This window comes from Musa acuminata, chromosome BXJ2-4 (genome assembly GCF_036884655.1).
Source record: "Musa acuminata AAA Group cultivar baxijiao chromosome BXJ2-4, Cavendish_Baxijiao_AAA, whole genome shotgun sequence".
Classification (NCBI taxonomy): Eukaryota; Viridiplantae; Streptophyta; class Magnoliopsida; order Zingiberales; family Musaceae; genus Musa; species Musa acuminata.
Window position 1 is genome coordinate 32,597,498 of NC_088341.1, and position 68,743 is coordinate 32,666,240.

The following is a 68,743-nucleotide window of genomic DNA, read 5'->3' on the forward strand; positions in this document are numbered from 1 at the left end:
TATTATTAATAGAAATATTATATTTGATGAAAGTACAAGTTAGAATTAGGAGAATAGTAAAAAATAAAGCCATATTCCAACAAAATTAGACACTTATAAAATTAAGTAATAGGTATAGCTCCAACAAGTTCATTATTAGCCTCAACTAGTAGCAGTTCAGATTTATTAGATGATTCTTCAAATGAACCCCTTTAAGAAAATTCAGATTACTAACATAAATTTTACTTTATTTATTTCAAATCCTATTAGCCTTTAGGAAGAAGTTAAAAAAGAGGGATGACAAAAGATAATGAAGGAGGAATTAGGTTAATCGAGAAGAATAAAACTTGGGAGCTAATAGATCTATCAAAAGAAAAAAAAAAGCTATTGGATTAAAATGGGTATTCAAAATAAACTATAATATATATAGAAGTATCCAAAAGCATAAGACTCAACTTGTAGCAAAATGATATTCATAGCAACATGATATTGATTTTGATGATAATTTTTCTTCGGTTGCTAGATTTGAAATAGTAAGAACTTTCTTAGCTTTAATTGCTTATTTAAATTAGCATATTTATCAATTTAATGTGAAATCTATGATTTTAAATGAAGATTTACAAGAAGTTTTTATTACTCAACTTGAAGGTTTTTTAGTTAAAAGATATAAAAAAATAAGTATAAATTAAAGAAAGTCCTTTATGGACTTAAACAAGCTCTAAGGATATGATACAATAAAATTGACTATTATTTTTATTAAAATTAATTTAAGAGGAGCAATAATGAATATACTTTTTATCTAAAGAAATAAGATAAATATACTTTTTATGGTTTGTCTTCGTGATAATGATATTATATATATAAGTTCATCTAACTCTCTTATGATAGAATTTAAAAAAAAATATGATGAATAAGTATAAAATATTAGATTTGAGTCTAAAAAACTATTTTCTTGGGTCGGAGGTGAAACAATGATTAGATAGAATTTTTATTTCACAAAAAAATTATACAATAAATCTATTAAAAAAATATAACATAATTAATTGTAAAACTATAATAAACTGTTCAATGTAAATGAGAAATTGAAGTTAGAAAATGATACATATTTAACAAATGTAAGATACTATATAAGTTTGGTTGGATGTTTAATCTATCGAACTTATGCTTGATGAGATATTACATTTTCTGTTGATTGATGTAGTATTCAAGTTTATGCATAGTCTAAGCAATCATCATATCGGAGTTATTAAACAAATTATATATATATATAATTAAAATTATAGATTATGATATTTAATATTCTTATAATTTTAAATATAAATCATTTGGTTTTACTAATAGTGATTGGGCAAAAGCTTCCGATGATAGAAAAGATATTTTATATAATATTTTTAACCTCGGATTAGAAGTGATATCTTAGAGTTCAAAGAAGCAAACAACAAAGCGTATAGAGATATATTATCATTTCATTCAGGATCTTATAGCAAGCGGAGCTATAACAACAAAGTTTATAACATATATGAATAAGTTACAAATTTTCTCATTAAGTGGTTTCCATTTGAAAAGCATATTTATTTCATATCTTATATTGGTGTATATAATTATGAATCAATAGAAAGTATTGAGAATTGATTCATATGTAGTTATCTCAAGTAGCTACTATGTTCTAGGTAGTTCAAATCATGTTCTAGGTAGATCTACTTAAGTGGCTCATGATTTAAGAAGTTATCATGTTAGTTCTATGCCTAACTTAATCATAGGTGACATGAGATAATGAGATAATTACTATTAGATTATATAAATAGGATCATGATTCATGAAACAAAGATGTATGTACTTAGCAATATTTTATAGGTGTTCTTAGATTTATTTCTTATTTAATATTACTTTAGTATTTTCGTTCAAAAATATTCTTTTTTAATTATATTATAGTAGTATGTTTTTAATATTTTTTTGCTCTTCTATCCCCAATAGCGTAAGTCAGCAGACTCTATAGTAACTTCAACAAGCTGTCGTCGTCCTTCGCTATGGCCATGGAGATATCCAATCAATTGAAGCAAATATTTTGACTCATCAACTCCAATGGTGACAGAAAGATATCTCCTCTAAAATTAGGGAATGTGCTGCTGCTCTTGAGACATGAGTAGGCCACGACCGTGCGGGAGGCTAAGGGGATGGTGTGGGAGGCGAACTGCGACGGCGATGACTTCATCAACTTGAATGAGTTCATGGATGCCATGGGTGTGGGCATCGCCAGTAATAGAGTGGAAGAGGCACCCAAGTGCCGAGCAGTTGGGAGGTGGTGATGAAAGCCTCTAGTATTCAACATAGTTCAAGGTGTTAGAAATCAAAATCTCTAATACTTTGTTAAAAATAAAAAATATCAATATTATATTGAAAAATCTCTTAAGAAAATAGTGGATATAAAAAATCATAGAAAAGAATATCAAGAAATAAAAAAAATTTAAAAATAAAAAACTTTTAATAAATATAAATTTTTATCATCTCTTATATCATAGATCTCTGACCCTCTCGTCTGCTTCATCTCTCCTCTCAAACTATATACTTCAAATATTATAATATGAACTCTTTATATAGGAACTCTTGACTTTTAAATCAAAATTCTATCTAATTATAAAGTTTAATTTATACATGGATGAGGAGTCGAGGAGGTGCTCATCCGGTTGGAGCATGGCAAGTGCAGCCTCCGGGAGTGCCGGCTCATGATCAGCGGCGTCGACAGGAATGGTGACGGCCACTTCGACGAGTTCTGGTGCCTGATGACCACCGGCGCATGTTCGAAAGATCAACCGCTGAGCTGTAATTATTGAAGGAACTATGCAGCAAGCTTAGTTTGATCATTCCACTTGTTCTTTGATCCCCTCCTCTTCTTCTTTGTATGTCTATTGCGGGGCTGCGCCGCCATCGATCTGTCGATATCATCCTCACATTCCACGGAGGTCCCGATGACTCGTACGTGAACCGATCCAATCATAGTGCGTAGACTTAGTTCGGGTTTTGATTTGGTTATTGCAATTGAGATAATCCGATTAATGCCAAATCCTGAATGGTGTCGAAATGGTCGGATGAGATCAGTTTATATTCACCTGTATAACAATAATACAGTGCGCTTATCCCAACCGTAGGATATAATCCAACATTTGCTTCTCTGATATAAAAATTCGTTCTTACTAATCCTCGGCCTACTCGTCGCGCTACCCTGTCTTGTCACGTATAATGGTCCCACCACTCCAAGGTAAACCTAGGGGGACGTTTCCGATTCCATGCCATCTAGCCTTCGCGATTGGCACATTAGTCGACACCTACCCGCTTTTATCACTCGATGGAGAGACCGCTACAGATGAATCTCTAGTGGGCCATGGTCGCTCTCCAGTGGCGAGGCAGGTGTCTGAAGGTAGTTTGTAAAAGTATTGCTCAAACCCGCTTTGCTCGTCATTACTGCACTATTTTAAGGAAAGTTTCAAATGGTGCTGACAAGGCGAGCATAATTACGACGCCACCCTTTCCGTCTCCACTGACCCCGTCCCGTAACGGTAATGGATCCTTGCACGTTCAATTCAAATTCAACGTTCCAGATTAATGACTGTACCCAATAAAGTGTTCACAAAACAGCCACCACCGTTTCAAACTCTTTAGCCCCTTCTCTCTCTCTCTCTCTCTCTCTCTCTCTCTCTCTTTGTTGCCTCTGACGGGGAAGACCCTCCAACGATCTCAGCTTCGCTTCCTTTTGCGTCTACCGTCGATCGCAGCCGAGTTTTTCTCGAGTACGCATCTCTCAGATATCTCTTCTTTTCCCCTTTCTTTTAGCCTAAACTCCTGATGAATTCCTTGATGTTTCGTCAATGTCAAGATGATCCGATTGCTCTCGTTATGGCGTTTCTATCGTATGTCAACCAGTAATTCTATGGAATGATTTCTTGTTTTGATGTTAACTTTATGCAGTGCTTTGATTTTGGTTAGTTGGATGGTCGAACGCCTAGTTTTTGGCCTCGCGGACGGATTTGGGATCCAATTAAAGCTAGTTTTGTCTTTGTGAATTGCTTCAGCTGACAACTATTACTATCCAAGCGCGTTGATGTTGATGTGGTGACTCTGAGTTTGCCTGCTTTGTATTTGTTCTTTAACTTACACTATATATGCGACTAGATGAATTTGGAAACCTTTTGCATCTTTCGGAAATTAGGAGTTGCGAATACGTTCAACGTTCATCCTTGATTTGAGAATTAGTATCCCCTTTATATCTTATTAACGATGGAAAATACAATTGTTGCAAATTGAGAGAACATGATGTAATGGATGACGGCTGAGGAGAAGAGCTGAAATTTCATTTGATGCATGACCCTTTTGCGAGTGTGTGTGTGTTAACATTGGGTGTGCGAAACGAAAATGTTGGAATTAAAAAAGGTAATTTATTTTTTTCTTTTTTTAAAGAAAGATTTAACTGAAACGAGAAAGGGAGTCAGCTTTTTGCCTCTATATTGATTTCATACATAATACAAGCTATAAATAAGGCCAAAATTGCAGGATTTACTTTGCCATGTAGACATTTTGGAACACTGTTCCTGACTCGGTTTCTTTATGATGGATAACTTTTTCTCTTGCAGGTCAAAGTGGTTGACTTGATATGGCTTGTCCTTCTAATGATCAGCTGTTGCAATTGGAAACAACATGTGGATCTCTTCTATATGAGCTTCAGGTTTTCCCCAATTCTCCACTAACTGTAATATAAAATGTAACTGGACAGACTTTAAGAGGGACGACAGTTAGGATATCATGATAAATTTCTAAAAGTTCAGGGCAGTAGTATCTTTATCATTGCGACACTTCCCTCTTACTGTCATTATTATTTAGTATTGCTTTCAAGGACAATAGTGGCATGCATATTGATTCTAAATTCGTCTGGTTTATATAATCTAAAATTTCAGATTATATGGGATGAGGTTGGTGAGTCTGACGCTGAAAGGGATAAAATGCTCCTTGAGCTAGAACAGGAGTGCCTGGAGGTATACAGAAGAAAGGTTGACCAGGCTAATCGCTGTAGAGCTCAGTTGCGACAAGCAATTGCTGACTCTGAAGCGGAGCTTGCAGCCATCTGCTCTGCAATGGGTGAGCCACCAGTACACACAAGACAGGTGTGTCTCACTTCATGCACTGAGTATAATTATCCATCACTTCCCTGATTTCAACAATTTCTTGGAATGCCAAAATTGAATGATCCTGCTTACTTCTTATTGTTTGTTTGTTGCCATTTCCTATCAGTTCATTAAGAGAGTAGTTCTTATCCTGCTTAAGTATCCTGTTCTTTTGAAGATTATAATATGGTGAAGTTTGTTATATATGTCAATTCTCCTTACAGTCGAATCAGAGAGCTGGAAGCTTAAAAGAGGAGCTCGAGTCCATTACCCCACAGCTAGAGGAGATGCGAATGAAGAAAGTTGAGAGATTGAACCACTTTATAGAAGTAATAGAACAGATAAGAAAGATATCACTTGAGATCATGCCTTCTGGGTGCAACCCATTGATGTTGGCTGTGGATGAATCTGATTTGTCTACAAGAAGGCTTGAAGATTTATACAGACAACTTGAGTTACTTCAGAAGGAGAAGGTTGGAACTTTATGTCTCCTCATTTAAAATTATATTTTTTATTTCTATAATTGTGCAGCAACTTTGCCTATTTATTCTTTTAACAAATTTAGATGTTTTCTACTTCAGAGTGACCGGTTGAAGCAAGTGATGGATCACTTGTCCTCTCTGAATGCGTTATGCTCCGTGCTTGGAGTTGATTTTAAAGAAACAATTAGAGAAATACACCCTAATCTAGATGAAACTGAAGTATCAAAGTGTGTAAGCAATACCACAATAGAAAGGCTTGCCACGGCTATAGGGAGATTGCGAGATATTAAGATAGAGAGGATGAAGAAGGTAATTGATGCTACTGAATAGCAATACATACTTTGATTTTGCTATAATTTAAATTCAGACATTGTTATATGTCAGCTTCAAGATCTTGCATCTACAATGTTGGAATTGTGGAATCTAATGGATACGCCAATCGAAGAGCAACAGCTCTTTCAGAATGTGACATGTAATATTGCTGCTTCAGAACAAGAAATTACAGAGGCCAACACTCTTTCGGTGGACTTACTCAATTATGTAAGTCAGTAACTAGAACAGAATTTATATTTGCACTGTTATCATATATATATATATATATGTGTGTGTGTGTGTGTGTGTATTAAGTGACAAGGGCACAATTTTGATGTAGGTGGAGGCAGAAGTTTTGAGACTCGAACAGCTAAAAGTTAGCAAGATGAAAGAGCTAGTCTTGAAGAAGAAAACAGAACTTAAAGAACTTCGGTGGTGGGTGCATCTGGTGGCAGAGGCAGAAAATCAAGAAGAATTTGAAATTAGTGCTATTGAATCTGGTATGTGTTTCTATTTCGACATTTTGTGCTACTGAGAGATGGTCGTAACCTTTGTTTCCAATTATTGTTGTGTTGGCAGGAGCTATTGATGCCACTTTAATTCTGGAACAGATAGAGTTCCAAATTGCGACAGTTAAAGAGGAAGCCTTTAGCAGGAAAGATATACTTGAAAGGGTAGAAAAATGGTTTGCTGCATGTCAGGAGGAAGCATGGCTGGAGGAGTACAATAGGGTAGGAAATAAAATGGTAGATGTAATCATTTGGCTCTACCCTGTGACTTACATATCTTCTTTATGATCTATTGCAGGATGAAAACCGCTACAATGCTGGAAGAGGTGCACACCTATCACTTAAGCGTGCTGAGAAAGCTCGTGCATTAGTCAACAAGATTCCAGGTTATCTAAGCTCAAAGACAACAAATAAGAACTTCAAATGTGCACGATTGAGTTATTTTGTGTCATAAGCTTTTTACTTATTGTATCTTGAGCAGCTATAGTAGAAACTCTGGCAGCCAAAATCACACAATGGGAGAAAGAAAGAGGCATTGAGTTCACATACGATGGCGTGAGCATTACTTCTCATGCTTGTTGTTTGGTAATGGCCTGAGAAAGGATCTCATCTCCAGTTGCTTCAATCTTGTAGGTGCGTCTTCTGTCAATGCTGGAAGAATACACCATAGTCAGGCAAGAGAAAGAGCAAGAACGCAAGAGACAGAGGGTAAGCCTGTCAAGACAATAGTGACTTCAGATGAGATCAAATATTTGTGTTTCTGGATTATAACGTATTGATAATTCAGGATCAGAAGAGGCTCCAAGGCCAGATCATAGCCGAGCAAGAAGCACTTTATGGTTCAAAACCCAGCCCTTCAAAATCTCAAAGTGCAAAAAAGATACCCAGAACATCAGCTGGGTGCCCAAGCCGAAGGCTCAGTGGAGCAACACAGCCTCCCAAGCTTGATCATCTGCATTCTGCAAAGCCTGTGCGCTCAGCAAAGAAGATAGATGATTTGGGCATCCTTTCTCCTGGTTAGTTTCCTGAACACTAGATTCAGAAATACTACAAATTAATCTTCTTCCAAGTTCTACCATTGACCATGCAAAGTTTGAGCTCTTGTAGGTGCAAGAGGTGCAGATATTGCTGGCCTTCCTGTGAAGAAGCTAACTTACAATGCCATGACCACACATCAAGAAGTAGGCGTGCCACGCAAACCCTTTGCTCCTATACTACCAGTTAACAACATGCCAACAACACCCTCTAAGCACATTGTCAATACGTTTGAAGAGAACAAGTCCCCAAATGTGATGCTAACTCCCAAAACTCCAATGGCAGTGCAAGCGCCGATGCAGGTGGCCGATACACCTGTTCCTCCGACTTGCCTCATTGACAAAGCAGTGGCCAAGGTAGTAGCACCGGTGGAGCAGACAGAGTATTCATTTGAAGAAAGGAGGCTTGTTTTCTATCTTAGTAGATAAATGAGCTACATAAACCAATATTGGAGACGTCTTCTGTAGTCTGTAGTTGATTCAAAGTCGATTATTCTCGACTTCGGTTAATGATCACCAAGAACTGTCTTTAGTGTTAATAGATAAATCAATCAAAATTGCCTCTGGATTATTGAGTGTTGCACTCTGTGAGCTGCAGTTGGTTGTGAATACTTTTATGGTGGAAGAGCAGTAAGTACTCCTGAAGATGTGATATAATGGCTGAAACAGGTCTAATTGATCCGACAATGAAACGGAAATCTAAGTGAACATGTTAAATATAACCTTTTACAAAGCATCTACAACAGACTCTCTTTGTGAATAATTTTATGTTGGAAGAGCAGCAAGTACTCCTGAAGATGTGATATAATAATACATCTAATGACTGAAACAGATCTAATTGATCCTACAATGAAACGGAGATCTGAGTGAACATGCTAAATATAACCTTTTACAAAGCATCTACAACAGATCTTTTGAGAGTTTGAGCCCATATTGATTTCATAGCATTTTCTACTTAGTAGAGCAATCCAATTTTAGCTCGTGATGTCCGTGACCTATGTCGAGGTGGAAGGTTAGTTCATGATCCAATCTAAGCATAGCGCAAGAACCTCTCCTAAGTTGATTAACGATGTTTGATGATGAGGATTTCCAAGGTGAAATCATGCTATGCTCTGATGCCCCTACAACTCATTTTAGAGTGCCTCCCAACGAAGTCTCTCGGATGCTTCCAAAATGAACCCATGTATAGTAGTGTAAAAGAGTTGAACAAGATGCATTGCATTGATAGTGATTCATATAGGGTTCAAGTTTGACGATATGTTACTTGATATTACCTTTCTAATGAAAGTTTTGACGGAGGTGTAAACTATCATAAAAAAATCAAGTATAAAATTGAAATGATCTTAATAATATTTTACTTGAAGAATTTATCGGATCCTTGATGACCTATGAAATGACATGATAGCACATGATAAACTTAAGAACAATCTTCCAAAGAACAGGAAGGACATGACACTTAAAACTCAAGTGATGACGATGATAATGATGATGACTTGACACTTTTTACAAGAAGGTTTTAAAAAATGAATAAAACAAAATAAGATACTAAGAATAAAAGTAAACTAAAAAATGACCAAATAATTTGCTATGAATGCAAGAAGTCGAGGCACTTCAAAAATAAATGTCCCAAGTGAAGAAGAAGTAACCAATGAAAAAGAAGGTGCTCAAAGCAACTTGGGATGATTTGAGTGCATCCGAAGACGATGAGTCAACCAACAAAGAAGAAGTTGCTAACTACGCTTTAATGATGCTCAATGATGAGGTGACTCAATCAAATCTCATTTAGTTTATGATGATTTACGTATCACTTTCAATGATCTATATGATGAATGTAAGCTAGTTGATAAAAAATATAAGTTATTAAAAAAAGAGTATGCTTATCTTATTAGTAAATTTGATAAATTAAAAAATAAGCATGATGATAGTATACTATTAAGTATGATGAGATAGATTCACTTCAGAAAAAAAATACTTTACTACTAGAAATGTTAAAAAAATTTAAAATATGAGATAAATCTCTAAACATAATCCTTGCTAATAAAGATTATGTTTATAGAAATGAAGGAATTGAATTTGTGAGTAACAATCAATAAAGCCAACTATCTTCGTTAAATGACCTATATTACATGTCTCATTCAGAGAAAAATAAATTTTTTATAGAAAATATGATCATTTTGCCTATAAATATCCATTTAAAATATATAGTTCATACAAATTAGTTTGTATTACTAAAGAAACCATAAATCACTCAATGATTGGTAGATCTATTTACGAGGAACCCAATGTTAAATGGGTACCTAAAACAAAACTTTCTTTCTTATAGATATGTCTACAATCACAAGCTAGAAGCAAGAGATGATATCTTGATAGTTGATACTCAAGATACATGATCGGAGATCCAACACACTTCTCTAAGCTCACTAGCCAAGACGAAGGATTTGTCACTTTCAGAGACAACAATAAAAGAAAAATTATTGAAAAAAAATATAAGTAACAAATCAACACTTCTTGTAGCCTTGGTTCAGGAGTGATAAAAAAGTGTATGTTGTGGCTATATAGATATCAAACCATTTAGTTTCTAAGAATTATAGTAGATCTTCAAGAAAAATAAGATGAATCAATTAAAATATATTACGATAATAAGTTACTATTACAATGACGAAGAATCCAATATTCCATGGGCACACCAAACATATTGAATTTTGACATTATTTCATTTATGAATTAGTTGATAAGAAAAAAATTCAAATGGATTACTACATTAAAGACCAATTTATCGCTATCTTTACAAAAGCCTTAGTAAAAAAAAAAAAATTCAAAGATAATTTTAAGTTATAATTATTTTAAATTTAAGGGTTGCGATAAGATTCATTCAAATAGTTAAGATTAGATGAAAAAAATATAAAAAAAAAATTAGATTAAGATAAATATATAAGGATGAGAAGATTTATTGGGGTATAGTTGATTCCTTTATTATTTTAAAAAATTTATATTTTTGAATCAATCTAAAACTAATGTCTTTGGAATGATGCAAAAGCCAAAGGACTTTTCATGCCAATGTTCTAATCATCATGTTCCATCTTTGTGGAACGCAAAACAGGAGCAAGTTAATTTGGATCCTTGTTTGCTGGTCAAGAAGTACATACCATTCCAGGTAACTCGCTGAGTGTGGTTACCGTGAATCGGGAGGTGGTTCACTTGTGGCCGTCCGGTGCCGATCGAGGAGCTCCCTGGCTAATGCCTGGAGATCGCCACCCCCAAACCCAGAGCTCTCACAAGGGCTCCTTGTGCTGGTGCTGAGCTGTTGCTGCTGTTGCTGAAGAGTCCATGCTGGCTGCACCAGGGGGTTGAACAGCGTCGAGAGATCAACTGCAGTAGGGAGGTTCGCGGCTGATGGCAGGTCTGATATCGCAAAGGGTATCGGCGCTACGACTAATGGCGGTGGCAGCGGTGGCGGAGGGGATGGCAGCTCCAACGTGGCCAGGTGGGCTTGTAAGTAGGACAGCTCCGCCTGCAGGTTGACTACCTATTCCAACTTCCTATCGAATCAATATTCGAGTGCAAACCGTAAAAGCACAGGTCGATTCTACTGTTTAGGACCCATCGAAGGTTAGTATGCACCTGCTGTTGGAGGGCGAAGATGTGAGCGACGCAGCCGTAGACGGGGTCTCGGAGGCGCGCCTGGGCCTCGTAGCAGATGGTGACAGCGGCGTCGAGCCTCTTGTCGGCGGGGATGTGGAGGAGGAGCTTCGACACGTTGCTGGCGCCGAACACCTTGTGCACTGCCGCGAAGTGCGCCGCACCTTGCTCGGAGTCGAAGTACGGCGCAAATATGCACCCCGCCATGCACTTCCTCCTCAGAAACTTGCAGGCTCCGCACGGTCCGCTGCCGCCACCTGCACTCCCACCTCCTCCTGATGTACCGCCGCCACCACCGGCACCCCCACTTCCTCCCCCGGTTGCTCCTTCAATACTAGGACTAGGATTGCCACTCATATCACTGATCTCCCTTTTTGTGCTTATTTGAAGGTTGGTATCCTGACACAAGATGAATCGATGGATTTGTTTGTGAAAGGATCGAGGACGGACAAAAGGAAAGGGAGGTCTAAAGATTGATATAGAGAGAGTGCGCGTTTGTGTGTGTAAAAATGGAGTGAGGCAGAAGGGGAAGTTTGTCTTATTGGTAGGGGGCATGTTGGAGTTACTGTTTCATGCTTGTTTGTTTATGGTTTCCACATGACTCTCTAATGCCATGCCAAGCAACCATACCGACCATGCCCAACTCTCTTTCTCTCTCTCTCTCTCTCCCTCTCTCTACAGTTGCAGCTTGCCTGAAGCAAACATGCAATGAAGAAAAACCCAACCCAAACTTTACTTCTATTCCTTCTCTCTTTTCTTGCTTGTCACTGTACAGCATCAATGAAGCTTATACCAATGTCCTCTCTCTCTCTCTCTCTCTCTCTCTCTCTCCAGATATGAGTTACACGTAAATGGAGGGCTATATAGATCAGTGTGGGGCAATTGTGGAAGGTGGATTTGGCGTGTCCGCGTCCATGATGTCTCTGTATGTGCAGATGAATCCCTTCGTGCTAAGACTAAGGACACGTGAGATGAGTTCTTTTGGGGAGGGAAGAGAGTTTAATGGAGGTATAGAGTAGAATAACAGAGAGAGCTACAGAAGGCAGTGACAGTATCTTCCATTACTGCTCACTCTGTTGTTCATATCTTCCATAATGATTTGGGCTTTGTCGCAGGAATGATGTCCTGATCATATAACAAAGCAAATACCGTAACTTCTGAGAGACATATCCGTATCATGTGACCACTCTGCTTCACTAAACAAAGAGCAGCGTGTCAACAATCTTTTATGTGCCATGCGATCCACGATTCGTTGATTTCTTTGGGTCTCCAAAAACCCTAACGGGACCAGAGCAGGTCCTACGAGTGACTCGTGCGGGACCCCAAGATTGCGTGCGGCTCTGCCACTGTTCCTCCACTCGTGCGGTCGTCGGCTCATTGGAATCAGAACAAAGCTGGGGAGGGATGACTTATGTATTTGACTTCGACTCCAGATTTCCCGTAGAAGGGAGTGCCAGCTTTAAATGGGGGACGTTGTCCCCTTAACGTGGAACAATGGAAGAGTGTTATGCGTAATATTAGTGTCCCCGAACAAACGGAGTCCGCTAACTGGGAGAGGGAGAGGCGGGGGGGTCAAAGGATGGACCCAATTTGGTGGACCAACACAAGCTTTCCTTCCCCATGGTCTGCATATTGGAATGTGATGAGAGGGCCTACCTACCACCTAAAGGCTCGACAACACCTCTCCCTTCAACTACTCCATCCCCAGATCTCTGGCCATGTCCTCGTTGAATCGACCGACAAGATCGCTTTTAGGGACACCAAATGCAGGAGAAAGGGCCTAAACGTCAGGTCTTAATGCATAGCAGCAGCGTCGTGTAAGGGCTGTGCATTTTGAGAGAATAGCGAAGAGATCATCGACCGCTTGTGGTCTGTAATGGACACTGGTTTGTAGCGGACTAGATGATCATCACTGGAAAGCTTATGCTGCTTTAGGAGTTGGAAATGCTTAAAGATTTGGTGCTAGTCCAAGAGGAAGTTCTAGAGAATTAGGTGAAAGGCAGATGGGTAGTAGTAGTAGAAGAAGAAGAAGAAGAAGTCTTGATTGCTAGGAAATAAATTGTTTTCTGTGCATGTCAGTCGACAAATAGGTCTACAACACAACCGAGTCCAAGTGTATCCCGATCCGGGTTTCATGTAAAGATGTCAAATTGTGCTTTACTTCCAGGATGTGGACTTTATGACACTTATCAGCAAGTGTGTTCTTCTTCTTGCCTCTGCTGCGGCCAGCGTTTCATATCATAAGGTGGCAAGTCAAGGTAGGGGTAGAACACTAAGCTACCTCGGCATGTAGAGTTACACCATGCAAATTATCTCGTACCTCTTATTAATGCATATATAGGTCAGTAAACATGCCAAAACAACTTCACTGGTTTATTCGAAGTTCATCATCACAGCTCAGAAAATTTTGGTTGGCTCCAAGGAAGGAGATGGTTCAGATCGTTGGAAAATAAGAAAAAGAAATTAAAAATCAAAAGAAAAATCTATCAAACATCAACAATAAGATTTAACGTGATTTGATGACTCCCTCTAGAGAGTATACCCTCTCTAGATATCTTAGAGAGAAAGTCAACGTCACTCAAAGTATTTCTCACATCTTGCTTTCCTCTATGAGACTAAAATACATGAAATATTTATAAGAAAACCAAACCCTAATTACTAAGTTTCCTTCGTAAGAATTTTATTTAATTAGAATTTTTTGTTTTATTAGAATATTAGCTTCAAAAATTCTACTGCGAATCCCAACAGGATTTATGGATCTGCAAAAGCCACTTATAAAGTTTTCAGTGCTTCAATTAGACAGCAATTCTGTAGTGTCCAAAGCATCCTTTGGAAGCTACACGGACTGCATCGTAGATTATGTGTTGGATAAATGAACCAGCTGAGAATTGAAGGAAGGTTTATGCAAAAATGATGAAGCAAATAAATCTACAAGTAGTTGACATTTCAGCTTATATCTCGATTTTTAGCTTGTTCTGAAACAATTCAAGAAAGAATCCAAGATAAAACGGGTCTAATTATCCATTATTCTGATGCTTAAATACAGTGAAGCAATCATGTGGCCTGGAGATGAATTTGGATTAATGCCACATGTCATAGATAGGCCCGAAGTAGTAGCAAATGCGTGACATGATCAAAATCGAGAAGGAAAACGACATTGATGGATGGAAATGTCAATTTGGTTGTCATTTTAGAGTTTAAGCTTTGATGACAAGCAGAAAACAGAAGAAAAACTTGGCATTGGTCGCTCCTATCAAAATGACAGAATCAAAGATAAGCTGAAAAACACAATGCATCACCGAAACAAATCCAAGCATTTCGAATGCAATACTTTCTAACGAAGAATTCGCATTGCGGAAGCAGCACCTGCAGATTCGTCTCTTGCTATTACACGAAACCTGCAACTCTAAAGTGTACAATGTAAGAGACGATAAGAAAATGGGAGTCTCCAAATGGCAAAATGAGAAAGTCTCGGTGGGGTTTATGGGGTTCGAAAGTAGATGGTTCCATTATTTTTATAGGCAACCAAACATCGGCATGTAAGTTTAGAGTTCACCAAAACAAGCAACTTCGTCAGCATTTTTGCTATCATCTGTCGTGCAACTCACAGTCCGTGGTTCCATTTAGAGTTCAATGGCAGGATTTGCTTCATTATTTAGATAACACTGACCACATAATGCCAGAAATTCTAATTTCAATGGGTTGATCTGATCATAATATGGTAAAGGTCAATGTGGGTATGATTTAGATGCATTTCAAAGCAAAAAAGAAAAAGAGAATCAATCACAAAACAAGCTCAAGAATGAATGTTATCTCGATATGCTACAACCACCAATGGAGCTGACTTAAACAAGTGATAGGATGCACAATAAAATAATGGAATGAAGTCCCTTGAGATTACGTTAAGAAGTTGATTGGATCTTGAACCCCACTATAGATCTATTGGGGATCTCCGATTCACGTACCGAAAAGAATTGTGTGTTTCTCAAAAAAAATAATTAGAGTAGATTAAGATAGAACTCATTATCTTGATTGTTTACTTTTTACAAAGTCTTATTTCTGTAAAATTTGCAAAGTCTAAATTTTGGATGGTTATTTACATATATTCCTTCCAAAGTTTGAAGGAATCTATGTACCATACAACAAAAAAATTCAAAGTGTCTATATACCTCCAATGACTTGTCTGTGATTTGCACAGTAATCTATTTGGTGTTACACCAGCTGAGGTGCAACAGCAACTGTTACCAAATGGCAGACTTAACATGCTTTACTGGACCTACAGACAAGAGCGTGCTGTTGCAGGACAAGAATACATTTCAGAATGAGAGTGAGAACGATAATATCGCATCGCTTCCAGCCCGAACGCATCTGTCTCCGTACCTCCGTGTTCCCATGATTGTTTCGGAAGGTAGATGGCCAGTAAGTAGCTGAGCGACATGCCCAAGAAAGTTTAAGTGGGGGGCGAAGTAGTAATGTCTTGCATGCAAATATTGATCGTCCGGGGACTTGGAATTGTCTGTGGTGGTGATTCCAGCTTTAAATACCAGAGGTTGCACAGCTACCGTGGTGTGGGGGTGTGAGCATCTGAGCACACGGTTGTGGTTTTGTTCTGGAGCTATCAGTATCGACGTCGACCTTATTGTTGGGTTGCAAAGGCTCAGCAGCTTCGCTTCCGGTTTGGTAATTCAAGTGGAGCTGGTGATTAGGTAAGATTAGGTGTGGCTCGACTAGAGCATATAAATTATTCAGGAGCATGTAGCATCAGAGACTCACGTGGATGTCTGTCCTTGAAGACGACCTTGTTCCGTGTCCTCAACGGAGAAACCATCAATGGCCGTCTTCTGATATGCTTCCCATTCGCACCAGGCGAACACCCTAACCATACGTAGTTTGGCTTCATCTTCTTGCGAGGAGAAGAGAGAGTTGGCAGTAAAAGATTTTGGGGCTAATTATAATTTAGCTCTGTTGTCTTTTTAACATTCGATTTCTATATTTTAAAAATTTATATTAAGATTATCATAATTATGAAACTAAAATAGTTAATCTTATTTTTTCTAACATCTTCGATTATTTTAACAAAAATATAACACGTAATATCACATATTGAATTACTCATTTATGAATGGTAAAACGGTAAATGATAATATTTTTTAAGTGTTGCATTTGGGTTATTAGCTTAGTCTCGACCTTTGAATGGTTTCTTGAATGTCTTGTCTCTCTAGATCTAAATTTATTGTCACATGATTTTCGATAATGCTATTGTCTCGAGCCATCTTCGTTTAGTCAAAATCTTTATTTTCTTCTCATTCAAGATCCATTCTTGCCCTAGATTATTCCATAAGATGAGTAAAATTTTTTGGTCAAAATCTGATCTTTCACTTAGGTTTTCTTGGTGTTGTTAATTGTTTTATTCAAAATATATTTTTTTTTTCGGAATGCATTTTGTGGATGATTCAGTTTGTCGGAAGAGCAAAAGAGTAAAAGATACCATCCTTTGCTTAATGTTTTCTCCTTCATCAATTTCGCGTTGGGGAGAAACAAAAAAGAAATAATCTGTTTTGTTCTTTTTCTTCTTGTAATAAGTGTATGTTCTAATCTTGTTTCTCCTTTGCTTTGTGTAGGTCTCGGCTTTCTAATTTCATTCATCAATCTCTTGATTGTCGAGTACCTCATTGCTCTGATCATCATCTTCTCATCTCCTTGATTTCAAGCAATTCATCAGACTTAAGTATATCAAGCTTGGTAATCACTACCTGATTAGCTATGGGTTGTACCTATTCTTCTTATCTTTTAATTATAAATTTAGCTGATTTTACTTAAGTCATGTGATATCCTTATATGTCCATCTATAAATTGTCATCCTCCCTAAAATCTCTTATGATCTCTTAAAGATCTATATAAAAAAAAAAGGTTAGAGAAAGTATTTAACTCAAGATCCTATAAGTAGATATTTCAATAAATACTTGATAGGTAATATAAATTATAAATATAGACTTCGCAAGCTATGAATGATCACTCGATAAAGAGTCAAAGGTTATCCACCATGGTTAAAAGTCCTCACAAGTGCTCACAAGATATTACTGTTGAACTAGGTAGCGAACTAGCTCTAGACACTACCTGAATGGCTATCCAACCATATGCTACTATGGTAGCTCCAAGGGGTTATGTTGGCTAACACTCTATACTACTCTACGGAGTTTAAAAAAAACCCTCAAAATAACCACTTGGATGCTTTATTTTTAGGTAATTTTGCCTATATATGATGACCGCACATAACCTACATTTACAAGACTAAAACAGTTACAAAAGATAACCAAAATAGGTCTACCAAACCTATTGCAAGCCATTTATATATTGTATAAAGGATGAACAAAGTTAAAAGGCACAAACATATATATACATTACATTAAATACTATTAAATACTATGCAGATTTGTTTGTGACATTCTCCTCCACTTATTCCTTTAATGTCTTCGTTGAAACCTTTACGGATGCTACATCTCCTCACATTTACTGAATCTATAATATTCTGCTCCAATTACAACACATCTTTTGGCTCCCAATTGTTCTCCGCTGTTGTTATTGAGCAGTCAAGCTTTAATTCGCCAACACTACTTTAACTCGTCAATAACACTATAAAGTTTATATATTGATTCCTCTTCTACTTATCTATCATGTTCAAGTAAGCTCATATTATTTTCACTTTTGATTGTCATTTTGTTGAAAAATTAAGTAGATAATCCACTCTTGATAAAACGAATTATCATTTGTAAGGATTTGACAACTAATATCTTTCACTAAATTTCTTCAAATGGTCTTTGAACATATGCAGAACTCCTTTGCTAGATAAATAAGATAATTATGGTACTTGGTTTTGCTCATTCTCTTAAGAGTTAAGAAGATACAAGTTACTTTGATTTTATCTGCATCCTCAAGAGTTATACTTTATAGATCAAGTTGGTTAGTAATATTCATCTACTCTTTGCTCACACTTTTAAAGTACTCAAATGTTTGCACTCATAGCATTGAATTAGCTACGACAATATGCTTTCTTATTGCCATCGAACTTTTGGAATGTAAGAAGTTTTGCTTGAAAATGATAAAATTTTGTCCTAACTTATAGCAAGTCTTTGATAGTTTTGGTCGCTTTTGGGATTATATCATATTCTCCATCAATTGTGTTGCCAACTCAGTAGAAAAGGTATAGTTTCGAAGTCCACTAACTTTACTAAAATTGGTGTGCTATTATCTAGATCCTAGACCCCTGCCCTCAGCATAATCTCCTTTACATATAGCTTTCTTTATGATAACTCAAATAATAATACTATAGTATATTTTTTAAGAGTACATGCATCTACATTCTCTTACTTATTGTCAATGCCTTCTAACCCCAACTTAACCTTTGCAAGCTGAGCCGCTTTAGTTCTTTTGTCGACTACTTCACTAAGATAAGGTATATATGCCTCAAAGCTTTCTTTGATTTTAGCATCATGCAAGATGAGTCTATTTCATTATAATAAGGGACTCATGAAACGATATAATCTCGCTCTTACCTTTGCAAGAGTTAATATCCTTGGCTTTTGTTCAAGGAAATTTTTGCACCTCCAATCTATGTTCTGTCTTTTATATCGACTCCCTTCATATGGCTTTGACACTTCATTAAATTTTACCTAAGTTGCTTTATTCCTCAATGTATACTAAGTTGATAGTGGCTCTCATGACCACCATTCTATGGGTTAGCTCTCCATTAAGTCCGATATTCATATCAGCTCGTACATTCGTTTGATTTACCTATGGTTGCTCCCTCATGAACTCATAATGCATCCACCAGCACATTACCTATATAAGATCATGCAATGACTCCTCGTCACTTGCTCGTTTGTTGAGTTTTATAGAGTTATCGTCTTGAGGTACCCCCTTAATATATGTACTATATTGCATATAATTCTCTTTATGAAGAATCGAGACTTATCCCTCCTAGGTATTTGTCGTATTGGAGTAATTTTTCTCTTCGTATCTTTCTATTTGGAAGTTTTGGAGACCACATCCTCTTAGACTATTCTACCTTGCTAAACAAATTATGTATTATTCCACCACCATGAATGCATTTGCTAAATTATGACTCTTAGCAAATACAACCTCTTGTTGTGCCCCTCACAACCTAGCAATATGCTAAATTTATTATACAGTTTAACCTCCTATGGACGTATTATTCCTATGCTAAAGAGAAAGTTTTTCTACTCCATGACACTGAGTTTTGATTACCTTGGGATGACCACAAATAGTCTATCATCCATATAAAAAGCCCTTATATGAGTACTAAATTCTTTGAGTTAACAATTTTTCTCACTTCTGTGAGCTTTGAATAACTCTTTTAGTCACCAAACAACCTATCTATCCTTACATGATCTCATCCTTTGCCAAGAACCCTATTTGTCTTAAGCACTATCAAGTTTTGTTGTCAATGTCGAGTCATAGCTTGAACTTAGCCATCCTAATGTTTGTGCATTATACAGTCTTCCTAGCTCACTTATCCATATGGTGCCTCTCACGTTAAGGGTTAATCATTCTTCTAACTCTCAATCTCAAACAATCATTCCTCTAAGCAACTCCTTTTCTTATATCTCTATGTCCATTTCTCTCAAACGGTCATACATATTGGTTGCCTTCAACGTTATCCCACTAGGTCCCACATATTTGTATATTCAATATTTCTAAGTGTGCATGTCCCACTCTAATACTATTTGTCACGAACTTAGTTAATTTTTCTTAAGTCATACGATACCCTTGCATGTCCGTCCGGAAGGGGTCAATCTCCCTAAAACCTCTTATGGTCCCTTAAGGGTTTGTAAAAGAGAAGACAAGTTAAAAAAAATATTTAACTCGAGATCCCACGAGTAGGCATTTTAGTAAATACATGGTAGACAATACAAATTATAAACATAAAGTTTGTAGGCTCTAAAGCTTGTAGGGTCCAAGATCATATACTACAGTAAAAAAATCTCCATAAGTGTCCACATGATACTGTTGTAGAACTAGATAGTAAATCAACCCTAGACACCACTTCAAAAGCCCATTAAACTATATATCACCCGGGTAACTCTAAGGAGGGTGTGCTGGTTGACACTCTATATTACTTTTGAAAACTCACAAAATGATTGTTTGGATGATTTATTTTTAGATAATTTTATCTCTGTGCGATAACTACATAACCTGTATTTATAAGACTAAAATGATTATAAAAATAAATTAAAATAGGACTATCAAGTCTACTGTAAGTTTTTGTAAAGCATAAACAAATCAAAAAATATGAACATATATAAACATTAGATTGAATACTCTTTGTATAGATTTATCTATAATATCTCTGCCCAACTCTCCACTTTATTTGTGAAGGACATCATGGGACCATCTCCACTTTAATATCATCAAAATGATCTTGTGCTCCATGCTTTTTGTCTTTTGTTTTACTATTTAATTAAAAATTTTTGATCAAAATTAGAGTTGATCAAAAGGTTTTAATTTAAGCAAAACTAAAGGAAATGAAAAGGATATTAAATACTTTTTTTCACATCAATTTCACACTAATCCAGCACCTGATATCACATACTATCTTTCACAACTGATGTTAGGAAAAATAAGCTCCCAATATAAAATATTTAATCTCATAATATTTTATTTTTATAACTATAAATCTTTTAATATAAAATTTTAAATATAAGGATCACCAGAATAAGAGAGTGGTACATGAATAAATATATAATTAACATAAGTTTTTTATATGAATAGGGTCTTTTCGAAGCAATGGTGATGATGGAATGTGAAACATTGCCCAAGTCTTCTCCTCTAGAGTCCTCTGGACGGAAGATCTATTCATGTAAGTGGAAATGTCTATTAATGAAAGGAGAAAGTTACGTAGGTAAGGAAAGGCAGCTGAAGAAAGTCTGCCTTTCACACGCTGCAGTCCCAAATATATTGTTTGGTCATGACCGGGTCATCGATTTGTGTCTGATAGAACCCATCAAAACCACTGTGAAGGATTCTGATGGCATGCGTTGACGCAAGTTTCTGAAAGTTGACCTTGGATTCAAAGTCAAAGTTATTCGAGGAGCTTTTCACATTATTAAATCGGAAATTTTATATTCGAGGGCACCGTTGTGTTAGACCAAACTCATGGAAGTACAGCAGCCACAGACACAAGAGGTGCAGTGATCTTGCGGGCCACTCGACGTATACGTACTGACCCCTCCAACCTTGGAAAGTTGATCAGCGACGTAATAATTGAACACATAAATCAATTTAAGCCTTTTTTTTAGCCTTCTGCATCTTCTTTTACGTTAAGAAAACAAAACTTCAAGATTAAGCCACAATCTGCACCTCGAAACACTGTATGAAGAAGGATAAATGACCTCCTCCTCTTTGCTTCAGAAATAGGAACAGATGATCACCTCCTCGAGATAACATGAGAACGTTATCGATTCCTCTGTAGCTAGTAACCTCTCCCCACCACCACAGCCGCCGCCCCTTGGCTTCGTCTAAAGCCAATCGGCCAAAAGTCCGCTCCCGTCTTTCTTCCGTTCATTATCGTTCTTTTTATCTGTTCCTTCTGCTCCGTCCCATTCCAACAGGCTGTTGCTTTCCGACTCGCCACCCTCGCGGCCCCACGCGCCTGCGTCCCATCCGACGGTACGAGGAAAATTAAGGGCGGGAAAATTTATGTAGAATAAGGAATAAAAGTCAAAATAAAGAAAGGTGCTCGCATCCGTCGCGAGACCTGCGTTTCTTGCCCCGTCAAAAAGAACGGCGCCGCGCGGCCACCGTCCGTCACGGTGACCTGTCCTCAACGTGTGGAGATTATGGCGCTCCATGTGACATCACGTGAGTTACTTCCTTCCCCATGCGTAGCATCCGCGATTTGCCACTTTCCGGTGCGTCTAAACTGAATAGCACAACATTAAGAGGTTGCCCGACCGAACACCATGTTGGTCCCACGTGGGTAGATCAAAGGGTGAGGCCAACAGGGTTAGTGAAATTCTTGCTCTACGACTCCAACGCCATGCCCTTCAATGAAGCCCCAGATTGCGTGCATGTGGCCCCGGACGACATATCACACGACAGAGCTCCGTTGCCGACACGTGCTCCCTTCGCCTTAATTGATCCACATGACTGCACGCGTGTCCCCAAGCTACTCCGACCTGGTTCCCCGTTAAGGTCCAATGCACTCGCGACACGTCGTTGGACTCCCCACTGTGTTCCATGCCACCTCCTTGTACGGTAGCCGTGACCTCGATAGATGAGCTCCGACCATCTATCGTTACGTTGTCATTTTCCTAAAACACCCCTCCTTTAAGGCTTCCCCCTAGAAATCATGCTAATTAGAACGGCCGACGAGACAGCACAAGGACGTGGCTGTCCTCCGGCCTCATCGACAATTCCATCAAAACATGGCTTCGTCGGGTGTGAAATTGGTGTCCGGGTTCACGTGGAGACCGTTACCTGAACAATTTAAATCCACCGCCAACGTCTACATTTGTGGTCAAAAACAATTAGAATTTGAATATTGCATTAAGCCAAGTTAATAGAATTTTATTTTTCTAAAATATCTTCCCCCGGTTCGATCCTCCATTTTTATTTAGTGATGCTTGCAGATAGTTTGAATTTGAATTCATGTGTAGCCTAAACTCGAGAAAACATAAACGAGGCCGTCCGTTCATGTCTACTGCTGCTACTTCCCATGTTATCCGGTTATGGTGCAGGCCGTGATTAGTTGCCTGAGTAAGGGTAGCGTGGGAAGAGCAACAAGGGATAAGAATGACAGTGTGGGAGGGGAATGGGAGGTGTGGACCCGGGTCGGAATGGGTAGGTCAGGCTGGGCGTTGCTGGCGCGCGACGCCCGCGGTGGGCCCCATTCACAGACCGTCCGTTTCTTGTGCAGGAGACGTGCGTTTGCAACCTTTTTAAACACCCGAGTCCTCCCCTGCGCTCCTCTCTGGGCTCAGCTTTGTTCTCTTTCCTCTCCCTCCTCTCCTTTTCATTCTTCCCCCAACCAGAACAGGCGCGGACAAGTAGCAGGAGCGAGAAGAAAGAAAGAAAGGGAGATGGAGATCTCGATTTCTTTTTGATCCGTTACGAGGTTTCTGTAAACACAGTAGACAAACAGGGGTTTCCGTAGAAGAAGAAATGGAATTGGCGGATGAGTACCAGAAGCTCGTTAACAGAATGATGAACACTCCCAGGTGAGCCAATCGTTCGTTTCCCTGCTTCTCTATGTTGTCTTTGCGCCAGATCTATTCATTCCTCTTTGTCTCTCCCTGTCTTTTCTTGGTTCGTAAGATGTTATTGTCCTCCCTCTATGTTTGTCTTCAATTTTCATTTCGAGATCCCCTGTTTTTCGAAATCTAATGGGGTTTGTTATCGATCGTGCTGGCAGGGTGGTGATCGACAATGCGGTGTGCGCGACGGCGACGGTGGTGAGGGTCAACAGCGCCCGGAAGCACGGCATGCTGCTGGAGGCCGTGCAGGTGCTCACCGACCTCGGCCTCACCATCCAGAAGGGCTATATCTCCTCCGACGGCCGCTGGTTCATGGATGTCTTCCACGTCGTCGACGGCCGCGGCCACAAGCTCCTGGACCCCACCCTCCTTTCTCGCATCGAGCGATCCCTCGGCGGCGAAGCGTGGTCATCCTCCTCCGCTGAGGACGGCTCCAACAACCACGACGACGGTGATGACGGCGGCCTGGCGGGTCTCACGGCGCTGGAGCTCACCGGCACCGACCGCCCGGGCCTCCTCTCCGAGGTCTTCGCCGTGCTCCGGGACCTGGAGTGCGACGTGGTAGAGGCCAAGGTGTGGACCCACAACGGCCGCATCGCCTCCCTCATCTTCGTCAAGGACCACGACTCGGGCTCCCTCATCGCGGATGCGCACCGCGTCCATCGCATCGAGGGCCGCCTCCGAAACGTCCTTAGCGGCGATCACGACGTCCGCGGGGCCAAGACCACCGTGGCCTCCCCCACCATGACCCACTCCGACCGCCGCCTCCACCAGCTCATGTTCGCGGACCGTGATTACGAGCGTGTCTCCTCTAACGAGGCTTCTTCGTCGTCGTCGAAGTTGTTGATCTCTGTTCAGAATTGGACCGAACGCGGGTACTCCGTGGTCAGCGTGCAGTGCCGCGACCGCCCGAAGCTCCTATTCGACGTTGTGTGCACGCTTACCGACATGGAGTACGTCGTCTTCCATGGCACCTTTGGTACTGACGCCGACCGCGCCTATCAGGTAGATATTCATCAACAAGTCTCGTTTCCCCATTTGATCGTTGGAAAAATTGTTGGATTAATTGTTTTTGAGTTTTGTCGATCGATTGCAGGAATTCTACATACGGCATATGGATGGAAGTCCGATCAGTTCGGAGGCAGAGCGGCAGCGAGTGATCCAATGCTTGCAAGCTGCAGTCGAGCGCAGGGCATCTGAGGTAACCTTCTTCCTCTGGTTCAGTTCTCTGTAATATTCTTTTCATTCATTGCTTATAAAGCGAGCGCCAGTATTCCGTACGATTCCTCATTCCAGCCTCTGTTTGGCTCACTGTCGCTCCTCGATCAGGGAATGAGGCTGGAGCTGAGCATGCCGGACCGGAAGGGCTTGCTGGCGGACGTGACCCGGACGTTCCGCGAGAACGGCCTCTCAGTGACGAGGGCGGAGATCACGACCAAGTCCGGGGAGGCCAAGAACGAGTTCTGCGTCGCCGACACGAACGGCCAGCCGCCGGACCGCCGCGCGATTCATGCCGTCATCGAATGGATCGGAAAGGACCACCTCAAGTTGAACGAGCAACGCATGGTTTGGTCCTTCCAGGACCCGTCGCCGGAGGAGGCGGCCGGCGTCTTCAGCCTGGGGAACCTGGTGATGAGGAATCTATACTACCTAGGCCTCATCAAATCCTGTTCCTAGAAACCACCGAATCATCCGTTGGCTCATTGAACCGTGCTCTAACTTCCCTTGGGTCCTTGCCTTTTACCAAGTCATTCGAGTGAAAGGGTCTGGAAGCAGCAAGTGGTGAAAGCGAGAATATGGAAGCATATGGCTCATGCAAAAGGGGCATCGGGGTCCCACGCGGTGGTTACAGCTGTGAACGTTAAGGTAATTTGAATATATCCAAAGTTATAGGTTGGGTAGATGAGATATCCGCAAAACAAAGCATATGGCTGCCATTGTTAGGTAAAAGCGGTGGTTGCGCTGGTGCCATTCCTGCCAGCTGTGGACTAAAATGATGGTGGGGGGGGGTGGTTTTCTATTACTGTTCTTGCTCTTTTGTTACACATGTACATATCCACACGACTTGTACACATGCCCACGAACATGCTGATATAGTAAAAGAATCGCTACTTGTGTCTTCATCTTACCGGAGCTCAGAGTCGTTGAACTATGGGGGATGCCGCGCTTGCTAAAGGCAGGCGGATTAGTGCAGCGAAGCTCTTGGCGAAGTCGCCGATCGCAATCCAAGGTTAAGAATTTGAAATTAATTGTTGACCTCGGAAGAGGTTGTTCGGAGAACGGGGACAATCCAAGCTGCGTTGCCTGTTCGAGCCTTCCTGGGCGTGCTGCGTGGCTTAATGATGTTCCCTCGACGACTGGTCCCTCGGATTGACCAATTCTTCATCGGAAACTTAACAATGGTTTCAAACACTAGGGAAGTTTCAGAGTATAAAGACGAAATAAACCAACATGGTCTTGCAAGTAGTAACACCTCGAGACCATTTAATATCACATGACACAGCAGCTACAATAGTGCTTTCGCCGCTCGATGTTGCGCAACTGCCGATTGATATAGGATATCTTCTCTTGAGTGCTGAAGAAAAACAAGTGACCAGTCACCACATGGATAAATTTGGGCGGGACATATATAAATATATAATTGGTGGTGGTAGTGGAGCGAGGATGGAGGAATCTTCGAATCCTATTCGGTGAAGTACATGTCATTCATGTGACTCATCAATGGTTTGTGCAACTTCAATCAATATTATTTTACTCCAATCCAATTCAAGAACATATAAATTATCCCCGTGGAAAAAAGTTCATAAACTACTTAATACTTTTTCATAATTGGGACAATGAATATGCTGATTCTGTGAAATTTATCTCCCATTCTCTCTGTCTCTCATTCATTCCTTGAGAGAGAGAGAGAGACTCTCCGCAGCAAAATTTGTACCAAACAATCTAATCACAGCTGATCCATAAACAGAGGGTCATAGAATCTGTCTAAGGATTCGTGACGTGGAAAGGATGATGTAAGATTGCTTTCGGCTCAAGTATTAGGTACTCCTTCTTTCTCTCCCTTCCTCGTCACGGCTCCCAAAGCAAAAGAGGGCCACATCACTCGATGGGAAAAGGGAAGTCATGGTCGATTCTTCCGATTCATTCACGCATCGTTCTTACAAGGTTGCTTCTCGTGCTACGTTTCCGTCCTCTTTCTATCGCGCTTGAGCCTTGCTTTGTTTTAATTGCTGCAGGGTTTATTGTTTACAGGGATTGTTCACTTCTTGGGGACGAAGTAAAGGCTTGTATGACATCAAAAGAGAGAAGCTTAGTTAGACCCTTTGGTCCACGAGAAACCATAGGAGGTCTAATCCTTCACCATGTCAAAGCTTTCTCATCAACACTGCTGTTGCTGCTACCTGTCAAGCTGTTCATCTCATCTTGAATTAAGCCCTTTAATTCTCTGGCTCCACTCACACCTCATTATGTCCTAGGGTGTTAGCAAGATCATGATATCAGTCCTAGGATGTAGGATGTGGCTTGCTTGAACTACAATGCTAGTCATTTTTAGGAATCAGCTAATCTGCTCTCCTGTAAACTACGAGCAGGAGATGGAAAAGTGAAAGCTTTAGCTGATTCTTCTAACACATTGCTTGTTCATGAGTTGGAATCTCGTGCTTCATGGCACGGGTGCCATTGGCTCTTGTGGCAGATTGGCCCCAGTGGAATCTATCTTGGTTGGGCAGGTGATCTTTTGGGAATGCTAATTCTCCTTCTAGAGAGATGAGTTATCACCCAGTGGTAAGTTGACTGTTCTAATATAATAAGCCGGATCTGCTAGTGACTGCCTACTCTGCGGCTGGTTCGATTTGAATTCTGATTCTGATTCTTGTTCCAATATACTACTAATTGTTGGATCTAATGAGAGTGACACCCAAAGAATTAGGCACCTGCCTACCCCAAGTGGATGAAATTTCAACCCTGGAGAAGATTCTGCATGAAATTTCAGCATAGCCAGAAAGAAAAATAAGTATGGCTCAGCTGCAAGCTAATGCCTGTCAATACTGTCTATAAAACGTTTAAGAAACAAACCCATGTTGTTAATCTATATATTTAATGAACTTAATCTACAGAATTCCATTAAATCTAGATGAAGAATGTCCAACATTGACAGGTGAAAAACCATTTCTTTGAGAAAGAAAAGTGGAGAACGAAGTCTACCGAGATTTTTCTCTCGATAAGAAAACTGTTGGCTGACAAAAATTTATGCTGTATTCAACAATCTGATTTGAATATATAAACATTTCTGCATGAGATACTTCTGTATATGCTGCTGTCATGCCATGACTGCCAATTCAACACCACGAGGTCAAATCCTTTGTTTGTAGCCTTAGCTAACTCGAAGTTTTCTCATCCTCATGTCAACTTACAATGTTGGAGTACAATAAATCCTCTCTCTTTCTCTCTCTCTCTCTCTCTCTCTCTCTCTCTCCTTGCAAGAATAAGATTGCCTAAATTAGGCATTCCTTTTTAGCTCTAATCTCTTCCTAATTGGTAAAGATTCAGGATGATCAAATGAGTCAAGTATCATTCTATTAGAGCTAAATCCCCCAATACCAGTTTTAGTGATTCTGAAGGAATCCCTGATATCCTTCAGCCAAACACCTCTGCTCTGGCATGTAGGATCTCGTCATGCCTTTGGTTCTCAGTGGTGATGCCTCATGCTGCAGAGTACTATTGAAGAGCAAATCCCAGCTGCATCTTTGCAGACATCTTTGCCGACCAATGCAGGATACCATTCAACTTTCCTCGATAACCTTCGGTCTTGTTCTTCTTCTAGCAGCAGTGTGTTGGATAGCATTAACCTTCAACTAGTGCTCAATGGAGGCAGGAAATTTGCATGGTCTTTCTGGTTCTCACTGGTGCAGATCACACATTGCACACATAGTGCAATGGATTTATTCGAAGATTCTGCTACTGCAATGCGATTGAGACCATAAAATTTCCGGCTTCAGTGCCATCTTGAATGCCAGCAGATTACTTCATGAACACACACTTTGTCTTAGTGGCATTCGATGTCTGAGCATTGCTTGATATGCAACAAAGCCACCCCATGACATCCTCTCTATAAACACAAACTCGGTCTTCGGATGGATGTTAACGGAGACCACATGCACTTCCGTGAAAGATTACTGTGTGTGTCTCTTCCGTTGTGCCTCAGGCGATCATCCCAAATGAGTTGGTGGTCTGTCTGAAGCTTTTGAACTGGAATCACAAAGATCAATTGAACTCGTGGATGTAGCGATGGGCTTGTTAAAGTACTGATCCAGTAAAGATTTCTATTAATTAAGAGGCCTAATACAACGAGTGCTCATAGCATTAACATTCAAGAAAAAAGAGATTGGATCAGACCAACGATCTGTCTAATAAAGAAAACAGATCTTTTTACATGTATTTTGTCAACTAATCAGCGCATTGTTTCTTAGTAAATCGAAAATGCATGAAGTAAAAATATGAGATGATGATCATTAGTCTGTTGACCACGAAGAAAGCAATGCTTAGCTTCAGCAATGCCAAAACTAGCAACGTAGTGACATGCAGGAAGTCTTCGATGCAAAAGCTTTCAAGAACAACAAGTAACCCGAGAAATAGATTAAAGACTTTCATAACATAAGCCAAGCAACTTTAGATGAAGCAGAGAACGTGTGTTGATGGGCAAAAGTAACATCAGAAAAGTAACACCGATGCAAGTTGGTTCTAAATTCAACATCGATAGAAGTTGGGCTATCAAATTTCAACACGATAAGTAAGTAAAAAGGAAGACTGTAATCCAATCCTGGGAATGACTTGTTCTATTGCTCGAGACATCGTCGATGGCAAAGTCGAACACGAGGGACACCTGTTGTCGACAAAATCTTTACTTGAATGCTGAAACAAACTGCATGTCTACTGTGTCTTCGACACCATGATTTCAGTTCGGGCAACCCTTTCTTTGACATCCAATTCCTTCCCCGGAGAAGGTGTTTACAACGTGTGCCGGGCAAGTCCCCTCGGATCCGTCCCATGCGTATTAATTGTATGATTCATCGACGCGTTGTTGGATGAGAGGATGTTAGTCTGTGCAAGCAACGAGGACTGAGCTATTATTATTGATCGTTCCCCGTATCAATCTGTACTCCTCTGTGTAGATTATAAGACATTAATTCCCCTCCGCTTCCTTCCGGCCACCGGGTGGTTGAGCGATCTCCCTCCCTCCTCCTCCCTGCCTCCTGTTGCCTGCCATCCCATTAATACCCGTTGGCGACGACGACCATGTTCCCTCCTTTCAGCCCGTCCGCCTGTTGACCCTTCCCACCTACTTCGACCATTACCGCCACCTAGACGCATTCATTACTACTAATCCTGCTCAAGTCCTCGTGCTGTTTCCGCTGAGGGCAATCTCTATATATCTTTCGATGACAATGCAATTCTTCTTTGAGTACGTTTCCTCGTAAAGTTTAAGTGTATACTTCGATTTCACTGCCTTTGGTGGCTGCAGTTGGGATGGATATGGCGGCCGCCGAGCCTGCGGTTATGGACCGCGAGCGCCTGACGGCCGAAATGGCCTTCAGGGACTCCTCCATTGTCATCAAGATCCACCGGCGTTTGCCCGACTTCCTCCATTCCGTCAATCTCAAGTACGTCAAGCTCGGCCTGGGCTACACCAGTATCCCCACGTCTTACTTGCTGGTCTCTCTCCTCGTTTCCGCCGTCGCCGCCACGCTCCGGCTCGACCGGGTGCTCATGGCCACGTCGGTCCGGCTCTCCGTGGACCCGGCTACCGGCCTCGCCTCCTTGGCGGTCGCGTTGGTCTTGCTCGGCGTCTACTACTTGAAGAGGCCGCGTCCCGTCTACTTGGTGGACTTTGCTTGCTACAAGCCCGACGACGAGCAGAAGATCTCAAAGCAGGGGTTCCTGGAGATGACCGAGTGCACAGGCATGTTCAATGAGGAGTCGCTCGACTTCCAGACCAAGATCACGAATCGGTCGGGTCTGGGGGACGAGACGTACCTGCCGCCCGGCGTGCAGTTCCGGCCGCCTCGGCTGTGCATGGCGGAAGCCCGGATGGAGGCGGAGGCCGTTATGTTTGGTTGCCTCGACGCCCTCTTCGAGGCCACCGGCGTTAACCCTCGGCGCGACATCCGCATCCTCATCGTCAACTGCAGCCTGTTTAACCCGACCCCCTCGCTGGCCTCCATGATTATCAACCGCTACAAGATACGTGAGGACGTGAAGAGCTTCAACCTGGGAGGCATGGGCTGCAGCGCGGGGCTCATCTCCATCGACCTCGCCAAGGACCTACTGCAGGCGAACCCCAACTCCTACGCCGTCGTGCTGAGCACGGAGAACATCACGCTCAACTGGTACTTCGGCAACGACCGCTCCATGCTGCTGTCCAACTGCATCTTCCGGATGGGGGGCGCGGCCATGTTGCTATCGAACCGGCGGGCGGACGCGGGGCGTGCCAAGTACAAGCTGGTGCACACGGTGCGGACGCACAAGGGAGCGGACGACAGCTGCTACGGGTGCGTCTACCAGCGGGAGGACGGCCGCGGGGCCGTCGGAGTGTCCCTGGCCCGGGAGCTGATGGCCGTCGCCGGGGACGCACTCAAGACCAACATCACCACGCTGGGGCCCCTGGTGCTCCCGCTGTCGGAGCAGCTCAAATTCCTGGCGACGCTGGTGGGGCGGCGAGTGCTAAGGCTAAGGAGCGTACGGCCCTACATCCCGGACTTCCGGCGGGCTTTCGATCACTACTGCGTGCACGCCGGAGGGCGGGCGGTGCTGGAGGAGATACAGAAGAACCTAGGGCTGTCGGCGACGGACATTGAGCCGTCCCGGAGCGTGCTGCACCGGTTCGGCAACACCAGCAGCAGCTCGCTGTGGTACGAGCTGGCGTACGCAGAGGCCAAGGGGCGGGTGCGCCGGGGGCACCGTGTGTGGCAGATCGGCTTCGGGTCCGGGTTCAAGTGCAACAGTGCGGTGTGGTGGGCGCTGCGCGACGTCCCGCCCGTGGACGCCGGCGGTCGCGGGCGCTGCAACCCATGGTCGGATTGCGTCGACCGCTACCCGATTAAGGGATAGGCCTACAGTAAGCAAAAGGCAAGCTTACAGCTTTCTTTTGCTTCTTAAGCTTCTACTATTACTGTTTGGTGCTGCAGCTGTTGCCCAAATTAACAGCTGTTGCATATACTTTTTCTATATATATATATATTATATATATATATATATATATATATATATATATATATATATATATATATATATATATATATATATCACACAAATAACAATCTCAGTTAAACTGATCAAAGTTACTGTACAATAAATAGACTTGACATAATTAAGTTTGTTAGATTACTGGTCATATCCAGTACATATAATCTAACTCTTCTGTGAGACTATTTTTAATTCATGCATGAATATTTTCAATCGAAATGATCTATTTATCATTTTTATTCATTATTGGAGAGTCGAGTCGATCGATCCTTTTTATCTTTTTTTTTTTTTTTGAATTCGATCATCAATGAAAGAATGAATGAATAGTTTTACGGAAAAAAGAAAACGTAATGGATCTAAACAGCCCACTTTTTATTCTTTTATTGCCTGATATCATCAAATTGTTCATCAGTATTTGATATTGATCCCACATCTAATTCAGGATATATATTATTCACTATCACTTACTCTTTTTAATCTCTAGATCTTTTTTTTTTAATTTGTTATTACAAAGCCTACTTTATATATAATATATGTATATATTTCGTATATAGTTTGTTAATATTTTAATAATATTTTCCTAAGTTATTTTTAAAAAAATAATGAAAAACGTATAAAACTCAATGACATTTTTTCGATGTTATTTCGGCATCCAACGAGGTGTTTATAAATGTGCTCAATCTATATTCAACATCTTCATTCATGATTGATATGGGTGGGACATGCTTAGATGACATGTCACTCCAATTCGACTATCAAAGATCATGATGCTAATGGATTGATGATTGTGATAACAATCAAAGATCTTCCACAATAATAACCTCAACAATAGTAAGATCTCTCCGACTACATGATGAGATATCCTAAATTTGTTGAGGAAGGAAAATTCTCCTTCCAAACATGTATAAATATAGAGTATTGTGTATTGTTTCAATGTAATCTTCTTCTTTATATTTCATTTCTATCATAGTATCAGAGCTATCGTCGTGAAGGCCACCATCGAATCTCGACTCCTTCTTTAGACCACGACTCCATCTCAATCGCTCGACTTCACGAATCTAATAATAATAATAATAATTTAATTATTAATTAATTAATGCTCGAATGATATACATAACTATTTTCATCATTGATTGATGGAGTCTTTAACACAATTACACTATACTGTAAAAAAAAAAATGTTCCATGTATGTCCTCAAGGAGTTTCTAGCTAAATATATATTTTAAACTCTGAAATCGAGTTCACTGACTTCATACTAACTTAAGAATTATAGGATCTTATCGATACACTTCTAATATAATTTTATAAAATCTCGATACGTTTAACTTATGTCCAACTCAGAATTGAATCTCAATTGACTCCAAACTCCTATTATATATCTTGTTATATATTTATTTTAAATTATCATTTCGTCACTTTTTAAGATTTTGTTATCATAAAATTAATATATTTTTGTTGAATATCAAAATGACATTCCGAATCTTAAAGATGTTAGAAAAAACTATTCTAAAATATTGTATTAATAATTATTTACTTTTAATCTCTCATTTAATCACTTGTATTATGGAATCTATATCATATACATGCACAACTTAATTTGTCAAGCCTCGTAATTGCATTGAAAAGTATTTAATTTACTATTCTAACGCCACACTCGTGGAGAGTTAGAGAGAGTTGTGGTCTCCCATAAGAAACTACAGATGAATCGTGTTCGTGTTTGACATAACCACGTGGATTACGATTCAAAACGAATATTAAATACCATGTGGACCATTGAACTCGAGCTTCATCATAAATCGACACCTCGTGGAAGCTTAAATGTCTTCTTGGAAGGATAGAATTGATGGTACGAGAATTGCATCAAGTAAGTACATTTATTGTAATACTCCTTATTAGTCCCACATCGAAAGTAGATAAAATTAAAATTAATTAAGATTAACTTATAACGATCTAACGAGTATATTATTATAAATTTTAATTTATGTATTTTGATTAGTAATTTAGATCAAACAAAGTTGATAGGTTAATTAGCTTATCAGGTTCGGATCGTGACATTTGATATCAGAATCGCGCCACCATCAGGGTCGTTATTATTAGCGTTGTTTAATGATCGGTTGCCATGGAGTTGCAGGATGGCCATTAATGTTGCCACAACTACTACCTTACATCGATGGCAATGCTTGCGTTTAGTCATTCATAGTTAAATGGTCTCGGAATCCATTGCCACAACCACTAGGGATGGACACATACCTGCCTTATAAATTTTGTTTGTGCACGTCTGTCTATTCTTCTGCACCTACAATTTTTAGATTTTGGTTAGATGGTGGCATCCAAATTAATTGCCACGACGAGTGTGAGATGGATGGACACATAACCAACGTATAGATGTTACTTGTTCTTCTTCTTCTTATTGGATAGTCTTGTAATGTGTCATGGCAACCGCAAGTGAATGGAACAGAATAGAATAGCAAAGTATTTGTTTGTTCATATCAAATATAACCTTTCACTGTCCCATAGCAATTGCATGAGATGGAAAAGAGAGAAAGTCGATCGATCGACGATGGATTGATGTCGTACAAGACGACGAGCCAATCGGAAATTTTATTTTAATTAGAGAAAAGACACTGTATTAATTGTCGCGAGTCTACTCACCTAATACCCGAATTAACTGTGGCAACTACGATGTATGGTTATGAAGTGCACGATAAGCCATAGGACTTGGTAATGTAATTAATGTAACAACAACTAAATTTGGATCCACGACTCATAAAATTATAGTTGATATGGTCATTAATTTTAGACTCCACGTATAAACATCAATCGATGTCTATTGAATGTGTTATGATGATGGAAAGCCTATGGGACATACTACTCCTTTGTGACAACTAAAGAAAATATTTCATCATTAAATCGATGATTTTAATGTTTAGGTTATATAAAATACTTTCTTCATTCTAAGTTTACTAAATAAATATCAAAATTTTACAAATATTTTACGACCACTAACTTAATCACTATAAGGGTTTTATCGGAGACACTCTCGATATAATATTTATAGAAACGTAATGAATAAAATATGAGATATGAATATTTTCTACAAGATCCGATTATTCATGAATAATTTTGCATTATTTCTCGATCGAATTAGGTACTATAGAAAACTTCATATTGATTGTTTAACTAATCAACCCAATGTTGCACTTAGCTTCCTCAAGAGCTATCATTTCAGCCACAACCACCCCCGACCTATTCTAAGGTACTCCACCGACAAGATGAGTCCTACCTTACATGAACAATTATAAATAAATAAATATATTAATGACATAAAACACAAGGTTTGGTAAGCAGTCAAGTGGCTCTCAAAATCAATCATCTTTCACTTAATAAATATAAAATTAATCTCTTGTCACATTTAGGATGCAAATGATCTTATATACTCATCTATCGAGCATTTTCAACCATTTTACAAGGAAGCATCAAAGAATGGTATTCTCTTTTTTTTTTCTCATATTAATAATATCTTTTAGAGAGTTGTTTTAAGAATTCGGGTTCCACCTCATTAGTAGTCAATAAGCAAGAAGTCTATAGCATCTCCATTCATTCATTCAACAAGGCAAGGATCAGCTCATTCAAGTGGTCGACCCTAATCCTTATGTATACCTTTACTAAGAACTTGAAGTCATCACAATTCCTTTAATCGATAGTCAAGAAGCCCCTGATGATGTTCTCTAACCTACTATAAAGGGTGAATTGACATGTAGCAATTGAATTCCTGTATTGGTGAAAAAGTAAGAGAATAGTAAGGAGCAGTTTAGAGATGAATAATATTCATGATTTTGACCTTTGTTATCTCGTTAAGCGGAGTTGTCACTTCAGCGGGAATGTAAGCTAAGGGTGGCATCTCATTCCAAAATTGATCTCACTCACTTGAATTGACAATAGCTTTACCTCTTGGGATCATTATTACTACCTCTTTAAAAATAATGATTTATTACCATTTTCTCAAGTCAGTTATATTTTCAAAATCATCACATCCTTCACGATGATTGCATTCTATAGAGAGTCGTTTTAGATCTTATGTTCTCAAGATGGTTACACCTTTAGATTAGTTATTCTTATAAGAGAAATGGTCTTAGTAAAGTTGATTATACCTTTAAGGCTTCTACACCCTCAAGTTGATTCATTTGCTACAGGGTAACATCTTATTCCAATATCAAAAGATGATCCACTCACTTAAATTAACAACAGTGTTACCTCTTTGGATCATTATCACTATCTCTTTAGAAATAATAATTTATTATTATTATTATTTTAAGTTGGTCATATTTTCAAAACCATCACATGATGATTGCATCATGAAGAGAGTCATCTTTAAATCTTATCTTTAAATCTTATGTTCTCAAGATGGTTACATCTTAAAATTGGTTATTCTTATAAGAGAAATGATTTTTGTGACGTAGATTATACCTTTAAGTCTTATACATCTTCAAATTAGTTGTTTTCTTGAGTTAGCACACATTGACCTTTATGACAATTTGAAGGGAGGGCTAATAGCTGGCTTCTCATATCAGACCTCATTAGATTATGTGAGCTCCTCTCATGCTATATGTGGCTCGAACTCACCAAGTTTGGGGAATTCCTCTCATCCCATATGAATTGAACCCAAGACTTTCTTTTTACAAATAAAGCCCTTTACAATCATATCATCCTCACATATATTAAAATTACTAATAAAATTTACATGAGGCAATATATCTCTTTTATACGAGATTCTTTTGCTTGGGTTTAAGAAACATCTTAAGTCTTTGATATACTAATGAGTCCCTTTTGCATATGATATGTTCATCCATAAAAAGAGTATAGTAAACATTCAATGCAACCAATATATTCCCTTTACAAGGATCTCACTCTCTAAAAAAGAACATATGAAATGTAAGATATGATCAAAACAACTCCTTTGTAATCTCACTCTCTAAAAAAGAGCATATGAAATGTTCGATATGATCAAAACAACTCTTTTGTAATGCCTCTTCCTAAGATAGAAAATATTTGAAGCACTCAACGTAACTAACATGTCCCCATTTTGTGCATGATGCATCGCCTAAACAAAAATAGATCTGAAGTGACCAACATACTTCTTTACATATAATGTATCTGCTTAGGGCAAAAAAACCTCTGAAATACCATGCATACCAAAGCATCACGTCTATTTTTCACATGATATATTCATCGATATCTAGAGAACCGAACCTAACTAGCCACAAGGTATTCCTCTTATATATGATGTATCTATCTAGAACAAAAAAATTAATAATAATAACACTTAAATGCAAGTAGTAACCCATTGGGATTCAACACTGGAGTCTAGTCATCATCAACACCTACTAAACATGCTACATCAAGTTTTGATGTCATAAAAAAGCAAAGTTATATCAGTATGGCACCTAAAAGAAGGCTTTCCTCGTTAGATTGATAGTTGCAAAACTAATGTCATATAAACGTGCTTCTCTTAGGGGTGAAATGCCAGTCAAACACAAAGCTAGCTGGTTCTCCATCAAAACAGTCCAGTTCACTGAAGAAGGACGTAATCAATCAATCAAGAGGTTCTTCGTCTAGAATGAACAAACATGCACTGATATGATTATCAAGGAGGTTTTGTTGGATAACAAAGAAAGTAAGATAATCTAAGATGGATACATTCTCTGCCCTCAAATTCAAGTGAAACACAAGAACTTTTACCCTCGTCCAATCCAACTTCTTTTACTCTTCAAAATACAATAATTATATCACCTTGGATTGATCATCAAAATTGACCATTTCAATAGTATATACACTCAATTGGTAAAATAAAGGAATTAGTAGAGTCCGACAACTATAAATATTGCCCACTTATTGTGCTCATCAATTCATGTCATAAATTTATGTTAACAAGTATTAATATCCTGTAAACTCATGGGAAGAAAGAGATGGTGGCATGGGCGTTGGATGCACAGCAACAGGATTTCAATACACTTACTGCTCAAGTTTACTAGAATCTGGACGTGCCAAAAGCCAAAGCAAAATTGGCACTAGCAAATCAAGGTATATAACCATACTCTCAACAAATTTCACCAAAATTTGGATGACCACAGGCTGTAAGAAATAAAATTTCCTCATCTAAAACAGGTCAAATCCAACCTCTGGAGTGGATAAAATGACTAATGAACAAAGCAGATCACCGCATGTTTCCCTCTCGCAGAACATCAATCATGTCATATATTCTCTGTTCAGCCTTGGACTGGACCTGCATCAGTGTAATGAGAGTATAATGTAACGCAAATTTTATCCACACTTGATTCAGATGGGGGGTGCAATATCAAGAAAAGGAAAAAGAAAGTAGATCAGACCTTCTTGAAAAGGAAAACAGCAGCATCAACAGTTCCCTCGGCATAGATTGAGCGGCCACAGACATTATGCTGGAACTCGAAAGAAACCCTGCTCCAGAAATCGATGTATCATTTCATGCCAAATGAAGTTGGAGAAGTAATGAGTTACAGTGTGAAGGATTACGTCTCATCAGGTGATGTGAGATGGTACAAATGAAATGCATGACCAGAGAGGTGCTCTTCTGGGACACCCACCATCTCAAGTTGCTTCTTAGGGTCTCTGATCTGCTTAATCTGTTCAACATAAAGCATGGTTGATACAGGTCAACTAGATACATTGATTTGCTGTCACGTGATGAAAATAGTTGACTGCAAATCTTCATGAATCATTTCCATAAATCTTGGAAAGAGATGGTTGAAAACATTTTTGTCCACAAGTTGATGTGCTAAAAGGTTGGACTTTTCAACAAAGATAAAAAGTACATTCTAGATTAGTGCTCAAATACAGAAGCAAAGCTTAATTTTGAGTTGGAACCAGCAGCAAGGTGCCTTTACCAAAGCTCGAGTAAACATGGTATCAATTACTAGATTAATGCTTCTCCACCTACTAACTAAAAGAAAGTCATCTATAACTCACCTGTTTCATATCAAATGAGACACCAAGCTTCTGAAAGCATGAAATGACAGCTTTTGCTGTGCCAGAAGTATCCAGTTTGCTTGCTTGATGCGACTCCATCACCTGTAGAAACGCTAGTTTTAAGAAACTTTGTTAAGGTTCTAGCACAATGACTTCTGCATCATATCTTGATAAAATTCACGAGTAATTCAGAATCACAAAATGTCATGAACTGGTTTAAACTCTCAACATTATTTCCACTGGAGCTCTCAAAAATTAACTGACAGAATCATACATATCTGCAATCTGTAGCCATATTTGCCATCACCTTTACCATGGTTGAATGATTGCAATCCATAGTGCTAATAGCAATTCCAGAAACATGAAAAATATACATATTGAAATACAGTAGTTTCTTTGTATTGATCAATATTCTGAGACACAGAAAGTGTTATCAATATTCATCTTCAATGAAAATCCAATTATTGAATAATATAACAACAATAAGAGAAAAATATTTTATCACCAAGCTTCCACTTTTAGTAACTTCTTCACTGCATAGTGCATATTACTGGAAGCAAGAGCAAAAGCAGTTTGGCGGATGTGAGACGAGGACCGGAGACCATGATTTAATGAAATGAAGTGCTTTATCGTTGTCAAGGAACATGCCACTATTCTCTTCTCATTTGTAATAATCTAGAATTCACCATTGGGTTATGATTAAGAATTTCCACAAGCATGGCTTCTATTGTTTTGACAAGAATGGGTCAATTACCATCACCAAAGATAGCAATCATCAACATGACGGTCAACCTTCTTAATGGGAAGTGGATGAAAAAAGAAAATTCTTAGTTCGCTACTTTGCATGTTGCATTCATCTGCTACCGAACAATCTTTGTTGATGCACTGCATTGTATTCTTCTCTTTAACCATCTTACAACTAGGATAAAAGTCTGTCATAACTTTCTTGCAAGTTTCCTAGTTAGAACGATAAAGTAGAATAACCAATTAGTCATAATTATTTTGTTAATAAATTTCTTAAATCTTCCTAGTTAAACAAAGAATCCTTTTTTTTAATCTCAGTTCATTTTTACTTCTTAAGAACTGAAGTGTGACAATTTTCATATACCTCCAATTTATAGCCTGAAAATGCTCCAGGAAACTGATCAGCCATGATCTCCATCGCTGCAATAAATGCTACAACCTAATAAAAGAAAGATAATTTGCATGAGTTAACTACATTTAGGATTTTATATAACACCACATATCTCTTGGTTTGACTAATTTAGTGAGGCACCTGTTTCCCCATTTGTGGAGAGATTACTGCGTAGACATTTGCATCCTGGACAGTCTTATACAACATGTGCCTATCCCCACCGGTTGTCCCCATTACAAACGGCAAACCAAGTTTGCAGTAAAGTTCAGCATTACCTGCATTATCAAAGAACGGATTTATTAACACAAAAATCACTCCACTAACTCATAAAGGGAACCATCATGCAAATCATGAAACGAGAACCATAAAGAAGATTTTCAAGTGAAAAAATTAGTATTGTCAATCACATTGTATCCAATATCAAGCATGTTTCTAACACTGAACAATATTTTCCTTGCATCACTCCAAATGCCGATGTAATAACACATACATAGTGAAGCTTAAGACTACGAGCTTCAGTGCTGTAAAGGGGAAAGGTGTTATTAAATTCATTGTTTCCTGTATGTTCCTTTAGCTGCCTGTAAAAGTGTGTAACAACTAAAGAAGGAACAAGACTACAAAAACGAAAAAAGTATGAAATATATACCATTCACAGCATCAGGAACTGTATAATCCACCACGACAACATTGGGGAACTCATGGGAGACAGAAGAAAGAACACTTTCTCTTTCAGATGGACCATGTATCTGAATCTCTGTATTGCCTACTTTTAAAGTTCTACCAGGCTTCTCTAAACTACTGAATGACACAGGAACTAACTGAAGGCCAGCAGAAAGTGCTGTTTCAGCAACTGCTTTCCCCATTTTTCCAGTGCATCCATTCACCTGCACAAAAACAACATACAAGAAAAAGCCTCTTAATCACCAGAACTAGGCATTTTCATTCATAGTATACATGATTTCTTGGGCCAATGCTTATGCCTAAAATTCAAAAGTAACTAGCATCTGTCAAAATAGACCAAAATTCATGATTCATTTGCACACATCAATTAGACGATTAAGCAGACTAGCAAACTAGCACGTACGTGATCTTTGTTCGAAAGACTAAAATTTGAAAATAACAAATATTTTGGAGGAATTCCATTGTAGATACCTCTCAATGAAGCAAGTCCAACATAGTTATTGGATATGGAAGAGAGGAAAAATGTCCTGGAGAAAAAAAGTCCTAAGGATTTTGTTTAGGCCATATTATATGGGTCTACTGACATGGCACCTAACAAGTTGACCCTGTAAACATATAGGAGAGCCAACAATGGAATACTCTGGCAACCTCAGGTATGACACAGGGTTTAATTTTATTGCAACCTTACCATTCCATTATTATTTTTTAATCGCATGGTGTCATACCACTATAGTTCAAAAATTATAGTTTTACAGACAAGGGTCTCGATAAAAACATACCAGCATATCACAAGACTTTGCAAAAGGGTCTATACAGATCAAACACAATAAATTCCTAGTAATGTGTGTTCAACATACCTTTGGATTACAAGGAGCCCAATGACAACACCATGCTGACATGATATAAGATAGCTGACACAAACCTATACATCAAGCATGTGCTATCCTTGCTATAGTTAGTTTGCTGTAACAAGTTGCACTCAACCTATACGCTTGTCTTGAAACCTATAATATTTTCATGCAACAGAAACAACATGAACCAAAGAATTCATTCTAAGGAATCAGCACTCTAACATCTAATGAAGCATGACGACTACAAAAATGCTTGCCACATCTCTGTCATACATTCTAGATTTTCAATGTGCCATGTACTTTAAAAAAAAAAAGGAATGCATATATATCTCATCCATGTTCATGCATGTTAAGGTACAGTATATTATGTAGGACATGTATCATTTACGTAAGCACATGAACATGTTGAATATTTGCAATATGCAATATTTGCTCAAACTTAGATTACAGATGAAGATAAGCATTATACATGCGGTTCCCTACAAGAATTCGTTTCTTCTAGGCTGCATAAGGATATTGAAATCTACGAGTATAGAAACAAGTAATACGCGAAAAAAATTGGAATTGAAATGATGACTCCATTCATACAACACTCTAAAGCATCCATCTAGTCCCAACTAATCAGTAATGCAAAACTCCTTATGCAAAAATTAAATTACAAGTGATAGCGATGCAAAATTTTCAATCCAAAAGTTAACTGAAACAAACACTGAATGATAACCTCACAAACTATCAGAACATTCAGTGTCAAAAAAAAAAAATTGTCCCTAAATTAGTTCTGAAGGCACTGGCAATTCGGATGATACAAAACCAAATCGTGTTCCTTTGGTAGAATTGACCCATCATGCAGAAAATCCCCACTTTTGCCTAACTACACCGCAATAGCTCCAAAAGCAATCGCCTTTAAAACCCTAAACCCCAAACCCCGCGACGGGGACTGACGAACAAGAAAAAAAGCTGTCCACATACCAGTATGGGAAAACAAAGGTTCGGAGTCGAGACATCGGCCGGTTTTTGCGGCGACTCGCTCATGAGGGCACCGACGACAACGGAAGAGCGACGCCGCGGGCTCCTCGGAGCCAAGAACAAGCGGTGGGGCGGGCGGTTTGCAAGAGGAGATACGGCAGCCTGGGGTAGCAACGAAAACATCTCCAGGGAGTCCGTCCGCCACGAAGGAGGTTCTGGCCCGAGCGGCTTCTACCGAGAGATGGAGCGTGTCGGCCCCCAAGATCGGGCATACAAAAACCGGCCACTTCCGGAGGCAGAAGACATGCGATTTGGGCTTAGGTTTCGGTCGGGGAGCCCAACATTGGACAAATCAAGGGCCCGAATTGTTTGTGTCCGGTAAAACTCTGGTGCGTTCAAATCAATTTCTTGATCGATGATATTGATATCTTAATATGCACAACAAATGTTCTGATAGTTTATTAGGCTTAATATGCCACATCACAACAAATGTATTGATATCTTTATATGCACAACATCAATATGATACCCCTTCCACCATTACAGAGAAATCTATAGAGTAACACAAATATAAACAAATACAAGGTGATAGATACCCCTTCCACCATTACAGAGAAATCTATAAGAGTAACATAAATATAAACAAAGACAAGGTTGCTTCTTCACCGCCATTCATAACTGCTATAGCAAAATTGTACAAGCAAAACGCATTGACGAAGGTTGAGAACACCACTCGCTCCGCTGCCAGCGATTCGACGAAGGCTGCGACCAGGGCTCTCTCACTTGACCTGTGCTTTCCCTACAACCTTTGAGGTCCTGGATGAAGAGATTGCCACTTGACTTGTGCTTTTCTTTAGACCTGGCATTGCAATACGAGTAACGATGTTTGAGAACACATTGTTGTTGATCTCTCTCTGCTGCGTCATTATGGGATGGAAATAGTTAGAGCAATCCAGAGGCGAAGGCTACTTACTTGGGGACTTCAACATGTCTCTTGATCTTGTTCGGGACGCTGGCACTTGGGCGGTCCTCGAAGACGTTGCCTTCGCCGCCACTCGCGTCGGAGTTTTAGGCCTGCGTTTACGATGTATTGTATATCCTTTAAAGTAAATGGAGGTTAAGAGAAGGATAATTCTGTAGAACTCACGCTTTGGTGGTTTCTGATGATTTGGCTTGTTCCGGGAAGAGATTATACTCGACGAGGCTGCCGATCGAACCATCGGTTTCGGTTCCCATGGAGAGGCCACCATCCGATATGTCACTCAATCGTTCCTCGGAGTCTGCGTCACCGAAACCCAAGAGCTCAGGGTCCGCAGAACTCTGCTCTGCTGCTTCTCCACTGAGCTTTGGATGGCTGTGCTCCTTCTGCTGCCTTCTGTCATCTGCGGACTGGTGAGAACCAGATTCAGAAACCTCGCCACTGTGCTCTGACCAGTTCTCATGATCTGCACCCACCTTATTAGCAGCCATTGCCCTTCCTACAGATGACATCCGTTCTTGACCTACCACTGAATTCGTGGAGGATGAATGCTTCAGTGGGCTGTTACTATGTTTTGATCTGATGTCTTTCGTCTGTTGGAGCTGTTCAATCTCCTCATCTTTCCTTGCAATAGTATCTTTAAGTGATGCCACCTACAATTTCAACGACAGTAACAAACGAATCTTAGCATGCAAAACCTGTTTGGATTTGATCTCAGAAGCATGCTACGAACAGGATCATCGACCGCAAATACGAATAATACTGTGAGAAATAACCTGTTCCATCAAATCTCTGATATCTTTCCCTTCCTTTTGACTCTTTGCAGCACCCAGCTCCACCCCGGAAACCCTCTCAGCAAACTTTAAGGTACTCAGACTCTCGGAGAAAGACCCTGTATCGGGATTTATCTGTACAAACATCAGTGTCTTGGCGTGTCCACCTGCATTGCCAGGAGATGGAATTCCACTAAATGAAGCTCATGCTGAAGTGACTGACACAAACAAGCAATTGCTATCTGTAAACCATCACGAAGAATGCAGATCTTTACCCAAAGAACTTTGCAGTACTTGAGTTAGTTTGCTGTTTCTGTACGGCACATGAGCGGTCTTTTGCGACAGAGCAAATATGACATCTCCGAGAGCCGACAGAGATTTGTTGATGTGTTGCGCTTCCTTGAGCCTATCTCCGGTCACCTCGGAACGGTCAACTCTCTCACTTCCAGCAAGATCTACCAGATGAAGAGAGCCTCGCAAGGTGGTTCCAGTTTTCAGATCCGTTCCTCGAACATGAACTGTCAGAATGCTGTAATAGGAAGCTTATGTGTAAGAGCAGATGCAGCAATAAGGGACAGCATGTTTGCATGCAAAAGATATGAGATCAGAACCTGTGCGACCGGCTACTTCTTTCATTGAGAGTAGTGGCACTCACAGCCCTGTTTCCATGTCCTATCTGCATCAGGTCCAGCACATCAGAAGTAGCTTTGACAGGAAGCATACTCGCATCGGGGACGGCAAGCCCATTTGGCTGGGATGTAGTCAGAACTCCAAGCGTGCGCAAGTTAGAGGGCAAACAGTACCGGCAATCTCATGAACAAGATGATATGTCGTGCAATTTTGATTCTATAGAAAGAAAGAAAGAAAGAACAGGAAAAGAACCGTGCAGAAAAGGATATTTCTTCTGTGAGCTGCCATGTCCGAGCAGATCACGCACTTGCTCATTGTATATTTCAACCATCTGAACACCCACTTCATACAGATATGTGTCTCTCCTACTTAGAGATATCTGAAAGAGGTCGTTCAGAGCTCGATAATTGACACCCCATTCCTTCTCGGTTGCTGATTCCGGTCCAGTCTGAGCAAGACTTTCTCATCAGCAAAGTATGAAGATGAAATATGGATTGTCGAAAGACAAAGCAAGCTCACCATGGTGTAGGTTTTTCCTGATCCAGTCTGACCATATGCAAAAATGCATACATTATAGCCATCAAGAACTGATCGAACTAAAGGCCGAGTGTCCAAGAAGACTTGCTCTGTTTACAGGACATCGAAAGAAAAGTCGTGATTGGAATTGCAGGTTTCATGGTCAATGCATCAAATCAAACCACACAGAGAGATTAGAACCTTGAGTGGCGGTTGAACCGAAGACCTTGTTGAACTTGAACATTCGCTGTCCATCTTTTCCGGGCTTGGAGGGATTCACAACAAGAAGCTCACCGTTCTCACCAATGTAATCTATGGTGGACTGTTTTCTATTCTCCCCAGGAAGGAATGGCCTTATCCGACAGTAAACTCTAATATTTCCTGTAAACAAAGCACTGGTGATCTGAGCCACAACGTAATCCAGTAACAAAGCCACCATATTGCACGAAGAGCTTAAAACCTTTTAGCTCCTGGACCTCGTTGTACAATCTCCTGTTTTCTGCGAGGACGGCATGGTAGTTCTCTACTGCGTCAGTCAGTACCTTCAGCTGTTGCCCTGCACACCATCTCAGGATTCATGTTGGGATGTAAATCATCGTCAGAATGTAGCATCTGTGGTACCATTCTTACCAAAGCTGTTCAATTCTTCGAACCATCTCTTTTGTGAAACCTTCACTTCTTTCTTGATGGAGTTGGAAGACGACCTCAATTCCTAAAAGACATCAACACAGAGTTCCGAGTATCATATGGAGTGACAACCTAAGATATGATTAAGCATCGGAGTACCTGCACCGACTGCATTTGTAGATCTACGAAGCTTTGGAAAACATGTTCCTTTTGGTTCCAGTTCTGAAAATTGAATTCTGAATCTGTCTCTAGCTCCTGTATTCTCCTCTGCGATTCGGCCAAAACGGATTCGGCATCCTTTAGCTTCTCCTCCAATTCAATTTGGTATTCCTTTGCCTTTGTATCCATTTGCTGAAACTGATCTCCGTACGTCCTTTTTACGGTTTCCAACTCTTGCTTAAGCTCTGAAATTATCTTGTCACTCTTTTCCTTCTCCTTGGCCAGCTTTTCAATTTGGTATTCCTTTGTTTTTGTATCCATCTGCTGAAACTGATCTTCGTACGTCCTTTTTATGGTTTCCAACTCTTGGGTAAGATCTGAAATTATCTTGTCACTCTTTTCCTTCTCCTTGGCCAGCTTTTCAATTTGGTATTCCTTTGTTTTTGTATCCATCTGCTGAAACTGATCTTCGTACGTCCTTTTTATGGTTTCCAACTCTTGGGTAAGATCTGAAATTATCTTGTCACTCTTTTCCTTCTCCTTCGTCAGCTTAACCATGTCTTCTTCACCAACTTTGCTTCTCTCTTCGATCTTGTGCTTCTCTGTCTGCAGATGGACAATGACCAAACTTGAACAGGTAAAAAGAGTTGTAATTGCTGTTCATGAAGCAATTACCATCACGTAGGTTAGTTCATCATCGATCTACAATTACTATCGTTGTTCTTTTCTGGAATTGAAACTTGTAGAGATGGCAAGCAAAAGAACAGTCTTTATGAATTAAGCAGTGACAGATGAGAAGCAGACCTTAAGCAGCTGAAGCTGGTTCATAACTATCTGAAACAGAAAGGAGGGCAAGAATCATTTCACCATGGCATTGCAGGGACAAGTATGGATTGCAAATCCACAGGAGATGATCACTGCACCTATTGAGACTACCTGTGTTTCATCAGGTGTACCATTGGCTAGCGTTTCAAGCACTCTAATCCTCGACTGGTACTTCTCCTCGCGTGCTTTTATGAGATTGTTTTGCTATGAACAGGTGAGGAATTCATAAATAACATGTTTAGGAAGCAGAATAAATGCGGACTCATCTCGACTCACATTTCGTATGTGCTCTGCCTGAGTTGAAATACGCCGTTCGATCTCTTGCACAACTTTTCTCAGCAAGCATGCTACTCGCTGGGAGATGAGCACAATGAAATCAAAGGTCGGGACAAAATATTGTGTTCTACTTCTCCATATAGGATATCAGCAGCCAGAAAAGATCGATATCACTTGTAAAAGAACACACTGGCACATTATATGTATTTGGCACACAGGAAATGCTCTCATAGAGAGTTACATACCTGAGGTATTTCTCCATTTTTCCTCTCGATACTTTCCTCGAGAATTCCGTTTACAACGCTTAGAAGAGACTGAGTGGGGGCATTCTACGGACAAGACATTCCAATGTGAAGAACCAGAAAATGATAATGAGAAATAAAGAAAGTAAAAGTGACATGGTTAATGAATTAGAGTAATTACATCTAAACTGTTTGATTTCATCATCTCCGAGATCTTAGCCGCAGGAAGATCATAATAACGCCCTTGTTTTAGCTGGAAAACCTCATGGAATTTATGCCCAACATGATGAGTTGGGGGAGTTGATGGCTCTAGAGGAAATGAAAGGTGAGTTTACAGTAAAATTGCACAACTCAAGGACAATATGCTAGCAAGTAATATCATGACCTATGAACATGATGAATGTTCTCAGATTCTTTTAGCAGAGAAAAGAATCAGAAATGCTATGCCTCTTAAGAATGTAGCAGTTCTATAATGCAGCATCACTTGTATCATGCTGATTTCAGATGAATGCTACATGATCAAATGTTTTTGTTCCAATTAAATAAGGCTCCAACTTTACTTGGTTGAAGAAAATTTGGTAGCATATGGGACTTATCAGTGAGAGCTTCTACCATCATAACATTGATTCTTTGAGACAAGCTTCTACTGCTTGGATAACATGACAGAACTTTTGGCAGGTTGATCCTTTACCATAATGGCTTCATTAATTGCATCATTGCAATGACATGGATAAACAATAATGTTAAGCTAAAGGAAGAACACAAGAAGGATACATGTATGGATTTTTTAAGTTCCTACCACTGGATACCCTCACCGGTGCACTACTGAGATCATCATCAATTTGAAACCATCTGAACTATTTTTCTACCAGAATATAAATGGCATTTACATCTAACCTCTCACATTGTAACATGATAGTAAGCTCAACATGTTTGATTCCAAATGAGCATATCCAGCTTTTCCATAGAGTTCTGAGCCAATGACTTGATGATCACAAAGATAATATACGAAAGTACATCTATGAACAATGAAGATTGAGTTCTGCGTATGAACAAGAATCGCAGCAAAAGGGAGTAAGCAGAAGCATTTCAAACAATGTCCCAAACAGAGGCCTCTGAGACAATGTTAACAGTTCTACTGTTTAGAACCCAGCTTGATTCTTACCCTTAATTAGGGGAGTGAATTAGTCTTGGAAAAATTACTCACACAAACAAGACGCAGATCAAAATTCAAGTTTGTCTCAAACTGTGCTACATCAAATCAGGATATCTTCCTTCATTGGTTTCACGTAGCTGAAGAATCAAAACAATTGACATACCAGACATGATGGGACTTCGCAGGCGGCGTTGTAACCTCGAGTCATGAAAGCTGTGTCTTCTCTCCTCTCCAAAGATAGCAGAACTTTGCCCGTTTAAGGTGGTATCCCCTCTTAGAGCGTCAATCCTGCTCTCCAGAGATTTCCACCTTACTATTCTTGCCTCACCTACGCTCCTCGCCGGAGAGTTCAGATCCCTGTTTTCTCCAGTGTCGGACGTGAGGTGATCCTTAAGAGACCAAAGGCAGTACACTACTGCAGACGCTGGTCCCTGGTTCCAGAATGATGCATCCCACGTTTAGTTCATCAGCTGAAGAGTAACAGTGATGCTAGTCGTCTAGAACATGTGATTCTCTACCTGTTCTAAGTCTGAAACCTTGAAACTGGGCAGTCCCGCCTGTTCAACAGCAGCAATAAATTTCCTTATGTTTTCTGAACGGTTCTCCGTCCTGATCTGCAACCATAGTTCACGCTAAGACCAAAGGAGAATCCTACATTACGATCAAACGTCAGAGATGTTGAGGTCTGAACCTCCCCCGAGTAGTCTGGATTAAACCTCTTGAGGATGCCACACAAGAGAGCTCCGTCGAGCAACCGCGCTCTGAGTTCCTCCTCCAACGCGTCGACCGGTATGTCAAGGCCGGGGAACAAACTGTTGAGCCACTCGATCACTTCTGACCGCCTCTTAGCTGAACGCATCCCAAAGTTACAGGGGGAGAACAAAGAGGGAAACGTCGTGAACCAAAGTGCAGCATATGCTCACCCATATCGGCGTCCGTGTCAGGGCCGGTCATTCCTTGGCATGCCCCGTCTTCGCCTCGGCAACTCGCGCGCGCATCGCCAATCGGCAATTTGAGCAATGCCCCGAGCTTCATCGGGGAGCAACCATCCAGTGCGCCCGCCGGAAAGAATAGGTGAGCATTGAGATCGAATTGCAGGGAGAAAGGGATGACATCGCTCGCGGGACTTCTTGAAGCCGCGAAAACCTCCGAGCTTTAAGGCGAGCACGTCCTTTCTTTACTAAATTCTCATCCATTGTCCCCTTTGAAGAAGGAAATCGATTGCTATTCATGGCTTCTTCTTCCTCACTTGGTGCCTTCTTTTTTTCTTCGCCTCTACTCGACGCCTGCCGTTCCTGCCAACAGCAGAACAAAACGAAATCCACCATGTTGGCACTCTCCACAGCCTGTGGATGACCTGCACGTCGTTGACTCACGGAAGAACGTCTCCTTCCGAAATTTCCGGCGGCGCCTCTGCTACCGTATTAATTCAATTTATTATTTCGAATAACAATATTATATTTCTAAATATGACTCTCACCGTAAGCAATACAAATACGTGCTTATCACATTTCGTATATGTGCGTCCATCTCCGATGGATTGATCGGTGCATCTCCTTTGGGAAGGAATCGATCTTTTCTAGGATCGAATGCTGGCTGACTAACTGACGACTTGGACTCCACGAATCTTTCTCAAAGAGAAATAGCCAAAGTGCTTGCAAACAAAGTACTTAGCACATGAAAAACCATGCTGCAGATTCTGGGCATGCTTTGTATGCTCAAAACACAAGTGGATGTTCTTCTTCCCAGCCGAAGAAACAAGACGGCGAAACGGAGCAGTGCGCGAGAAGCCTACAATTACAATCCATCTGCAGGATTAGATTAAAAGCTTGCATTAATTTAAACTGATACGATTTACTACAATATTTTTATTTTGCTATCAATTACACCGTCAATATTTTTCTGTACAGAACTTATGGAGGACAGCTAAAGTCCTCGAGCCAAATAGCCCATGAAAGACACGTGCAGACTATACAATTTAATAGCAAGAATCGAAATATTATGTTGACTCGATAGAGATCGGACACTTTTGACTTATCTTATCGCTATTCCAAAAAGCCGGGCGTTGAAGATTTGATTCGCGTGAAAAAGTAAGAAGGCTTTTATCGTGACAGAAGACGTAAACATGGTACAATACCGGTCACTCGTGTCACACAAGCCGCGTGTCCGGTTCTTGTATTCATACCGTAAGACCTTTTATTAGTAACAGTGTTATCCAGTCGGTCAAATCTGATTCGACGATCTGTGTGTGCTGCTGGAACTAACATCGACCGTCTTCCTGGACGATCTACCGTAAGTGGTAACGCCACTAAGGTAATCGAGATCGTCGTAATCCGTGGGAAATATTAATGTGCCTGTTTGAACAGTGAAGACGCAATAGAAATAGAAATCACGAGGGTCAACTAACGTGTGTGTGTGTGGGAGTTTCAAAGCGGCGTCCTGTGTTGAACGTGGACTATCGACTTCCCACGGCCAAGGCGGCTTTTGCTTCTTCCGTGTCATGCGTTGTCATATCCACATCGGAAACCGGAGAGCCGACAAGTTTCTATTGGTGCGTCGCACCTGACCACGCCGTCGACGCAGCCGCGCGAATCAGTCAACACCCTCACTGTCTTGTGAACGAAACACGCCTGCGCACGGGTTAATCACCGTTCCATGGGCAGCCGAGAAGCAGAGGAGAGAAAAACCGTACTCTGAGGGCTCTCTCCTGACGAAAGATTTGGACCCACAACATCCTTCTCGTGTCCAGAACTCCTCTATATAAATTGCCCGCCGCGCCACCTGCTGCAGAAGTACCCCCACCCAAACTCCCAACTCTTTTCGAAGGGTGTGTGCGGAGGTCTCACCCTTTTGCGGCGTCAAAATGGCCAGATTCTCAGTCATTCTCTCATCCCTTTTCTTATCCTTTGCAGGTGATTCGGTTTTCTTTGGCTTTAATTTGTGGATTTCTGGATCTGTTTCTCTGTTATTTATACTGTATTTCCAACATGTTTTTGTCTCTGTTTTCAGGAGGGATGGCCGCAACGTTCACGCTGACGAACAACTGCGAGTACCCCGTGTGGCCTGGCATGCTCTCGAGCGCCGGCACGCCTGCGCTGTCCACGACGGGTTTCCAGCTGCAGACGGGCGAGTCCCGCAGCCTGGACGCGCCGACCACGTGGTCGGGGCGTTTCTGGGGCCGCACCCTCTGTGCCACCGACTCCAGCGGCAGGTTCAGCTGCGCCACCGGCGACTGCGGGTCCGGCGGGGTGGAGTGCTCCGGAGGCGGCGCGGCACCCCCGGCCACCCTGGCGGAGTTCACGCTCGACGGCAGCGGTGGGATGGACTTCTACGACGTGAGCCTCGTGGACGGCTACAACCTCCCGATGCTGGTGGTGCCGCAGGGAGGCTCCGGCGGGAGCTGCAGCTCGACGGGGTGCCTGGTGGACCTCAACGGGCTGTGCCCGTCGGACCTTAAGGTGATGCTGTCGACCTCCGACGGGGGGAGCGAGAGCGTGGCGTGCAAGAGCGCGTGCGAGGCGTTCGGGTCGCCCCAGTTCTGCTGCAGCGGTGACTACGGCAACCCTAACACGTGCAAGCCATCGTCGTACTCGCAGTTCTTCAAGAACGCCTGTCCCAAGGCCTACAGCTACGCCTACGACGACGCCACCTCCACCTTTACCTGCGCCTCCGCTAATTACCTCATCACTTTCTGCCCCAGCACCACAAGGTAAACCTAATTCTTCTTCTTCTTCCTTATATGTTCTTCGAGATAGAGCGTGCAACCCGCAAAGAACTATTGTATAGGCTGTCAAGAGTGGCACCAGGTAGCTTGAGAGCCACTGTATGACCTCAATCTTGTGGCCATGGACGTCAAAAAGGAGAGTTAGGCGAACGCGGCAAGCGTGGCTTTTTGGCTGTGCAAGCGATGCACGCACGCTGTTAGCGTGCAGAAAACTGCACCACAGTGTGTCTCTGGTCCTGCCGACTGCCCCAACTTCAAGTCCCAGCAAAATCCTAATCAACCTTTTTGGGTTGTGGGGGTTGGGTTGAGGTCGGTCAGACACCACGAGCAATCTTCTTGGCGACAAAACAGAGTAGGACACCTAAGGCCGACGGTCGGGGGGGGGGGGGGTTGGGGGCAACAACACTGGACCTTCTCCTTCTTTCATCTGTCCTTTTCTCGGCAGCTTGCCCTCCATAGTCTTTATTATTTCATGTACGATGAATCAAGTGTTTCAAGCCGATTCTCTTAACGTTACTGATCTTATATGTTTTCTTTTGACAGCCAGAAATCTTCGGACACGAATCCGGAGGCAGCGGGCATTCCGTCGAGTAGCAACAGCACGATGGTCTACATCGGCGGGGAGCAAGCGAGCCACGCCACGGCCACCGTGCCACGAATCGCCGCCGTGCTTCTCGCCTTCTCCGTTGCTCTTCTCGCTATGCATCTTGGCTTGTAAAGCGCTACTACTACTACTACAACTACTACTAAATAGGAGGCAGCAGCGATAGGTGGGTAGTCCGGGACACCACTTGATGTCTCATTCATACGATGGAGACGAAAGATTTCGTCGAGCTGATCACAGGCGAAGCTCAGATTGCCGGGCTCAGAGTCGCCTCCTTCCTGTTTCATCTCCTTCTTCTTCCTCGGACGAATTAGTCTCTCACAGACACGATCTGGGGTGGGTCAACGAGGTCAAGGTCCTGTTCGTCAGGACTGGAGGGCCCACTCACGATAGACCACATCACCCCTGAAATTTTTCAGGGTCACTCCAATCTAGTATTCTTGGTTGTTAGAGTTTACAGTTGTATTAGCTTTCTGCAGGGTTAGGGATTTTGGGGATACGCCTACATTGTTTCACATTGTATTTGATCGACAGAAATCATATGATTTATATTTAAAAGTTAGGTTAGAAACATTTGGTGCAATATATGTACCCTTGGAAGTTTGGACATGAAAGAACAATGGCTGCTCACCAAAATTGCATGACATAATTCTTATTAATTTAATAATCAGATATTACACAAGTGTGTTCTACAGCAACTTAATCCAAACTAACATTACCTACCTACCTAACTGTTCCTTCCTTGATTTGGATACTGAATTTTGATGTATGTTATGCCCTAAAATTACCAAATCAAGGAGATTATTGGCTATATAGCTTACAAAGACATTGGAAATTGTGATTGGTGTTTTTGAATTGAGCTTCCATTTAATTATATTTTTTTTAATATTTTGTAATTAATTCGGGATTATGGTGTTTAATATTTTGTTTTTGTATCCATAAAAGATCTCTATGATTTTTTTAAAAAAATAAATATTAATTTTGACTGATATGATAGAAATTGATCTAATCTATCTCATTTTCGAAGTCGAGATCTTTTATCTTATTATTACAAAAAATTATGTCGGGTCCATTTTGACTTATTGGTTGCCTGTAAAAAAAATATTTAGAATTAATTTAATAAATTTAGAATGAATATATATAACTATATATATAATTAATTTTATAATTATTAAATTAATATTTTCTTTGGGTATCATATGTATCATATCCCGCACTCCACATGTGGCGCTTCGATTAATCGAAAATAATAATTATATCAAATCTAATCGAAAGTAATAATATTAGCTCTCACTGAATCAAACTCGTCGCTTCACCTAACTTGTCATGTTTGTGTTCTTCTCGCCATTAACAACGTCATATTAGTCTTGCCACCATCACCATTATCATCGCATCATCCACCATTTCAAAAGGAGTCACTTGCACCATCCACAATCCTCTATCCTTGCCATGTCTACCTCAGTCCTACCTGCCAAAAATCTCCGCAGTTTCCAAGAAGGAGAGTCGGGAGTAATCAACCTCGTCATCCCACCCAATCAATTGCGCTAAGATCGTGTATGTCAACTCGGCCTTCTTCCGATCGGAGTCAGCACCTTGACATGCTCTCACAGGTGGAAGACGAGAAAGTGAAAAGGAGCATGTTGTCAAAAGAAACATAATAAACATATAAAATAAGCTAAGAATTCCAACTTAGGCTCTGATTAGGTCGTCTACGTACCCATCCACCTGAGCTGGTACCATGTCACCACTGGGACCCACGCAATCCAACTTTGGATTCACCGGATCTCTCGCCCGAATGTTTCCTTGCTCGGATTATTCAAAGCTAAACAAGCGTTGAATGCTTGAAATTTAGAAGCAATAAATGTTTTCCCTCGTTCGTTGTCAAATCTGATGGCGAGGAAGCTCAACAACCCTCCATTCTTATTTAGGTGCAGCAGATCATATCTCAATTCGACCAACTTCAGTTTAGATCACTGTTACTTCGTCTAAAAACTCGAAGACATGATCTGTCTTCTTTTGTCACTAGTGATATTGTCACTGCAACTTTATTCACTTTGCATTCTAATAATCATATTATTATCAGTAATGTTGATTCATGTCTGAGAAAACCTGAGACGAAGAGGTCCAAAAACATGTAACACAAAGCATAAAAGAATCTGCACTGTCTTCTTCGCGAGCACCAATTGACTACTGTCTCCATCCTTCTTAAAGTCTGTGTCGTCATTTTGCCCTTATCACTGACACATTAAGCATGTAGATGAAAGAAATGTCAAGAACAATTGGGTGCATCGATCTAATTTCTCAAGGCTTCTGCCAATCGTTTCGTGTGACAAGATTACGTGTTTGGATCGTTCACTTCATCTCAATCAACGTTCATCTCTGACTTGGAGGAAACAAACTTGTGGATTACGTGACAGCGGAAGCTTGGTTAGAAACAGTTTACTGTAATCTCGATTACAACAAGTCTTGTTATTCGAAGCTCAAGCTATGTTAGCATTAGGGAGAGTAGTGTAAGTATCAAAACGATCGATACTATTATGTAAAATATTTTAATATTAACATATAAAATTAAATAATAATAAATCTATTTTAAGATATATATTTCGAAGTTATTCAAAAAAATTTTATTTGATTTATGTGGCGGTAGTGACCGAAGCCATCGCAAACAATATCGTTACTGCAATTGCTGCACACGATGGTGTTGCACAACAATCACAGTCATCACACGCATCATGCTTGTCATAAGAATGTTATAATCTACAACACTTTCACTACATATATAATTGTTGCCCGTGATTGAGCTGGTGACCGTCGAAGGTTGTCGACCTCAATAATACTATTGTCGACAATAAGCTGTCAATAATAGTCTATCAATCAAGCACAAGAAACCTTATATCAGCCATAAACAAGTGATATGATGAACCGGATAGAAAAGAAAATCAACAATATAAATGAATCGTTAATGCATCGTAAATAACCGAACAATACCTTTACACCAGCAAAAAGTGCTAACAAATATATATAAAATATTTGATTTCATAAAAATAGCTTTGATACTAATTATAAGCATAAAAATCATTCTTATGCTAATGCGAAAAACTTTAATTTTAAAATCTAAAATCAAATAATAATATATATATTTAACGATATGTATCTTTTAATGTTATTCGGAAAGTTTTTATCTGATAGATAGACATATCGTTATTAGATCCGAAAGCTACGGCGATGTCGATGTCGATATAAAAGGATAACTAGATTCATCTTCTCCTCTCTTCTAATCTTCCATATGATCACCATAAGTATGAATTAGAGATAAAAGGAAGATGAAAGAATATTTATAATTGGTTCACATGACTAAGAAAAGACGAGAGAAGATATATAATCTCCTAATAATATCATATATTCAAATATTAATATTGAGTCCCTAGGAGATTTTATATTTTTATAGACGAGAGTAAAGGATATAAAATAATTTCTTATACTTTTAGAAAAAATCTCCTCTATAAAATTATCTTATAAAAAAATTTATAATAATTGTTTTTTTTATTGATCAATAATTCTAATCAAAATCTAATCATATCAATAATATATTTTCGAACTACATACCCTAACAAATAAAATTTACACTTTGTACTACACTCAACCTCCCTTATGACAGATCCTAGAAATTGTGCATTGACAACGCAGGGACGCTTTCTTCTTCTTCTTCTTCTTCTTGGTGGTTCCAATGGCTGTGAGACATTATCCACCAAGAAAATAAAGACGAAACACAAGGCCAAACCACGCAAAAGAAGCGAGACAGCGAGGAAGATGGGTTTCTTAGTAGGATCATGGTGTATGGCGCACTGTGGACGGTGACATTTAGCCTTCGCCTAAAAGCCAATCCAACTCGAAGGAAACTGTACTGAGGAGATCTGGACTCCTATTTCGACGCCATTGTGTGGGCTTGGGCTGCGTTTTAGTCCGGCCCACTACGGCCCGACTTAGCACATTAAAGGAGTGCAATACTGCACGGTCTCAGAACTTGAAGAAAAGGAAAAATGTTATCCTTTGCCCGTTACAGTCGGTTTATGGTTAAGTACACGGTTGGCATCACTCCGCATGGGAGTAAAAGCCCCGTCACCAAACCACTCACCACGTGACATCGTTTGAACTAATACCAACGATCTCTGCTATAAAGTGGCCTACTCAACCCAGCATTAGATTTCCCTCTTCTCCCACCCAAATCTTCCTCCTGGCAGTGCATGGGAGCTGTTGCCGTTGCTGCTGCTTTCTCTTCTCCTTCATCATTCCTCCTCCCTCACTGCTGTCTACAGCCAGTCCGAGGAACCCTGCTGCCTCCTTTGTTTCGCTGATGGAACCTCCTTTAGCTGCCATTCCTCTGCTGCTGACTGTTTACCGACTGTTCTTGCTGTTTCTTGGAGGTACTAACGATGAGCGCGTTCTTTTGTGGTTGTTGTTGAGTTGCCTGCGTTCTGTTCGTCGAAATGAAAGATTGTTGTGTGTGTGTGTTGTGCAGTGGAGGGGAGTGTGTTCACGTTCGTCAACAAGTGCGGGGAAACGGTTTGGCCGGGGATCTTGTCCAACGCCGGCAGCCCGCAGCTGGAGTCCACCGGATTTGAGCTCCCTGTCGCGTCGTCTCGCTCCTTCCAGGCCCCCACCGGATGGTCCGGCCGGTTCTGGGCGCGGACCGGCTGCTCCGCTTCTGCCGTCGGCGGCGGCGGCGCCTGGTCCTGTGCCACCGGCGACTGCGGGTCCGGTCAGGTGGAGTGCAACGGCGCGGGCGCGGCCCCGCCCGCGACGCTCGCGGAGTTCACCCTCGCGCCATCGTCGGCGGGGCGGGACTTCTACGACGTCAGCCTGGTGGACGGCTACAACCTGCCGATGGTGGTGGCGGCGAGCGCGGGGGCGTGCGCGGCCACGGGGTGCGTCGTGGACCTGAACCGGATGTGCCCCGCGGAGCTGCGGGCCGCGGAGGGGGAGGCGTGCCGGAGCGCCTGCGAGGCGTTCGGGACGCCGGAGTACTGCTGCAGCGGGGCGTTCGCCAGTCCGGCGACGTGCCAGCCGTCGGCGTACTCGCAGATGTTCAAGGCGGCGTGCCCCAAGTCGTACAGCTACGCGTTCGACGATCCCACCAGCACCTTCACCTGCGCCGGCGGAGCTGACTACACCATCACATTCTGCCCAGAGTCAGCACCAAGGTACCACCCCAAACTCCCATTTTGCATGACGGCAACAACATGGGAAAGTTCATGCCCACAACCTGTTTGTGATTATTCCAGTTTCTTGTACTCGAACCACTTTCGCACTGTCACGAGAGAACTGATCGATTTCTTCCGTTGCTCCACCGAAAAACGACGCACAGCAGTCAGAAAGCATCGACAGACTCCTACAGTAGTCCAACTCCATACACAACTGCGACATCGACGCCTACAGCAACCGGCGGGCTGATGCTGGAAGACGACTCCTGGCTTGCAAGCATGGCGACCGGCGACGCAAACACCGCGAGGAGGGCCGTCCCTTTCCTGCGCCAAGCCTTATTCATTGTAGCCACCGCAATGGCCTGTACACTACTTGTGCGATAGCACAACGTGAATGCTTGATTCGATTCCACGCCCCCTCCATGTCTCGTGTCTCGCTTTCTTTAAAGCCAAATTTGAAACGAGAAAGCAAAAGCAGATTCGGATTGGATTCCCGGCACGAACTGTCACCGATTAAAGCTACCGTCGCGCTTCTCGAGAACAGAGGATTGACCACTTCGAGGAAGCTGCATGATATATTATTGCGAGCCGGGCAACCATGTGATGATGTGGGGTACGTTGAAATGGGCATGATGAAGAGAGGCAAGTTGTGGATTCCTTCGAGGGAGTGAAGGAGAAGTCATTCCTTCGAGCTAATCCAAGAACATGTCTCGTACTCTCTGTGTTGTCTGTAGCTTTGATTTAGTGACACATTTCCTGCTTTTCGGAAGCTTAGAATTGGGAGAACTCTCCTAACGTAGTTTTACATGATTCGATATCTTCTGGATTCAGTTCTTTCCGAAAAAAATAAAAAACAAATGTGGAAGAAGATCTCATTATGTTCGGACAATCATATTTTCACTCAAAACACTTTTTCTTTCTCTACATCGTGTGGCTTTATGACACGATGCCTCGCACTCTCGTATGGACGACACTTTTCGTATAGCAGAGGATTCCTTATCCTCTCCATCAACCCATTGGAGAATTGCCTGTGAAGAATCGTCATCATGTAAAGTACCAGCCACCATTTCGGATTACATTTTGTTGCTTCAAGAACCGGTTGTCTTTGGATTCCTTCATCATTCGCATCAGCAGATTAGTCCGGTAGTGCTGCTGGAATCTAACCTAGTGATAATGTAGATTAGCAGACCACCATCCCATAGAGACACGTTCTCAAGGACGGAGTTTCGTCATCGTCTCGGTTTGTGCAAGCCACCATACATAAACCATGCGACCATAATTTAGAGACTCAAAAGGAAGCTTCGCTCGTTGTCTGTCCACTACTTGTCTTCGCATGGCTTCCACTATCTCGATCCTTTTGAGAGCTTCGATGTTGAGACGTCTTCCTCTCTGCTGCTGCAAGTTTTAGACAGCCGACATGAGCTTTCGGCTAGTCGAGATGGTCCTATCATCTCTGTGGTTGCTGTTTCCTCTCAGGAACCCACTGCTAATTATGTGGGGCTTTCTTGTTTCCTGGCCACGAAGTATGGCAATGTCGGGACTACCAAAGCACTGCATTTGGGAACATTGTCGTCCACGAAGGCATGAGTCGAGCACCACAAAAGATGGAAATCAGAAGGATGCTTATGCACGTCCGTTTTCTTTTTTTGGTTTATCTCATCAATGACACGCCATTCCTTGCATCCAGATGTTGCTGCCATGCTTGGAATTAAGGAAAGCATCCAGATGTCGTCAGATCATCTGGTTAGAGACGACAATGTCCAAACCGACCAAGGACTTGGGATGCATCGAAGGGACATGATGTTCCAACCTCGCTGGTTCTTCCATTCTAATGCATCAAACAGTGAGACGAGCCATAGCAACGGTTAGGGATCAGCTTAAACTAATTCCTAACAGGGGGTCACGGAAAGGTTCTACCACATGCTCAGTAAGCTCCGCGACGCTTAGAACGTACATATAGTGGTCGCATGCAGTGCTGAATGCAACATCGACGTCGACGGTACCCGGCTTAAGGTTCTTAACGTCAAGCCCACCTGTGCTTTCATGTGTAATTCACGTGCTGCAGCGGCCTTGGGGATGCTTCCGGTGACCCAAAACATTTCATCGAGCAGATAGATGAAGCGCGAAAGTGGTCGGGGTTGGAAGCAGAGGCTAAGGCCGCATGGGAATGTGCTAACATATCCATGTAATATGAAACTGCTTAGCATACTCTAGTGGAGAAGTCTCTATTTGCAACGAAACGAACTTGTAATTCCTTTATTATTGGCTTCCCAACTCTCAATGCCTCCTTGCATCCCATCCCATCCTATTCGAGAGTGCCACTAAGGTTTTGTACCACTGCTAAGAGATATCGTCGCTAACGACCCCCGCTAGCATCCTTGTCCACTAAGGTTTTGACATCATGTCAAATAAAATGTTCTCTACCTCAAATCTCCAACTGATCCGATCGACATTCCAACCATACATGCGTGGACCAGCAGCTCTAACTCGACGTCGTTCGAGTCACCGTTCAAGTTGCCTATCATGCAAGAAAGCACATTTACTCCGTCCCGACACCATGACCCACCATCACAAATGTCACGCTCCTCTTGAACTGGCTTTTTCGGGACCACGGCTGCAACCAAATTCCAGGAGAAATTTCTCATATCAGAATACATGTATATATAAAATATTCAATATTATAAAATTAAGATTATCATTAACAAAAAAAAAAAAGGTGTTCATTTCTAGGGAAAACAAAATGAGGCATTCTCATTGAGTCCACCAAACAATGCATCTCAACATTAGTAACATTTTTAACATTCAAGAATTCAGTCCACTTCATCACTAGCTATAAATTCGGATCTAAACAAGTATCTTGAACTAGGCACCACAATATGTTAAGGTCTCGCATAATATGAAATGCAAATTTAATTACCATTTTGAAACCACTACATTTAAAAGAAACCAGATACCTTTATTTACACGCATTGGTTGCATTCTTTCTTGAAGCACAGAATTGGTGATGGTTGCGTGAAACTAGGTAGGTAGGTACTTTGAGAGAACAAAATAGTAATAGAACTAAAGAAACAAGAGTAGCATTTGTTGGATAATTACGACTATAGATGAGAATATACAAATATCAAAAGGCTAAAAAATAAAAATATGATTTAACTCCACCAGAAAATAGATCTGGCATGACATTGGGCAAAATGAGCAGCAAGCAGACTCCACCATGATGCTGCTGCATATCTAGGAAGCCTATGAGAGATCGAATGATCCCTGGCCTTCCCTGATAGCATAAAGGAGTTTTTTGTACATTATTTCCTGCAGAAAGTATTTCATCAGTGGAATAGCAAACAAGAAAAATATTTCAAACTTCAAGAACTACACGGAAGACGAAAAAGAACCTTGGTCGAGTAAGGAGGGAGTTTAAGGTAGTTTGCACAGGTCATCACACTAGGCAAGTCATCATCAACTGATTCAGGTACCCCATTTTCATTTGCAGCGTTTGCCGGAGTCGAGTGCTGCCACCGCGAAATTATATGCAATGATCCATAGAGAAACAAGTTAGAATGTAAAACATAAAAAGCACCAGTATGTTTTAATAATTCACCTATATGAATATAAAAGGTACCTTCCTAACTATGGTCAACTTTGGGTTCAGTGCAGCTAGACCACCAGGTGGAAGCCTCGGAGCACCAGTCACAAACTGGCAAAAAGCATGCTGCTGCTCTGGTGTGAATTCTCCCATTATCTCTAGCAACTTAAGAAAATAAATAACCATGCTAAGTACCAATTGAAGGAAACTGTCATATATTTCAACTGTTTCTGGCACTGGGAGAATGAACTTACATAAGTAATTGCAGGACTCTTGGCAGTGTACCCATGATCAAACTTTATATGATCAACCAGAGTCTCGGGCTGCAGGATCTAAAAATTGTTATTCTAATTACCTTAGAGGAAATTAATTCGAAGTAAATCGATAATACAAATAATTTACCTCCCACAGTTCTCTAAGTCCGCAGATTAGGTTGTCAAGTTCATGTGGTGAAAATATTTGCAAAGAGTATATGTCAAAGACCTAAAAAATTAGGTTAATCGAACGTAATAAGTATGATTCAATATAAACAAACCATAGAAACAAATGCTACATGGTGCCGAAAGGGGACAAATCTAAAAACAGTGACAATATTCTAAAGAGAGAACTCAATATATGTCAAGGGCTTGTGATTGAAAATTTGTTTTCAATATACTAACATTTTGAGAAAGTACAAAAAGATATCAGGAAATTCTTCTTCAGCATTGACTCACTTTGAAATAAGTCTTCAGTGACTATTTGCATAAAACCAACTTAAGCCAAAGAAAAACCAAGTTAAATAGAACACAGTGATGAAACATGGAAACTCCTCGATCTTAGAAACAGGAAAAAGAGCCAACAGGATTCCCACATCCATCCTAGTCTCTTCACTGAATTGTCAACTAACAATAGTTATCAATAGCCACCTATAATCCGCTAACCAACTTCTTGTCCTGACAATTGAACGCATGGAACTGGGTTTAACTTCAAATAAGGTTTAACAATATGTTAAAGCCATGAACTACCATAACCCAAGTCCTCAAACTTGAGCACATTTAGCGTTTGGGGATACAGTATAAAATTTACAATGAATTCAACATAAATATAGCTTGAACTTCAGTTCTTTTTTAGTGTAAGTCTTGAAAGATATCAAGGCCAGGAAGCGCCTAACACAAATTTCAAATTTAAGCTCAATTTTTGTGTGGATTCGCAATGGATCGAACATAAATGCGGCTTAACCCAGACTGAACCTATTACTGGCCATAATCAGCATCAAAATCCTTGAACATGACCCCAACAATTCATCCAACAGCTCTCATGTTCCTTAGGCTTATCCCCCACAAGGACTGACAAAATATACACAAAGGAAAAGAAGTGAGATATTGGAAAATTCATTGCCGGGCTACAAGTGCAAACTCGCTCTCAAGTTATTGGAGCCGCTCAAGAGGAGCACATTAGCAAGAATGACAAGCGAGAGAAGTTGGCTATTCTCCACGAGCAAACGAAGCCCAATCTGGAGCGCCAACTGGAACATTTACCTTGATCTCCTCGAAGCGAGTTTAAAAGAACTCTATCCAAGCCAATAAAGGCTACTTGATATAGAAAACTCGTAAGCGGAGGCGAAATCACGAATCAACAAGGTCGAGTCCCGAGTTGAGAGATTGATGGAAGACACCGAATAGTACGTGCAAAACCAACGAGATGTGGCGAACCTCACGACAAATATTACGCTACTCATAAGAGCTCTTCATGAAAGGGGGACAACACCTATATTGCTCCGCCACAAAACTTGAGGGCACCCGGGACACATTGCCACGGTGGAGACAAGGACATGAAAAAACTCGATAACTTTTTGTTCGGCATGAAGTAATACTTTCGAGCGACAAGGCCTAACTCAGAAGACACTAGAGTTTCGAGAGTAAGCATGTTTCTAAATAAGGATGCAAAACTCTTGTAGCAAACAACACAACAGAAAGAAATCCAACAAGGTCAGTGTCGAGTGGACACATAGGAGGACCTGAAGCAACAATTGAGAACTTAGTTCCTACTTGAGAACACTGAGTTTGTGGCACAAAGTAATCTGAGACAACTCCGCCAGAACACTTTCATCCAAGACTATGTGAAGAGCCCTTTCGAGATCATTACTAGACAACAACCGTCAACTTCTCACACATTAATGATCGATTATATCGAAAGTAGCTTGTCAACATATCACTTTGCAAAGGACTGGCACCGAAACGCAAATATTGCACAGGCATACTTGTAAAAGGCAACCAAAAAGATGAAGTGGGCAGAGATGGGAAGGCGACCATAGGATTTTAAAGTCAAAAACTTGGTGTTGGTGAAGCTCCAACCAACATCACTCTAGTTCTTTAGGCATAAAGTGCACAAAGGATTAGTGCACAAGTATAAAAGGTCCCTCCCAATTATTTGCAGGGTAAACAATGTCTCCTACAAGTTGCAACTGTTGACGTGAATCAAAACTCATAAGGTCTTCCATGAGAGCAACTTGAAAGCCAACAACTTAAATCCACAAGATGCTTCCCGAAATATTTAAACTCAGATACCCCCACTAGAGCCTCCTATAAAAAGCGAGTTGAAACCATTTTAGCAAATTGCAAGACAAAGCTACCCAACAGAACAGAGCAGATCGAGTACTTAGTGAAGTGAAGAAAGCTTCCTCGGACAAAAGCCAGTTATGAGCCTAAAGACGCCCCAAGACATGAAGATGCAATCATCAAAGCGTACCAGCAAGCGTCGACAAGGGTATTAACAACTCAAGTGGGGAGAATGTCACGGGTGACTATCATGCACTCATAACACCTTCAGTAAGAAATTGTTTGTCGCTTTTGTTTGCATGTACATTCGTTTACGTTGTTTTTATGTGTTTTTGCTTAAAAATTAGAAGCAAGAATAATTTACAAAACTATAAAACGATCGCTCATTAGAATGGGCAAAACTACACCAAAATGGCTCAATTTTCACATGTCATGACTTGTTTTCTACAAGCTGCAGTGCAATGCAAAATGTCAACCATCTTAACACCTTTGAACCACTAGGGTGTGACAAGACTGGATGAGGATTTGAGGTAGTATTGGGCGTTGATTGGATTCACAAGTTCGCACCTAATGCCTACAGAAACTTGCCAACGCTCCGACACCCAATAAGCAATCGTTTGTGGACTTACAATTGTTTATTTGCCTTATAAAGCCCTTTCTCTCTTCTCTCTTGCACACTAAGTGTTTGTTGAAATGTTTGTAAAGTCACAAGTTCGTGGACTTGTCCATTGCACTTTTAAAGGTCCTTCAAAACCTAAGCGAAGTTGTATCTAGACTGACTCTTTGCGGACAATTAAAATAAGAGTACCTCATGACTTAAGTAATTCTAACTAAGTCTTGACAATATGTACCATAATGATATACAAATTCATATTGTCCAAGAATCTGATTCACCGGTTGTGGAGTCATGTCATTAATTTTGGTGGTAGAAGCAACTATATATAATTTGCTTTCTTTGTTACTTAATTTGTTAAAATTTTTAAGCTTCAATATGTAATCTAGCATTACTGATATCTTTGTAGATGATTCAACATGATTAAAAGAAACGGAGAAGTGGCAAAATTACTACCCAATGTCAAAAAAAGATAAATTCACCATCTAATCCTTATTTCAACTTTAGTCTTATTAAATTTAATTTAAATTATATTAAATTATAATTAAAAGGCTTAAAATAGGGTTTTTATTTTTCAGATTTTTTTAGGTTTTTAGGCTTTTTTTAGTTTGTTGGTACATATCGACGTATCAACATACGATACACCGGTATCGACCAATATGTATCAGGAACGACACCATTGGTCGGCACGAGATGGGACTTGGATATACTCAACAAGAGATAATCCTAATGAATTGAAGATGAAAAAACCTGGAAAACAATTAGGAAGTTAGTACCTGGTTGAACCCAGCTCTAAATGCCTCCATCTGTTGCTTAATTCCTGTCTTAATTGTTGCATCAACAACTAGAGTAACATACTCTTCCAAATTGTTGATATCAACCTAGAAGCAGCAATAATTAATAATTCATCAAAGACAAAATGGTGAAGAAAGTAACAATATGAACACCAATGTTGAGTTGTTACCATGATATTTTCCCCTCCTCCTTTAAGAATGTAATCAGGGTAGCCAGGAAGAGTGAAATCTAAGCAGAGGTCATCAATTGGGGCACCACGAAAACGTAAATCTGCAATTGCCATTTGATTGTTACCAGGATTTCTCTCTAGAAATTGTTTGTGGCCAACAAGGGCTTGCATCTCTTGCAATATCTTTCCAAACTCGGCATCGAATAAGAGTATATCATGTAATTCAAGCTCCTATATCAATAAATAACTTTCATCTGTTATAAATTATAATCAAACCGATGGATGAGATCTGAACATTGACAGAATGGAAATAGAATTCTTTACAATGACTTACTTGGCCCATCACAAGTTTGTAAAATGCTGTCGAAAGTGGCAAGTCCAGAAGTCGTCCATCTTGTAGAGCTTTTGCCATTGTCCGACCAGCCAGACGGAAATATTCAATAACTTTGGAAAACTGGCTACCATCAGAGGTATCTGCACTAGGGGGCCAAGGACGAGGAAATAAGCCAAGGGGGGCTTGAATAAGATCTATTCTTCCATCAGGTAACTCTGTGCCTGGTTTCTTTGTTTCTGAACCATAATCACTCCTTCCACCATCTGTTTCATCCCCATCAATTTGCATTGCAGAACTTTCTGATGCAGAGTTCGACCTCCATAAACCCAATTTGACCTTCTGCAAGTCATGACTTAAAAGGGTATAGAACTCTAAGGTTGGACCCAATCCTGTGCCGACTTCACCAAAATATTCAACTTCAAGAACAGCTTTTTGACTAGAATACATCTCCATAACCTTTACAGCAGAATCCAAGATACGATTTCTAGAAACACGGACCTTTTGTCTTTGCAGTCTGCCAACACGGAACTCTCTTTCACTAGCTGAATTCTGATTGTCAGAATTCTGTTGTTGCTGAAGTCGGCGCAATGCACGAGATATACCAAAAGCTGTCGAGTAGAAATATTGCCTCCTGGTTTCAAATGGAAAAAGAAAAGGACATGCTTTTGTCAACTGATAACACCATGGAGGAAGACTACCACTACATAATGCGAGAGCATCCTGAATTTGCCGAGCAAGCTTCGGAGTCAACTTTCCATTCACAAACTCTTCTGGCAGAACCTTTGGACCAATCCTATAAAGTTTATCCAGGTTTGAAATTTTTCCCTCAGCAAACTCATCGGATACTGCCTGCATCCTTAGACGGGTTGATAGTTGATTTAGACTGTCCAACACACGCAATAATGCCAATATATTATATGTAGGATTCGATCGTTCTAGACCACAGGGAAGCTCCCCTTGCAAGATGCTGTCAAGAAGTGAAATTTCTTGCCACTTATTGTCACCGACAGAATCGGAAGCGAAGGCAGGTTTCGAAGACTTTGACAGATTTGAACTTCCCTGGGAAGCTTTGTCAACCTGCCCATCAGCCTTCTGATATGTTATGGTAAATATTTCACCCCATAAGCTATTGCCATCACTGGGAAGATCAGAGCCATTAAATTTTTCATCACCCTCTTCATTGAGAATAAGTTGGCGTTGAAAAGCTTGATATACAGTAAAGTGCTTGCTAAGCTGCTTCCCTCCTGCTGTGAATATCAATTTATTTTGATGGTTACTTTTAGTGCTAAAAGAGGCAAGTCCACGATAATCTCGACCAACTCTGATACCTCTGCCACCAATGGAAGCAAGTCCTGCCATGGCAGCAGCAGCAAATGACATTGCACCTCTGGAACCAAAAGCACTTTCCCTTTGGAGTTCAGTATATTCTGCCCCTTTGTCTGTGACAGACCTGTCACTGGAACCAGATGTTGTTTGCACTTGGTTATCACTTGCTGAACATGAAACAGCACCATCATCAGCAGAATCTCCTAATTTGACATCATGTACCTTATCTGGTACACAAACAGGAAGAGAGTCATCTCTAAACACCTGAAAGAGTAACAATTATCAGTATCCGCAATAATTAAATAGAAATTGTAAACAACACTGACATGTATGCATGTAGAACTTAAAAATATTTTTTTCTAGATCCTAACAAGTAGATTCTTCATGTTGACATATGTTTATTAGTCCTAAATTTAGTTGAACACACATAAGTTCTTAATCAATTTAAAGAAGAGGAAACCCTCCGTAAGATTACAAAAAAGTTACAAAATATTCATCACCATGACCTCATGATCATCTTCCTCATCAGAGACATCATCATCCACAATCATAAGAGTGTCATCCATCTCAACCGGAGACATGTCCAAATCTTCATCCTGCGGTCATTTAAGGCTATTTTTATTAATAAATGATGATGTAAAAAATGAAAAATAAATAGAGAGCTCAAATAAAACTAAAGATAGAAAAGAGTTCAACCAAAAAATTAGTATCAAGTCATCATGCAGCCAAAGTTAAAGAGCTATATCCAATGAACCATCCAAGCAATCACTTAAGAAACTTGGTAATGATACCATAAGAAGCCCATCTTCATCAGGTATGCTATTGTTCACATACCACATGGTATACTTGCAATCCTTACTTGCACTCATATATGCAAAATAAACACGGTGAGCTAGATCAAGCACTTCAAATATTTGAAAAATCTTAATTAAACATAATTAGGCAAAAGCAAATAATAAGATATTCGGAAATTTTCATTCTGCAAACCACATTTTAGCAAAATCACAGTCTAGAACCTGCACTATTGATTGTTACATTTCACAACCCATCTTTTTCTATACAATTAAATTTCCTACCCAATAGTTAACATATGTTAGAAGAAATGAGTATATTCATCCCAGCATACCACTTGAATGTTTAAATTTGTCAGTTAGAAAACATATATACGTCCACTATATAAAATTAAAAAAGTCATCTCCTACATAAAATTACCTCCACTGCAAGCTTCTTTTCTCCAAGGGAGAAGGCCACCTCTGCCTCTCCTCTCTCACTCATCTCATTCTTCAACCAAGTTTGTATAGAACAATGAAAATCAATCATTGCTCCTATTGGATGGACTTTATATGCTAATCAGATGACAGTCACTTCACAAATTATCGAATTTTAACATGCCATCTTGGATGTCTATTCTTGTGCATCT

General features: G+C 40.6%; 9 protein-coding genes across 14 annotated transcripts in view; 5 read left to right on the plus strand and 4 right to left on the minus strand.

Moving 5' to 3' along the window:
• Positions 1–3,639: 3,639 nt before the first annotated feature.
• Positions 3,640–8,016, plus strand: LOC135610362 (65-kDa microtubule-associated protein 3-like). Its single transcript, XM_065104783.1, has 13 exons — positions 3,640–3,764; positions 4,605–4,696; positions 4,926–5,132; positions 5,357–5,605; positions 5,714–5,923; positions 5,999–6,154; positions 6,267–6,426; positions 6,506–6,657; positions 6,734–6,821; positions 6,917–6,990; positions 7,069–7,143; positions 7,223–7,451; positions 7,543–8,016. The coding sequence occupies exons 2-13, from the start codon at positions 4,625–4,627 to the stop codon at positions 7,896–7,898; spliced, it is 2,028 nt and encodes a 675-aa protein (XP_064960855.1). The 5' UTR covers positions 3,640–3,764; positions 4,605–4,624; the 3' UTR covers positions 7,899–8,016.
• LOC135610363 (LOB domain-containing protein 18-like) lies at positions 6,953–11,591 on the minus strand. The gene is made up of 3 exons (XM_065104784.1): positions 11,091–11,591; positions 10,616–10,995; positions 6,953–7,086 (listed from the first exon to the last, which is right to left on the minus strand). The coding sequence occupies exons 1-2, from the start codon at positions 11,463–11,465 to the stop codon at positions 10,642–10,644; spliced, it is 729 nt and encodes a 242-aa protein (XP_064960856.1). The 5' UTR covers positions 11,466–11,591; the 3' UTR covers positions 6,953–7,086; positions 10,616–10,641.
• An 11,498-nt stretch (positions 11,592–23,089) lies between these two features.
• On the plus strand, positions 23,090–25,503 carry LOC135610365 (ACT domain-containing protein ACR8-like). 2 transcript variants are annotated; one of them, XM_065104785.1, is made up of 4 exons: positions 23,090–23,344; positions 23,539–24,385; positions 24,477–24,581; positions 24,677–25,503. In XM_065104785.1, exons 1-4 carry the CDS (start codon positions 23,289–23,291, stop codon positions 25,055–25,057), a joined length of 1,389 nt encoding a protein of 462 aa, XP_064960857.1. In that variant the 5' UTR covers positions 23,090–23,288; the 3' UTR covers positions 25,058–25,503. The 2 variants fall into 2 exon arrangements, with proteins under 2 accessions (XP_064960857.1, XP_064960858.1); XM_065104786.1 differs by having other exon boundaries at positions 23,091–23,344; positions 24,710–25,503.
• Positions 25,504–29,597: 4,094 nt separating this feature from the next.
• LOC103977317 (3-ketoacyl-CoA synthase 1-like) lies at positions 29,598–31,801 on the plus strand. The gene has a single exon (XM_009392815.3). It carries the CDS (start codon positions 29,906–29,908, stop codon positions 31,484–31,486), a length of 1,581 nt encoding a protein of 526 aa, XP_009391090.2. The 5' UTR covers positions 29,598–29,905; the 3' UTR covers positions 31,487–31,801.
• A 5,807-nt stretch (positions 31,802–37,608) lies between these two features.
• Positions 37,609–42,536, minus strand: LOC135610367 (probable 4-hydroxy-tetrahydrodipicolinate reductase 1, chloroplastic). The gene is made up of 8 exons (XM_065104790.1): positions 42,261–42,536; positions 40,406–40,643; positions 39,901–40,034; positions 39,733–39,807; positions 38,625–38,726; positions 38,172–38,281; positions 38,009–38,096; positions 37,609–37,905 (listed from the first exon to the last, which is right to left on the minus strand). The coding sequence occupies exons 1-8, from the start codon at positions 42,438–42,440 to the stop codon at positions 37,837–37,839; spliced, it is 996 nt and encodes a 331-aa protein (XP_064960862.1). The 5' UTR covers positions 42,441–42,536; the 3' UTR covers positions 37,609–37,836.
• An 84-nt stretch (positions 42,537–42,620) lies between these two features.
• LOC135610366 (kinesin-like protein KIN-14P) lies at positions 42,621–49,827 on the minus strand. 2 transcript variants are annotated; one of them, XM_065104789.1, is made up of 22 exons: positions 49,364–49,827; positions 49,132–49,289; positions 48,959–49,054; positions 48,604–48,871; positions 47,466–47,593; positions 47,288–47,371; positions 47,043–47,120; positions 46,878–46,970; positions 46,746–46,775; positions 45,942–46,547; positions 45,786–45,867; positions 45,616–45,711; positions 45,357–45,536; positions 45,159–45,265; positions 44,909–45,087; positions 44,621–44,785; positions 44,285–44,538; positions 44,013–44,176; positions 43,713–43,889; positions 43,405–43,646; positions 43,231–43,331; positions 42,621–43,116 (listed from the first exon to the last, which is right to left on the minus strand). In XM_065104789.1, the coding sequence occupies exons 1-22, from the start codon at positions 49,473–49,475 to the stop codon at positions 43,037–43,039; spliced, it is 3,480 nt and encodes a 1,159-aa protein (XP_064960861.1). In that variant the 5' UTR covers positions 49,476–49,827; the 3' UTR covers positions 42,621–43,036. The 2 variants fall into 2 exon arrangements, with proteins under 2 accessions (XP_064960861.1, XP_064960860.1); XM_065104788.1 differs by having other exon boundaries at positions 42,623–43,116; positions 43,405–43,889.
• A 1,368-nt stretch (positions 49,828–51,195) lies between these two features.
• LOC135610368 (thaumatin-like protein 1b) lies at positions 51,196–53,386 on the plus strand. Its single transcript, XM_065104791.1, has 3 exons — positions 51,196–51,352; positions 51,450–52,149; positions 52,708–53,386. The coding sequence occupies exons 1-3, from the start codon at positions 51,304–51,306 to the stop codon at positions 52,880–52,882; spliced, it is 924 nt and encodes a 307-aa protein (XP_064960863.1). The 5' UTR covers positions 51,196–51,303; the 3' UTR covers positions 52,883–53,386.
• A 3,475-nt stretch (positions 53,387–56,861) lies between these two features.
• On the plus strand, positions 56,862–58,386 carry LOC103977291 (thaumatin-like protein 1). 3 transcript variants are annotated; one of them, XM_009392770.3, is made up of 3 exons: positions 56,862–57,192; positions 57,288–57,969; positions 58,134–58,386. In XM_009392770.3, the coding sequence occupies exons 1-3, from the start codon at positions 57,123–57,125 to the stop codon at positions 58,351–58,353; spliced, it is 972 nt and encodes a 323-aa protein (XP_009391045.2). In that variant the 5' UTR covers positions 56,862–57,122; the 3' UTR covers positions 58,354–58,386. The 3 variants fall into 3 exon arrangements, with proteins under 3 accessions (XP_009391045.2, XP_009391054.2, XP_064960867.1); XM_009392779.3 differs by having other exon boundaries at positions 58,137–58,386; XM_065104795.1 differs by having other exon boundaries at positions 56,986–57,192; positions 58,051–58,386.
• A 2,475-nt stretch (positions 58,387–60,861) lies between these two features.
• The window catches only part of LOC135610369 (E3 ubiquitin-protein ligase UPL3-like), a 16,250-nt gene continuing 8,368 nt past the window's right edge, over positions 60,862–68,743 (minus strand). The window contains exons 9-17 of one of the 2 annotated variants that reach the window (XM_065104793.1): positions 67,830–67,919; positions 65,998–67,587; positions 65,664–65,894; positions 65,476–65,580; positions 61,952–62,032; positions 61,804–61,872; positions 61,586–61,714; positions 61,359–61,475; positions 60,862–61,275 (exon numbers count right to left, since the gene is read on the minus strand). In XM_065104793.1, the coding sequence (XP_064960865.1) occupies positions 61,210–61,275; positions 61,359–61,475; positions 61,586–61,714; positions 61,804–61,872; positions 61,952–62,032; positions 65,476–65,580; positions 65,664–65,894; positions 65,998–67,587; positions 67,830–67,919 (2,478 nt within the window). In that variant the 3' untranslated portion in view covers positions 60,862–61,209. Of the gene's footprint in view, positions 61,276–61,358; positions 61,476–61,585; positions 61,715–61,803; positions 61,882–61,951; positions 62,033–65,475; positions 65,581–65,663; positions 65,895–65,997; positions 67,588–67,829; positions 67,920–68,743 lie in introns of both variants that reach the window. The other variant, XM_065104792.1, reaches the window with a different exon arrangement.

What these genes read in the sequence shown, in the direction of transcription:
- LOC135610365 (XM_065104785.1), top strand. Translation starts at nt 23,289, where the DNA reads ATGGAATTGGCGGATGAGTACCAGAAGCTCGTTAACAGAATGATGAAC. An exon ending in AGAATGATGAACACTCCCAG is followed by an intron (nt 23,345 to 23,538) that starts GTGAGCCAATCG and finishes TCGTGCTGGCAG; the next exon opens with GGTGGTGATCGACAATGCGG. An exon ending in ACGCCGACCGCGCCTATCAG is followed by an intron (nt 24,386 to 24,476) that starts GTAGATATTCAT and finishes GATCGATTGCAG; the next exon opens with GAATTCTACATACGGCATAT.
- LOC135610363 (XM_065104784.1), bottom strand. Translation starts at nt 11,465, where the DNA reads ATGAGTGGCAATCCTAGTCCTAGTATTGAAGGAGCAACCGGGGGAGGA. An exon ending in TCTTCGCCCTCCAACAGCAG is followed by an intron (nt 10,996 to 11,090) that starts GTGCATACTAAC and finishes AAGTTGGAATAG; the next exon opens with GTAGTCAACCTGCAGGCGGA.
- LOC135610367 (XM_065104790.1), bottom strand. Translation starts at nt 42,440, where the DNA reads ATGTTTTCGTTGCTACCCCAGGCTGCCGTATCTCCTCTTGCAAACCGC. An exon ending in ACCTTTGTTTTCCCATACTG is followed by an intron (nt 40,644 to 42,260) that starts GTATGTGGACAG and finishes GTTTTTGTGCAG; the next exon opens with GTGAATGGATGCACTGGAAA. An exon ending in AGTTCCTGATGCTGTGAATG is followed by an intron (nt 40,035 to 40,405) that starts GTATATATTTCA and finishes TTGATAATGCAG; the next exon opens with GTAATGCTGAACTTTACTGC.
- LOC103977317 (XM_009392815.3), top strand. Translation starts at nt 29,906, where the DNA reads ATGGATATGGCGGCCGCCGAGCCTGCGGTTATGGACCGCGAGCGCCTG.
- LOC135610362 (XM_065104783.1), top strand. Translation starts at nt 4,625, where the DNA reads ATGGCTTGTCCTTCTAATGATCAGCTGTTGCAATTGGAAACAACATGT. An exon ending in GGCTGGAGGAGTACAATAGG is followed by an intron (nt 6,658 to 6,733) that starts GTAGGAAATAAA and finishes GATCTATTGCAG; the next exon opens with GATGAAAACCGCTACAATGC. An exon ending in TTGAGTTCACATACGATGGC is followed by an intron (nt 6,991 to 7,068) that starts GTGAGCATTACT and finishes TCAATCTTGTAG; the next exon opens with GTGCGTCTTCTGTCAATGCT.
- LOC135610368 (XM_065104791.1), top strand. Translation starts at nt 51,304, where the DNA reads ATGGCCAGATTCTCAGTCATTCTCTCATCCCTTTTCTTATCCTTTGCA. An exon ending in CCTTTTCTTATCCTTTGCAG is followed by an intron (nt 51,353 to 51,449) that starts GTGATTCGGTTT and finishes CTCTGTTTTCAG; the next exon opens with GAGGGATGGCCGCAACGTTC. An exon ending in TTCTGCCCCAGCACCACAAG is followed by an intron (nt 52,150 to 52,707) that starts GTAAACCTAATT and finishes TTCTTTTGACAG; the next exon opens with CCAGAAATCTTCGGACACGA.
- LOC103977291 (XM_009392770.3), top strand. Translation starts at nt 57,123, where the DNA reads ATGGAACCTCCTTTAGCTGCCATTCCTCTGCTGCTGACTGTTTACCGA. An exon ending in GTTCTTGCTGTTTCTTGGAG is followed by an intron (nt 57,193 to 57,287) that starts GTACTAACGATG and finishes TGTGTTGTGCAG; the next exon opens with TGGAGGGGAGTGTGTTCACG. An exon ending in TGCCCAGAGTCAGCACCAAG is followed by an intron (nt 57,970 to 58,133) that starts GTACCACCCCAA and finishes AACGACGCACAG; the next exon opens with CAGTCAGAAAGCATCGACAG.
- LOC135610366 (XM_065104788.1), bottom strand. Translation starts at nt 49,475, where the DNA reads ATGAAGCTCGGGGCATTGCTCAAATTGCCGATTGGCGATGCGCGCGCG. An exon ending in AGGCAGAGCACATACGAAAT is followed by an intron (nt 46,971 to 47,042) that starts GTGAGTCGAGAT and finishes ACCTGTTCATAG; the next exon opens with CAAAACAATCTCATAAAAGC. An exon ending in CGAGGTCCAGGAGCTAAAAG is followed by an intron (nt 45,537 to 45,615) that starts GTTTTAAGCTCT and finishes CTTTGTTTACAG; the next exon opens with GAAATATTAGAGTTTACTGT.